Source organism: Rhipicephalus microplus, unplaced genomic scaffold (genome assembly GCF_043290135.1).
Source record: "Rhipicephalus microplus isolate Deutch F79 unplaced genomic scaffold, USDA_Rmic scaffold_147, whole genome shotgun sequence".
In the NCBI taxonomy this organism is placed as follows: Eukaryota; Metazoa; Arthropoda; class Arachnida; order Ixodida; family Ixodidae; genus Rhipicephalus; species Rhipicephalus microplus.
In genome coordinates, this window is record NW_027464718.1 from 139,846 (window position 1) to 211,934 (window position 72,089).

General features: G+C 45.8%; 2 protein-coding genes across 2 annotated transcripts; both read left to right on the forward strand.

Annotated features, from left to right (window-relative positions):
• The first annotated feature begins 19,176 nt into the window (after positions 1-19,176).
• On the forward strand, positions 19,177-42,851 carry LOC142791142 (venom metalloproteinase BumaMPs1-like). The gene is made up of 11 exons (XM_075885445.1): positions 19,177-19,310; positions 27,201-27,439; positions 31,318-31,413; positions 33,190-33,322; positions 35,201-35,239; positions 35,312-35,436; positions 37,591-37,659; positions 37,723-37,853; positions 38,686-38,735; positions 39,352-39,460; positions 42,704-42,851. The coding sequence occupies exons 1-11, from the start codon at positions 19,265-19,267 to the stop codon at positions 42,849-42,851; spliced, it is 1,185 nt and encodes a 394-aa protein (XP_075741560.1). The 5' UTR covers positions 19,177-19,264.
• Positions 42,852-50,116: 7,265 nt separating this feature from the next.
• On the forward strand, positions 50,117-54,686 carry LOC142791143 (uncharacterized). Its single transcript, XM_075885446.1, has 2 exons — positions 50,117-51,873; positions 54,555-54,686. The coding sequence occupies exons 1-2, from the start codon at positions 50,371-50,373 to the stop codon at positions 54,684-54,686; spliced, it is 1,635 nt and encodes a 544-aa protein (XP_075741561.1). The 5' UTR covers positions 50,117-50,370.
• Positions 54,687-72,089: the final 17,403 nt, after the last annotated feature.

Genomic DNA, 72,089 nt, shown 5'->3' on the forward strand with positions numbered 1-72,089 from the left:
GTCCTCGTCTTCCGTCCTCTGCCCCGCATCATAAACTTGACTGACGAGCTTTAGTCCTTTTGTTAGATTCGCTTTTTGGAAGTTCCTGTCTAGCTGAGAGATCTTTATGAAGTTGCACTGCCGGTGGTTCATTGTGAGGTGACTCAAACGCAGCAAGCGCTCTCTGCACGAATACGTAGGTGAGCGGCAGCGCATTGTCGGGAAAAGAAAACGCGCGATATATATCCCTGATTTCGACTTTTCTACCAAAAATGGTGCTGCCTGTCCATAGTCGCAGCACCACCATGCGTTGCTTTGGCTTCCTATACAACGCGCTTCAAGTGTCGAGCAATGAAGTTTCAGGAGCGAAGCTTCTTATGGCGTGGGCTGAGCGTCCCGTCATAATCGTACGTAGCCACCTCTCGTTAGTTCTTTAATCGGTTGTAGAGAGCGGTACTTGTACATATAACGAAATACATTTACGCTGGAAAATGCAAATGGTGCGATACTAGAGGACGTTACTTGTAGTATGATAAATAATAAGAATCGCAGCATATCCATGAAGTGAATGATGATGAGTGCTGCGAAGCGTCCATCAGTCCGTCCGCGCTTCCGTCCGTTCGTTCGTTCTTGCTTCCATCCATCCGTCCATCCGTCCCTCCATCCGTCCATGCGTCCATCCGTCCCTGCATGTGTCGATGCGTCCGTTCATCCGTTTCTCGCGCGTTAATCTGTGCGTCCATTAGTCTGTCCATGCGTTTGTCTATGCGTCCGCCCATGCGTCTATGCGTCCGTCCGTCCATTCACTGTTCATGCATCCGTACACCCATCTGTCCATGCGTCCGTCCGTGCGTTCATTCATACGTTGTTCCGTCCGTACATCCGTCTGTGCGTCAAACACACAGAGAGACAGACAGACAGAAAGGCAGAGTGAACACAACCTTGAGTGAACACCACCTTGAAATTCAGCATGCGTGTTGATGTAGCTTCCAATAGTCTGTTTTTGTTGCCTCATTTCATTTTGATGTGCATGTAATCGATCAGCGCTCCGGTAGGAAAGCTTTCTACCCAGAACATAGATACGCAGATCTAAACACCCCTGTGTTTCTTAGGCTGCGCTGAAAATGCGATGCTATGCCCGACAGAATGCCGACAGAAGACTACCGTATTTCGACGACATTTGCAGTGAAGCGCACTGATACGCGACAACTTTTTTTTTATCAGGTCTATATTGGAGCGCATGTTCACTCAATTAGAATGTTCTTTGAACGAACCGTGCATCGTATTTTTCTATGCTCCTATTTCGAGTAGCAGATACTCTCTGAAACGTTAGCTTATCGGCGACCTGTCATTTCTGATATTCATGTCCGTCTAACTTTTTATCGAGGTCACTTGTGATTTCACGTTTATTAATGTCATTGCTGCCTGGATATGAAAATCATTGTTGCCTGCAGCTACGAAAGTTCGGTGCACCTAAGCAGTTGGACGAATGCGAAATTTCTGGCAGAGAGGAAAGCAAAACGTTAGGAGGGAGCTTCGCGCAATTGGATAAAAAGAAAGAGAGGGAAAATAAAGCTGTTGACCAGGCACACACATTCCAAGCTTAGCCTGCCCTCTTTTTACTGTCAGGGAAGGACTACTGAACTACATTTATTATTTACTTTTCATACTTTTTCCCCCTTTTTTCTTCTACAATTTTATGGATAGGATTTGATATGATTGTTATGTGGAGATAAACGTACCAAAACCACGATTGATTGATTGATTGATTGATTGATTGATATGTGAGGTTTATCGTCCCAAAACCACCATATGATTATGAGGGACGCCATAGTGGAGGGCTCCGGAAATTTTGACCACCTGGGGTTCTTTAACGTGCACCCGAATCTGAGCACACGGGCCTACAACGTTTCCGCCTCCATCGGAAATGCAGCCGCTGCAGCCGGGATTCCAACCCGCGACCTGCGGGTCAGTAGCGGAGTACCTTAGCCACTTGACAACCGCGGCGGGGCCGTACCAAAACCGCCATTTGATTATGAGGGACGCCATATTGTGGAGCGCTTCGGAAATTTCGATCACCTGCTCTTTAACGTACACCCAAATCCAAGCACACGGACCCATAGCATTTTCGCCTCCATCGAAAATGCAGCCACACACCAGGGATTCGAGCCCGCAACCTGCGGGTCAGCTAGCGCGTACCCTAAGCACTAGACCACCACGGTGGGGCTTTTGCGGCTGAGAGAGAGCGAGCGAAGCGTAAAGATATATACACACAGCTAGGTATATCAGTTGTTGTTTTATGAATACAAGACTCCTTGTCAAAACCTTGTCTCTAGTGACAAACCCTGTACATAAGATTTTTATATATTCATGAAGTTGTACATTTTTATCGTTGTTTTTGACTCTCAGGCGAATTCGCACCTGCTAAGCATGCTGCCTACACTGGCAAGTTAAAGCGATAGAGGTTCGTGTTTGGGAGGGGTGGTTGACGGGGCCTTTGTATATATGATAAGCGCATGTGCTGAAGGTCTGCAAGTGCCGCAGAAACAGCGTCGTTTCCCAACGTCAACTTGTTTTTCTTTTTGAAAAGCATGAACAACATTCAGTTGTCATATACTTTACAAACTAACATTAACCCTTTACTGTCTGAGGTCGGCTGAAAAACATTAAGCTAGCAAGTCACCGGATGCGTTGCACCTTCATTTTGTATTTTGTATTTATTTTACGCTCAATCGCACATACCTTTACACAGGAGAGTGGGGTGCACACAAAAAAACATAACCAAGAGCAAACATAGTAACATGAAAAAATAATTGAAAGATTACAAGGGATAAAAATTTGATTGCTGGCTGTCAAGTACTCACGGAGAACGTAGATTTTGGTATGGAAAATCTAGTGATTTTGTGTAATATATTTTATGTCAGGGCCAGCTGTATTGTGCCTGATGGCAGAAAGCTCGAAGCACGTGGAAAAGCGTTGACTTCTTTCTCGCCTGGCTAACGCAAGTTCTATCTTCAATACTTTTGCTTATTTATTATATACGCGCTCAAAGCGTTGCACAGGACATGTTGCGTAGTTTTCAAGTACACGTTTTCACTGAAAAGCTCTCAATTCTGTGGCATGCAAAGAATTCGCGACATTCGAAAACGTGCGCATACAAGGTGCAATTCAGATGATTTAATTGTGGAATCATTTAAAAGTTTCCATTTAAAGCTGAAAAAAAGAACAATTTTCATTTTCATCGGAATTATCATAATTCAGGCATTAAAAGGTTATAAACTTTGTTTTGGGTGTGGCTAAATGGTAGAAGTCTGCCAAGAACAATCTGCATGATATATTTAGGCAGTAGTATATGGTAGTAGTAATCGTCACATATGGTAATATGTGACGATTATGTAACTTGTGGTAGTAGTATATCATTGCTGTAGGTGACCGGACGTGCCCAGTTTTCTACCTTTTAAACGTATGTGAATGCTGAAATCTTATTATAATCGCAAAAAGAATGCACGATTATGTTAATGTAATTCACTGTCTCTTCAGTTACACCACTGTCTTATGACAACCTCTGGTCGCCTGTGTTTATTTTTAGCAGCGGAGAGCTGCTATAGTTATTTCAGGTCATGCGAAGTTCCCAGAAGGTTGTTATCATTATGACCAGCCATCTTTATCTTCCGCTGTTTTCTTGGACACGTTCGGCCGACTGTCATGTTCTTCTTGTCCTTCGCACATGCCACGCACCCATTGAAGGGGACTAGCAGGGTAGAAGGTTAATTTTTCTCATAATTACAGAACACTCTAAGGCAAAATAGCCCGAAAAGGAGTAACGGAGCCCAATGGGCGCACGCGATGAACGGATAGACCGTTGGGGAGCAACCACAGAAGGAATCGTGGCGCGTGAAACCAAGCGATGAACCGCCCGGGAATTGCAGGCAGCGCGAAAAGCGTTGCCAAAGTGACCAGGCCTCCTTCTCCTCCTCTGCTGGCTCAGTCTTTCCCCGTATTTTGCCGGCGGCGGTTCGCGTCGGGCGCGCTTGGAGTGCTCGACCACGGCCGCGTGGTTTCGACGATCTAATAATTACGGCGTGGTGCTTGTGTGTACGCTTGGATGAGCGTGGGCTGCTGCTTTTGCGTTTCGCTGCACCCATGAAGTCTGGAGCAAGTCTCAACACGTCACCACACCGCGCTGTATATCTCTGGCTTCAAGATAGTCACGACCAACACTAGACAGCAACAGTTGGGGAGGCCATTATGGTGGCCGAGAAGTCAATAGACCTATCGGATATATACTTCAGTCTGACTCAGGGCAGAAAACAGCGCTGGATGCTAAGGCAAGTAGGTTATCATTCTTTATTCTACTCTACTTGTCGCGTGTGCGATACGGATCGCGCTTGCCTGCAACGGGCTTGGTCGTGTTGTATGTTGCACGCACGAAATGCATCGCGAAGGTCAGCTTCGGCGTCTGCAGTTCGCCTGTGCTTTGGGACCACCTGGAAATTGGCCGCCATTGCCGTCGGCCTCCCGTACACCCGCTCATCGAGTGCTCGCCTGTCTTCGCCACCGCGATGAGCTCCGGGCTGATGATATTGGGCTGAGACCTCGTCGCTGTGTTGGCAGTAGTCGAAAACACGTTGCGGATTCTCGTAAAGAGTTTGGTTGTAGTATGTCGCGCACTCAAATTGCACCAGCATGAGCTGGCGGGGACTTCGCTAGCGTCGGAACTCACTGAAAATCGGTCGCCATTACAGTCGGTCGCAAGCAGCTCGGTGCCGTCCGCTGGCCGAAGCGGCGGGCTCGTGTTTGCGCGCTGCACTCGCTCGAGTTTGTGGAAAAGGGCCGCATTACCGTCGATTTCTTCGGCGCTAGCTCCAAACCAGCTCGGTGCTGTTCGTGGCGGGGGTGAAGCGTACGCTCGCTTTCCTGTTCGAAGTTCACTGGCGGCAGACAATCCGCGTGCAACGCCGTGTTTGGTCTCGCGTTCGCTTGCTCGAGCTCAACGACGTCGCTCGCTTAGGACTCGCCGACTTGTTAGCGGTACGGAGGTTCGCAGAGTTGTGGCTGCAGCCGCCGCTCCTAAGCTTTTGCGCTACGGGGATCGAAATGAGTCTCTGACGATGTGCGACATCACAGTGACATTGTTAACATGTCATATCTCACGTATGTTTTCATTTCACCTTGCACGCATTTCTCATATGCATTTATATTCATCCTCTGTCACGTCTGACTCACTATTTTATATACTTATTGTGCAGCAGTGGGCGCACAGCGTGCTGAAGACTGTGTGCGCTGGCGTCTCTGATGCCTGTCATCCATCTATTTCGTCAGAGCAGCTTCAGAAGGACAGTTCGAGATGTGAAGGTAAAGTTATTTGTGTGTCATATTTTAACGCTTGCTTTTATATTAACGTGTACGTACTTGTCATACGCGTGCATCTTTATCTTCTGTCACGTGTGTCTAAGTATCTTTACTAAATTATTGTACGTGCAGCCGTGGGAACACAACAGGCTGAAGGCTGCGTGCGCTGGCGTCTGCAATGCCTGTCATCTATCGCTTCCGTCGGAGGAGCTCCCAAAGGAGTGAACAAGATTTGACAGCAAGACTGGACTTGTACACTTCATCATGAATTCACTTGAAAGACTGGAGAAACTTCATGTGTATGTAGAAAAATAAAAGATTTTGATGTCTCACTTTTGTCGTTCGTTGTTGCCGTGACTACGAAAGCAGTTACACATAGGTGGCTAACTACTTTTTCGCGTGTTCTTTTATGCGCAATTTGTTGCTCACTGCGCAGAAAAACAGGCGAAAAAAGTATTAGGCCTGGCGGAAAATAAACAAAAACAATGTTTGAACTGGAGACAAAAAGTTCATTCGATTGGAGTATATGAGTAGATCAACCGTTCGTCCGGCAAGGTGCAACTGTGAGGACTAACGGTTGCCCGGTAAGGTGTAAATGTGGAGATTAACAGTTGCTCTATAAGAAGCAAACGGGAGGACTAAATGTTAGTCCTCTGATATGAATTGTGAGACTAACGATTACTCACTAAAGTGTAAGTTTGAGGACTAAAGGTTTGTCCCTTGAGCTCATCTGTGGGGACTGTTAGAGCCGGCGCCGTTAGTTCTTAAAGGAATTAATGGTTGTGGCAGCCCCATTAGCCCCTAAAAGGACGAACCACACACCCTTTTTCAAATCATTTTATTTTCCCAGAAAGAAACAGGTTCTGGAGAGGTTCACTGGCTAAAAGCTGTTTATGGACAGCTTGACGAGGCCAGTGAACCCTATACAAGGCAGGTGGGACAATTACAAAAGATGTGTGTAACAATAAAGACCATAAGCTAACATAAAAATACCAAAATACGGTGTAATAAAAACATATATATACATTGCTACGAAACATCCTGATACCAGCATAGCACAGAAGATTACATGGACGCGAGCAAAAAGAAAAAAAAAACAAAGAAAGAAAACAAAAGAAAAATCCAGCATCCATAACACCAATATGGCCAAAAAAATAAAATAATAAAAATGATGAAAATATCAGGGAAGATGCATACAAATTTGATCCTTGTGTATGTGCTGCATCATACAATGTACATATATCAGACAAACAAAATTATACAGACTGAATTATATCATATAACCTATTCGGTACAGCATGGATGCACACACTGAAAGAAAAATGAATTGGTACTATCGTACAGACAGCACATTTTACAACGTGAAAAAAGTTAGCCTATATTTACAAAAAAGGATCGTAGTTCTTTTAATGAGAAACTGTTTACATGACTGTATTTATTGAGAATCATTGGTAGATTGTATTGCAATGTTTGAGATTTATAATTATTGCGAAACCTCGGAACAAACCAAACAGCACTGCTTCTTGTTCCTAACAAAACATTTTTTGCAGTTAGACATGCGGTATTTTTAATGAATTGTTTAAACGAAATGGAAGAGAAATAGTAGGATCGCAGAATGCGAAAGATATACATATATTCCACTTTAATAATACCATAGTCCCGACACGCAAGTTGTGTTGATGACAAATAATCTAAATTAGCGACATGTCTAATAATTTTTTTCTGCATGGTCTGAAGTTTCATTATGTTCGTTTTAGTCGTGGTTGCCCACACCAAACTGCAGTAATTTATGTGCGAAAGAAAAAGAGCATGGTATATTTGCAGTTTCACCTTTGCGGGTAAGATATATCTACAACGAGCTAGCACACCAACTACACTAGAGGCTTTTTTGCAGATGTCAACGACGTGTTGGTTCCAGCTGAGGTTTGATGAAACGTGCCTTAGAGTGTAATATGTTATGCTTGTGTCAACTAGTTAGTCATTGTAATTATTTGCGATTTGAATAGTCAATTATAATAGTTGCGAAATAGTGTGCGCACCGAATTTGAAGGAGATTATGGAGGACGCAGTGATTTAGTCCTGAACGGCGAACAAAACATCCCTGTTGCTGTACCCTAGAGCAGTGGCCTAAAACGAAAGAAGAGCATGTTCTGGTGTAGTTTCAGGCGCAGTTTTCGAAGAGGTAATTCTAGTACCATCATCATCGTCGTCGTCGTCATCATCATCATCATCATGGGCCTGACTACATCCACTGAAAGACAAAGGCCTCTCCCATGTTCTGCCAGTAAACTCGATCCTGTGCTTGCTTCTGCCACTTCCTACGCTCAAATTTCCTACTGTCATCTTACCAACTTCGTCTCCCCTTCAGCCGCTTGCCTTCTCTTGGAATCCAGCCTCTGATCTTTAATGACCAGCAGTTATTTTGCCTTTGCACTACGTGCCCTGCCCATGAATGGTAGATTACCACTTTCCCTCAAGAAGGTCTGTAATAGCTGCATCGTAACGGTACTTACCTACGAAGCTAAAACCTGGAGTATTACAAAAGGGGTTCAACCTATGTTGAGAATGACGCAGTGAGCAATGGAAAGGAAAATTATAGGTGTAACCTTAAAGGACAAGAAGGGAGCAGATTGTATCAGACAACAAACGGGTGTTAAGTACATAATATAGTTGAAATCAAGAAGAAATGGTGCTAGTATGCACATCCTTAATGCATTTATTAGGCGACACGATCAGAAAAGTTACCAACCGCTTCGTCCTTATAACAGTAAAAACACAAAGGAGAGGCCGAAAACCTAACCCATAGAAATAAAAATTGAGGCAGGTAACACGGCTATGACCTTTTGTGATGCTAACGTTTATTATTCTTGAACTAGCCATATAACTGCTCCAGGGAAAAGACGTACATCGTGAGTTTTAATCTAATTGGCTGCCAGCGCGAAGGATGATGGTGAGTTGCTGGCCATAACCCCCCTGGCCCCATTCTTCATATCTATTTCAATCTTCTGGTCGGTGGTGTACAGGAGTGAATCCCATACCTGGTGAAAAGTAAGCATTAATTTTTGTATCACGATAGTTACCTTTGATTAAGGGTTTTTATAAATATACTGTGACAAGCAAGCCCCTGCTGTCTTTGCGTACAAACTACACGCCGAGCTGTCGAAACCTTGGCCCACGTAAAATACGTGGAATTGAATAAAAGATTGGCAGATCCCACGTACCATGTGAATCGATGATATGCGAAGCACGAATAACGAAAGTTGATATGTAACTTTAAAATCAGCACAACGATACGAAGTAAAGGTAAATTGTGCCGCACATGACTTCCGTGTCATGATTATAATGTTTGGATGTGTCGTTTACCGTCGTCATCTATTAACGTCACGAGATGCCAAATACAGTATATGTGGAGCTAGCGAAATAGCTGCGAGAACGCTATAACGTGGTATGTTGTCATGTTCTTACATGGCACGCGTGTCATGATTATCCTGTTTGCACCAGTCATATACATTCGTCCTCCATTGACGTTACGTAACATCAACTTTGGTATAGGTGGAGCTAGCGAACCGGCGAGTGAATCATGAAAGGCTTAATGGGCCTTTCCAGAAAACGCAGCACAGCGCCTTCCCCTGGTAGATCGGCGCCGAGGCATTACGGGAGCGCGGAGCGCCAGCGGTAAGGGCAGACGATGCTTTCTCGCTTCCGCCTGCGCCCTGTGTGGTTATTGCTGGTGTAAGGAGCTGCTATTGTGAATGGAGAGAGAGATAAATAGAGAGGAAAGGCAGGGAAGTTAACCAAGCTTGGCTCGGTTGGCTACCGAACACTTGGGGTGGGGGAAAGGGAGAATAATAGAAAGAAAAGAGATAGAAAAGAAGATGAGTAAGAAACAGAAGGATGAATAGTCAGCTCGAGACTACACAGCATGGTGTCACACTGTTCTTTCACAAGTTGTCGTGAAGTCTGGTGGTCCTTAAGAAGAAGAGGACATTCGTGGCTTTGAGTGTATGGGAGATTGTCGGCCAAGGTCCCAGAATCTTCTGTTTTTGTAAGCGGCCGTGAGTCTAGCTGCATAATACGTCGTTCAGACTGGTATGCTGGGCAATGACATAGAATGTGCTCAAGTGTTTCCTCGCAGGCGCAGATGTTGCATGCTTCTTCTGACCGCTATGACTTTCATCCACGCATACTTGACTGTGTTCGTCGCAAATAACCGTAATTATCACTGAACATGCTGAATAAGGAAACCGGCAGACACACTTGCTCGGTTCTGGGATGTGATAGTACGTGAAAGTCACGGGACGTTTAATTGATTTTTACCTGCCATGGTGGTCTAGTGGCTAAGGCACTCGGTTGCTAGCCCGCAGGTCGTGGAGTTGAATCCCGGCCGTGGCGGCCGGTAAAATGCGGCCGCGGCTGCCACATTTTCGATGGCGGCGAAAATGCATTAGGCCCGTGTGCTCAAATTTCGGGAGCCCTCCACTATGGCATCCCTCATGATCGCATGGTGGTTTTTGGACGATAAACCCCAACACTTATATTGCTCGTACATACTTGGTGCTGCTTCATGGCTTCGATGTTTGTGGTGCTGCAGCTAACTTGGACCTTTGTTATCTGTGTCCTCACTGTGATTACGGGGCAGGGATTTTACACTTGCAGCTTACCCTGTAATTAATGCCGCGAAGTTATTACGGCGAGAGGCTTAGATACCTCATTGTAAACTCACAGAGTTCCCTATTCATCCGCCTAATATGATTTGATGGAGAAGACCATCTTCTTTTTCTTCTCAGTCAATATACTGATCCTATCCCGCCAGTCTATGAGTGTCAGCAGGGTTTGCCGTGGATGCGAACACGTGCTGGGCCGTGGCTGGGGGAGAGCGCTGGTGTAGCTTGGGCGTGGGCAGGTGCAGGTGTAGCTTGAAAGGGGCCAGTGCCCCTTTTGCACCCCTTGACCGATGCCTCGGCCTGCCACCATTTACACCACCCTTTAAAAACTTGCTGTAGCTAACCGGGTTTGCACTGCCTCCAAAATCGGTGGCACTGCAAAACTGATTTTGCAGTGCCTCCATGATCAGACCACTTTGCGCCAAGCTCGCATGTCGTACGTTGACGTGATCACGTGAAGTCACGTGATGTTTTGTTGATGTCAAAATTTTTTGCGATGTCTGACGTCGTATATGTTGTCATTACGTGGTGTGTTTTTTTTTCTTCGATCACTCAACGTCACTGACGCGGGACGCAAACGGTCGAGTTTCACGTTTGATGAGGCATCTGAGGTTTTCGCATAAAAAAAGTTACCGTTGGTGGCTTCAATGACCCGCGGCGTCGGCGTTAACAGGAGTGATGCAAAAATCATCGCGTGATGACGTCACCACGCGACGTCATCGTGAAATCACGGATCACCCGAATGTAAAGTCATCATGACGGTCTCCTGATCACGTCATGAGACCACATCGTTCCTTTGCACGGCTTTGTTATCGTGTGATCGGCCCACCAATCACGGAGGCCGAGCCGAACCAGGTGAGCTGCTGAAAGTTTGGAATGCCTCCAGTCATTAATCAGTGCAAAGCCACTTTAGGTGCAGAAAACAATCGCAAAAAGGAAGGGGGGGTTGAGACCAATAAATTGACTGAATAAAAAAAAAAGCAGACGGCTGTCGCCTTCAGGTCGCAGTGGGTGAATGTGTAAGAAACACTGCGAGTTTTTTTTTTGCGCTGTTACGTTGTGTTTATTTTGCTGTTTACTGCATGGGTATGTTAAATCGCATCTGCTTTTTATCGAACATAAACCTAGCGGCCTCACCTATTTTTGCTCCACGCTTCTTTTTTTTCCTGTGTCAAGGCATAGAGCGCTAGTTGTAGTTTCATGGTTATTGATACAAAAGCTACACTCACCGTCCTTTTCCTTCACATTGTCAGCCTATGTAAGCACTGCTGTGGCAATCTAGACCTTTTCCACACTAAATGAGGCTTTCACCATTGCTTTCAAAGTCATTCTGACCATTAACAGCCTTGCTCAGCAACGTTTTCTGGCCTAAACCATCTGTTCCCAGATAGTGAGTGCTTATTAGCACCGTAAGAATATCCACGCTGCGCAAATTCCCCTTCTGATTACGCCTGAGGCAAGTTCTTCAGATGTTTTGTCCTTGGACCTTTTGGCAAAGGTGACAGCAACTGTTATATGTTTTGGGTAGCTTGGAGAGGCAAACTATTCAAACAACAAATTACTAAATTAGAATAACCATAAACTGTAAAGAAACAAGAGATCACTGAAGCTGAAACAGTAAAATAGAACATTGTGTGAAATGTGCACTCTGAGGCTCATTTCATTGGGAATTTCTTCCAATGGTTAACTAGTCATGACTTTTTGCGCAGTCAGGTCCAAAATTCTGAAGTTAATTTCCAACTTACAGCTGTGGAAACAGGAAGCACACTGAGACAGCAGGTTTTACTCTGTTTGAAAGCAAATACTGCATGTGAGGTATCTGCTATATGTACGTGCTGTTAGCTGGTTTTTACTACTCTCAGCGTCCCAAGTGCGAACTTGCTCCCTTTCGTGCTCCCATTCGGCCTCTGTTCCGCTCCAGCCACATTCTAGCGAATGATGGACACCGTCCTGGCAGACCTCAAGTGCAAAAGCTGTCTCGTCTACCTCGATGACGTCGTTGTGTTTTCAGAAACCTTTGACGAGCATCTTAGTCGCCTTCGGATTGTGCTCAAAGCCATTAGATCGGCCAATCTCACACTCAAGCCTGAGAAATGTAATTTCGGCTATGAAGAAATACATTTTCTTGGTCACGCCGTGAGGGCCGTTGGTGTTCGGCCTGATCCTGACAAAACTGCTGCCGTCGCCGCTTTTCCAACTCCAACTGACAAGAAAAGTCTTAGATGATTTCTGGCTCTATGCGCGCATTACCGGCGCTTTATTGAAAATTTCTCCAACATTGCGGAGCCACCATTACGCCTCACGCGTGATGACACACCATTTGTCGGGGCTGACAAACAGCAGACTGCCTTTGCGAAACTACAGCACCGGCTCTGCTCCCATCCCGTGCTAGGCCACATCGATGAAGATGCGGACACAGAAGTACGCACTGATGCCAGCAATAATGGTCTTAGAGCTATTTTGGTATTGAACGGGTAATAGAATATATACGCAAGTCGCACACTGTCTCGCGCAGAATCTAACTATTCTACATCAGAGAAATAATGTCTCGCGCTCATTTGGGCAATTACAAAGTTTTGGCCATATCTATACGGAAGACCATTTAAAGTGGTGACAAATCATCATGCTTTGTACTGGTTGACCAATCTACGAGACCCTTCAGGACGATTAGTACGATGGAGTCTGCGCCTACAGGAATTTGATGTCACCATCGTGTACAAGTCAGGCAAAAAGCACGAAGATGCCGACACGCTATCACGAGCACCTCTTCAATCCGCCAGTACAAGCGCAGAAAAGGACGGCGCCTTCGTGGCAACTCTGAGCGGGTCGGATCTGATATCTCATCAAGGAAATTACGCCGATCTAAGAAAGATTATAGATCACTTAGAAGGTGGCACCGCGCCCATTCCTCGTCCGATGTCGCGAACGTTGCCATCATTTTGCCTACGAAATGGCATCTTATATACAAAAAGAACACTGGTGCTGGTGACAGATCGCATCTTCTCGTCGTGCCTGAAGCCCTCCGCGATGACGTCTTATTAGCTTGCCATGACGAGCCAACATCCGGCCATCTGGGCTACTCGAGAACAATGGATCGGGTGCGACAACACTACTACTGGCCTAAAATGTCTGCCTGTGTCAAACGCTACGTGAAGGGATGCCGGGAACGCCAGCGTTGCAAGACACCACCCTCGAAGCCTGCAGGCCATCTACAACCGATCGATCACTCCCTACTCCGTTTGATCAAGTAGGAATGGACCTCCTAAGCCCGTTTTCTTTGCGATTACTTGACCTTTTACGCTGAGACGAAGGCATTGCCACGAGAGACCGCAGCTGAAGTTGCCAGTTTTTTTATACATCTAATTGCGCTACGGCATGGCGCCCCGTCATATGTCATCACTGATCAAGGGATATCATTCACAGTGAAGCTCTTGCATGATATCTTCAGGTTGAGTTATACAACGCATCGAAAGACCACTGCGTATCACCCTCAGAGTAATGGTTTAACCTAAAGGCTAAACGAAACGCTAGCTGACACGAACTCTATGTACATGGATGTGCAGCACAAAACGTGGGACGACATCCTGCCATACGTAACATTTGCGTAGAACACTGCAACGCAGGAAACTACACGCTTCACGCCATTTCGGCTCGTTTATAGTCGAGATGTCGGAACTATGCTAGACGCCATGATTCCGTATGAGGTCATCGACGAGCTCGATCAAATAGCCCCCGACATCAATGAGTACATTCAGCACGCTGAGGGAGCACGTCAACTTGCCCATGTGCACATCAGAACTCAACAGTGCGCAGATGCACAGCGGTACAACATCCGCCATTGAGAAGTTAATTATGAACCTGGTGACCAAGTTTGGGTTTGGACACCCATTAGGCGGCGAGGTCTCAGTGAGAAACTCTTGAGGAAGTACTTTGGACCTTACAAAGTACTCAGACGTGTGAGTGACGTCAACTACGAAGTGGTTCCAGACGGAGGCTCACCATCATCCCAGCGCAGGTTACCATGCCCAGAGACTGTACACGTCGTCCGCCTGAAACCATACTTTACGCAGTGATGCGAATTTTCTTCGTTTGCCAGTGAACTCTTTATGTGAACAGTGAATGCCGTTTATTTCCGATTGTCGGGCCCAGGACGCCATTCTTCTCGTGTGCTACTTTGTTTAATGTTTGTTGTTGTTGCCTACTTTGACCCACTACTGTGCACACTTTTCTTCAGCATCGGGTCTATGCTCTCTTGGGGGGATGAGTAATGCCACCTGGTGTTCTGTGCCAGCGAACAGTGAGCCAGTTTTGTGCCAGTGAACGAAGAAGACGAAGACGAGCAACCCGTGCCAGCAGAGACGTCCTTCTTTGAGTCTCAGATTTTGACAGTCGCGTCTTGTTCGTTTCTTCGTGCTCTTAGCGCGTGACAATATGGAAATACTGTTTGGGACAGTTTATAGTGTACTGGTATCATAAAAATTCTCCAGAACCCGATATTAACGAGACATAACAGACAACAATGCCACAGAGGATGTCATATACTATAGTGGTTGTTATTGGAAGTAAATAGTATGTAAGTGAGAAGGAAGAAAAGTGGATGAAAAGATAAACTGCCGCGAACGCAGCGTGTATTAGCGCAGTACATAAAAAAGGGGAGACGACACAGACGTAGATATAGGTAGGCGCTAAACTTCCAACTGTTTATTTCAGGCCAATGACACCCATTTTATACATCCGCTAAAAAGCACAACTCATCTTGCACGTGTTCTTAAACCAAGGAACGTCATTTCTTTTTCTGACAAGGAAACCTATGACGAGCTTACACACAAATGGCCTAATTCTTCTATAGCCTCGGCTTCTTTTATCTCCCGTGTGAGCCCATCTCTAGAGCGACCGATAACTATGCAACTATAGAGATCAAGGGAGCACCCACAACCTTTGCAGTGTGCCGCCAGGAATCCTCCCGCCGTAAGCTTATTTTTCGCGTTATATCAGTGCTCGCGTAATCTGCCATTCAGACACTGTTTCATTTGCCCAATATAGTACATCCCGCAGGATAATGGAAACTTGTAGATGACACAGGATACCCAAACAACGAATCTAACGTGGTGTTTCTTATCACAAGCTGGGGAGCAACAATTCTTGGACAAGTGAGCTTGCTAAGTTCCCCTAGTTTCTTGGGCGCTGAAAAATCGACACGTACATTAGCCCTCTGAGCCACTTTCTTTAAGTTCTGAGAAATTGTGTGCATGTAAAGGATAACACCTACTCTGCAGCCCGAGTACTCCAAAACTTTACGCCTGTTTTCTTTTCGAGACTCTTAGAGAATGCGTTCGGCTGCAGAAATTTGTAACAGAACTGGGTAGCCTGCTTCGGTTAGACGCTTGCTTTGGGTCTCGAAACTGGACGACATCTTGTGGTGACATAATTTGTGTCAAATCGTGTCACAACAAGATGGTGGTGCTTGTGTTTTTGGAGACTTTAATTGTGTCTGTGACGTGAGAGATCATTCATATATAACAAATTGTTATGAAGCAAGTGCAACCTTACTGCAGAAATTATTGAACGACCCTAATTTAATAGTTGTGGGAGCGCATGCACCTTCCTCGGTGAGGTGAACGCACTTTTAAGGCATCTCTCATGCTTGGCTTGACCGTGTATGTGTATCTCTAATCTTATGGTCTCACATTCATAATTATGCTGTAAAGCCCATATTGTTTACAGACCATTGCTTGGTCACTGTTTCTTGAGGTCCTAAAAAGTTTTGTAAAACCCCTCTAAACTGGGACCTGTGGAAGCTTAACGTACAGTTGTTGCGCGAAGATTGTTTTGTTAAAATAGTAAAAGAATCGGTACAAGAGGTAACACAGTGTCGACAGCTGCCAATTTTCGCTCACTGGGAAAGGTTCAAAGAAAGAGTCAAGTGTCAGGCAATCAGTATCGCATGTGAAATAAGGCAAAGAGAAAAAAGCTGAAAAATGCTATTTTTATGATTTAGTTCATAAGCTCCGTACTTTTGAAAGTCAACAGCCGGGATTGTACGTGGACGAGATAAATGTGATTCGAGCACAGATACAAAACCATGATACAGATTTATACACAGGAGCAAAGATTCGTACCCGTGTTACCCATTTCACTGAAGAGGAACACTAAAAAATCCTTCGGAGATGAAAAGAGGTATGCACTTTCTAAACAGATGCTGCAAATTGAGTCGCGGGGTTCCCTTTGCACAGAGACATGTCAAATAGGAGCCGCATTTGAAAATTATTACAAAAGTTTGTTCACCGCAGCTGAGCATCAGAAGAATTTTGAGGAAAAAGCTGACCACTTCATTGCCCTTGTGCCTCCGCTACAAGGTTCATGATAGACTCACTGTAGATGAGCCAATAACCAGAGAGCAAATCTGATTTGCAATAACAACGTTGCAGAAAAACAAAATTCCTGGCCCAGATGACCTTGGTGGCGAATTTTACATAGCTTTCTGGTAACTTCTGATACATTTCGTTGAGCAACTTCTTAAAGAGGCTTATGACCGTGGTGAACTTCCTCCGTCTTTCAATCATAGGGCCATACAACATTAATCCTAAAGGTGCTGATCCTGACGCATTAAAGAGAGTTAACAAATATTGACCTATATCGTTGTGTAACATTGACTACAAAATATTTGCTAAATTGCTGACAAATCGGCTACAGACAGTGATTACTAATTGTGTAGGTTACCACCAAACATGTGGAATTCGCGGTCGCACTATACCGACAAACATTCATATTGCATGTCCGGTTCCTTAGTGTATTGATGGTAGCATAGACCAAGTAGCCCTCCTTCAAATAGACCTTGCAAAAGCATTTGATAAGGTACTGCACGGTTTTTTGTTCCAGCTCCTAAGACACCTGCAGTTGGGTGGTGTACAGTACATTGGTATTTCAATCTGTTATAAGAAGTGACAACTAGGCTAATTGTAAATCGCACACTTTCGAATATAATAGAGTTAAATTCATCTGTACGTCGGGGATGTCCACTCTCGCTTTTGCTTTTTGCAATTTATTTGGAACCATTATGTTTAAGTGTGCTTCTAAAGTCTAGCATAAGAGGGTACCGATATGATGCTGAGGAAGTTAAAGTTCTAGCTTATGCAGATGACATCGCCTTCTTTTGCGCTGATAAACCCAGCGTTCAAGAAGCAGTCAACACTATTTTACCTTTCTGTAAAGTCGCTGGCGTCAGCATAAATTGTGATAAAATAGTGGATTCTGGCTAAACATGTGGGCCCAAACTCCTTCGGTCTTCGCAAATATTTATTGGAATGCGACTTCTTGGTGTGCCTCTCGATAACTATCGCAACAGTGGCCCACACTGGACCGCTGCGATAACTACAATCCGCCGAAAGGTGGCAACATGGCATGGACGGGAGCTTTCTATTTTCGCCAGAGCGTAAGCGTGCAATATATTCCTTGTATTAAAGCTTATCTATATTCTGCAGCAGGTGTTGCACTGGTCTCGTGCACACATTCAAGCATTTCATATGATATTTGCCTGCTTTATTTGGAGCTCTACCTGGGAACCCATGAGAAGAGGCAATATTTTCCTTCCGCTTGAAAAAAGTGGCCTCGGCCTTGTGCATTTGTTCATGCGACAGTCGGTGTTGCGATTTCTTTACCTCAAGGATGTGTGCCACCCCTTTCTTTTAGCGGTTTTTTGTAACCGCCCATGTTACCACCTTCCTTTTATTCATGTCACAACAAGCGTTGCTAAGGAATAGCCGTTGCGGGAATTCCTAAAAAAAACTGTTCATACTGTCAATTTTTTGAAAGCCAGGTTCACCATAGAGTATTTGTATACTAATGACAGAACAAATTTAACCGCTGCACTTGTAAATAACTTTCTTCCCGAACCTGTTTATCGAAAGCCATATTCGCGTTTGCCTGGTCACGATGTATTATTTCGCGTACGTAGAATGTGGATATCTTCTTCAGGGAAAGCATTTTCCTTTAAACTGCACACTTCCACGCTGCCAGTTAAAACGTGGTTGAAGAAAAAATAAATATACGTACCCCGGACAGTGAATTGTAGACTCTGCAACCAACCTGAGAATATAGAGCATTGTTTTATTCATTATCATGACGCTTTTTATTTTTTGGGGCATTGTAAAAACAACATTTAGAAAACAACTTCCAATCACAGCTCACGGTATTACGTTTCACCCATTCAAAAAGAGTGACTGATAATACTCCTCATGATCTGTTTATGTATTGGGACTTTATTCACCATGGAAAAGTCGCATGATTGATAGAGACGCAGAGCCACCATGGTCGACGAGATCTGTCTTCCGAGAAGCAGCTGCTCAAGTGCGCAGTGTTGTTGAGACTTACGACCCCGTTCCGGAGAGGCTTCTTGACGCTTGTGTGTGTTTGCCTGACTTCTATTGAAGTATGTTGTGCGTACTTTACTGGTGATAATTTCATTCATTAAAGAACAAAAAAAGCACAGGCTTGGCTCAGTGGTAGAACATTAAGCTGGCACACGGAGAACCCGGATTCAAATCCCATCGTGTTCGTGGTGTTTTTATATGCAATTTCTTTTCATTTCGCGCCATAGTTGTGATGGACAGCAGTGGTGGCCGACAACTACGGCGCACACGACCCTTGTTTTGATTCCAAAACAGCTTTCACCATAAAAGAATAAAACATGATAATTATATACGCATACATTCAGTTGCAAAAGATGTTTCAATTCAGTTTTCAAAAACGGAATCCTGCGGGAACAGTAATCCTTTATGCTAATCTGGGGCCCTAATATTGAAGCTCAGTTTGATAGAGATTTTTCATTTTAAAAAGGGAGCCATTTGCTTACCTCGTGAAATAAGTTTTCACCGGGTATTTGACATCACTTCCGCGCAGCCTGTTTTAAATACGCGCGTGCGCACAACTTAGTCAACTTTACGATAACATGGCTGTGGAAAAGACCACTTTTCCATTTTCCCTACCACATATTACTCCTCGAAAGGTCGAATCGATCGAACGCAACATTTAGCACGGTGGACCGCTCGATCTGCTAAATGCCTGCAGCTGACGCGAATACGAAAAGCCAATGGAAGTACCCCGACGCAAGGGCTTCTCCTTACACTGGAGCATATTGAACAATACGGGCAGATTTTTACAGTCGCGGCACTTGCAACGGTGACTTTATAAAGAAAATCCATGCGAGCGAAACGATTGCTCATTCGTATATTCCTGAACCAGTCGTCACGTAGTGTTGAGTACGCATTAAAATGCTCATCCTAATGTTTCCATCCTACGTCTCAATTCTGGTGTTTGGTAAGTACCTGAAGACACGATACTGTTTCATCGCTACTCCTGTTGCTGTCCTATGTTCACGTTAATTGTGCATTGCCCTAGTTTGACTAGCCGAGACACACGTATACGTTTCTGTCATATTTATCAAAATTTACTTTCTTATTTTAAAGATTTTAGTTTTGCCTCCGAAGGGCTATACATATATAATTGTCATCGTCATCACTGTCTTATAACAAACGTTTGAATCGCGAGAAAGAATTTCAAAATAGTCAATAAGCACCAAATGGTAACGCCCAGCTTCTGCGCTAAAAAAAGAGCGCCAGTGTGAATACTCTTCACAAGCAATTTTAAACCGAGAAAGAATCTGTCCTTCGTGGTGAATTACGGCCATCGTGATTATTGAAGGACCAATTGACAATGAGTCCATGATGAGGTTTGAGTCCGCCGACGTGATCAAGCTTACAGCTAAATTATCACTTGTTCGTTGATGTACTTCACAGTGAATGCCACTTGTACTTTGTCATCCGGTCCTTTGTATATTTGTAATGTATCTGTTGAAACGGAATGCATGCACAACCATGCAAAAGAGCCGTCGATATGTAAGGTCTTGGATTTACTGATGCCAGGGCATTGATTGATATGTGGGGTTTATTGTCCCCAAACCACCAGATGATTATGAGAGACGTCGTAATGGAGAGCTCCGAAATTTTCGACCATCTGGGGTTCTTTAACGTGCACCCAAATCTGAGCACACAGGCCTACAGCATTGGCGCCTCCATCGGAAATGCAGCCGCCTCAGCCAGTGGGATTCGATCCCGTGACTTGTGGGTCAGCAGCTGAGTACCTTAGCCACTAGACCACCACGGTGGGGCGGATACCAGGGCATTAGGTTGAGGCTTTGTGCGATCTGAGCCCATTGCTCGCATGTGAGCTTGCTACACTTTACACGGTGTGTGACGTACTCGAAAGCGTCACGGCAACAATGAAAGTTTCTATTGAGGACACATTATGAACCATGATCATCGGCATGATTATCGTGATCGCCTAATACATCCAACTACTTTAAATTCTACTACTCCAAGTTAAATGTCTAGTTTTCTCGAAGATATTGCAAAAGGACTTGAAAGTCGCTTTACGCCTGCCTTCTCAAACCACTCGCGATCTTCCGAGAAAAGTGACGGTTTTTAGGAGATCACTGCTTTGGAGTGAAAACAAGTAGTGAGAAATTGCCCAATACTGCGCCAGGTCCGAACGGCATAACTATTTCGACAATGAAAATCATCCATAAGGTTTTACCCCAGGAACTCCCGACATAGGTTAACCACTCTATCGAAAACTCATGGATTCCACCTGATTGGAAAATTGGGAACACAATTACTTTATTAAAAAAAGAGGTGCTGGGTTTACGATAGATAACATCAGCCTATAGCACTTACATTTAATCTGGTAAAATAATGAAAAAGATCTAACGCATTAGGATAGATAATTGGTTGAATTAAAACATGGTCGTGAGCCTATGCCAAATTGGCTTCAGGCATGGTTGCTCAATTTAGTGTGCCCATGTCAATTTAGAAAGTAGAATACAGCTTGCCCGTTGTAAGAAACAGTATGCCGCATTAGTAACCCTAGACATCACAAAAGCTGATGACAGCGGGGAACATTCAAAACTAATAAATTCCCTTAAAAACGCAGGTCTACCACAATACTTTGTAGCATGGGTAGATTCCTTCCTAACGACAGCGAATTTCACTTTTCTCAATCTGGTTTGTCGTCTCTAAGGCACAAACAAACTAGAGGTCTCCCGCAAGGATCAGTGTTATCGCCTCTGTTATTTCAAATTTTACTATGCACTCTTCCTGTACAGATGGACGTGCAAGTGTATGTATATGCCGATGATATCGCGTTTGTTTCTACTGCTGCTGGTATACATCCACTTTATCGAAGTCTGCAGACGTATATGAACGCTTTAGAAACGTAGTTATAAAACATAAATTTATCACTGAATGCCAAAAAAAGTGCGATAGTAGTTTTTCCTTTAAGTGTTCCGGTCTATATCGCTTTGCATTACCGGCAAAACGTTATCCCGCCAGTAGAATTTGTTAAGTATTTAGGGATCACTTATACTGCAAAACTTAATTGGAGTCCACATTTAGAAAACATGACTACCAAAGAAACTCGTGCGCTAGGGATAATCCGCAGACTCAGCAGCAAGCGTGCAGGTTTTTGCAGAGATGTTCTGATCATGATTTACTGCATGTATATTCGCCCGATATTACAGTTCGGCTGTGTCTTGTTTTCTGGTCCCCCTGCATACAAACTACGACCACTGGTTCATTTAGACCGCGAATCATTACGATTATGTCTTGGACTTCCAAAATTTGTATCAATACTATTTTGTACAAAGAAGCACGCCTGCCTTCTCTTCGTATTCGGTGTAACATCCTAAACGCGCGTACATTTGTACAGATCTATGCATCGCCATTGAGGAGATCGAAATATATTTTTCTTGAACACCCGACGGAATTTTTCGGCCATCAGTGGCCAAGATTACGGCTTCCCCAAGTCATTTTCACACAAACACAATTGGAAACATTACAAGTGCAGCTCCGTGAGATACTAATCATAAGCACATCCTTCCAAACAAGCCAAATAGAATTTGAGGACATATTTCCAAAGAATCGCAAACAATTACCCAGTAGATACTTAAATAGCATATTAGAGGACCATTTATCTTGGTTAGAAACGGCTGCAGTGATAGCAGCTGACGCTTCAGTTTGTGAAGAAAAGGCAGGGGTGGGAATCGCATCATTACATTTAGATCTGTCCTTTTCAATTCGATTACCGGACTTTACTCCTATTTATCATGCGTAACTACTTGCTATCATAATAGCTCTACGGAAATTACCCCTATCATTATTAGAAGCCGTCATTCTGACAGACAGCCTATCCGTATGTTCCTCTTTCACTGCATCAAATTTTTCAAATTTTTTTAGAAATATTTCAATCCCTCATTTCAAGACATATACGCATTATTCGTTTTGTATGGGTACCTGGTAACAAAGGTATTCCTCTAAATAAACAAGCGGATGCACTCGCACTTTTATCATGTAATGGTCCGATAATGTCTATTTTGCCAACGTTGGCGTTTGTAACTGCGACACGTTTTGAAAAATTTGCCATATCGGACAACTTCGCAAAGTCTGCGTTGTCAGTTTCTGACTTATCTCAGCTCAATTATCGTTGGAACAATCGATGGTGTTCCTCCAGAAGGACCGCAGTTACCAAAATTCGATGCCGACTCCCCCCACTGAATTTTTACCGACACAGGTCTGGTCTGGTACAGTCACATTTATGCCTCCATTGCAATGAGTGTGAATTTCTTGATCATTTCTTTCTAACGTGCAGATTATTCAGCAATCAGAGGAAAAGACTTCTAGACGAACCACTTCGAAGGTTGAGATTAAATTTATCCCTTGCGGTTCTTCTTTCCTTTTGGGCTACCATGCTGGGTTTTGCCACTGGAGCGTTTGCGAAGCCGTTTGCGATTTTCTTCGGGAGACGAGAAGAATAGAATGCTAAGTTCATCGTTAAAAACATCAAAATCAAGCATATTCATTAAAAGCTAAACATTTCTAGATTATGAACACTTCTTTTTAAAAAGCAAGACACTGCTCGTTTCATGGCCGATCCCCCATGGTGGGTTGCGCCAGGATAAAAAAGGGACAAACAAACAAACAACTCATGGCTGTCGGTCTTGTTTTATCCGCGACATTTCTGATGGAGACACTGGGTACGTGTACTTCAGTTGTCTCAGCCCTCTAGGAGACAGATACATCTCCCAGAGCAAGAAATAGCCGCCACCTGCGTGGGTTACCCCCTGAATTTGGTCCCTTGGCATCGACACCTAGAAAGGTGACAACGACAAGCCAGGCGGTCCAGACCAGCGATGCCCATGGTTCTTTTCTCCGCATGTTTCTCATGCGCCACAAACAAGAAAACTGTTTCATGAAGATATCTCCGTGAATGTTGATGACTGTCTCAACAATTTTGATCAGGTTGTTAGTATCAACGAATGGGACGATGTTCGCAAGCTGCGCTGGGTTTACTTGTACTTGGAAAATTCTGCGTAGACATTATACGAGAACCACGACGGCTATTCTGCGACATGGCAAGAGTTAAGCCGACAGCTCCGTGACGCCTACCACAACGCCGAAAGAAAGGAGACGGCTGAACATGCCATATCCTGCAGGAACCAGCAGCCGAACGAACGGGTCTCTATGTTTGCCGAGGAGATGCTTCGGCTCTTCAGGCGTGCCGATCCTGCCATGTCGGAAGAAAATAAGGTACGCCATTTGATGCGGGGTGTAAAGGAACAGGTTTTCGCTGAACTCGTGTGCAATCCACCGATAACCACCGCCGACTTCATCCATGAGACAAATGAATGAATGAATGAATGAACAACTTTATTTATCCCTTGTTAAAGGGAAGGGGGCAACAGGAAAGGGTGTGGTGGGGATGAACTACTTGAAGTTCATCCCCACCACACCCTTTCCTGTTGCCCTCCATGAGACAAAGTTCATGGAGCGTACTCTGCAGCAGTGGTCGTCACAATACGAACGCCACATTCCGGCCCCCACTAGCTCTATTGAATCTGACAGTGAGACAGGCCCTCACAGACTTCATTCGAAGTATCGTGTGGGATGAATTGCGATAGCTTCAAGTAGTGGAATGCCGTCCACATGTGCCAGACATTGCGGATGTAATCAAAGAAGAAGTCCGGCAGGCAGTCATACCCCTGGCGCCAATAGCATCACCAATCACCGAGGCCCCAGTCCTCACATATGCGGTGGCATTGCGATCCTCTGGGCCACCGGCTACAGGTCCCGCTATGCGGACAGTGTACCAGACTATGCCCCATGTCCAGGACACTGCTTCGAGTCCACCTCTCAGCTCAAGGTTTGCAAGCGTACCCTCCTAACTGCCGGCCTCAGGACAAAGTGGTAGCAAGGCAAGCGCGTGGCGCAACCTCGGATAACCGTACACTTTGCTATCACTCCGGTGAAGCAGGTCACGTGTACTGGAAGTGTCAGTACTGCCTAGTAGGCCTCCGTGGTTTCAACCCTGATGCTCGATGCCCACGCTACGGTGAGCGTACCCATGAAATTGAAGCCTATCTTAAGGGCCAGTGAACTCCTTCTGCTGTTCCGCACCACCAATCTAGATCACCATCGTCTCGCCTTTCTACGTCGCCTGTCTACGTCGCGCCTGTCTATGTCGTCTTCCGCTCCCTTCAGGAGCCGGTCACCAAGTGCCTGTAGGGGAAACTAGGATCGGCGACTTCTGGGAGTGAGGTTGCGGTCAGGCGAACTGTTAGAGACCTTCCTTCGACGCAACGACCCGACGATGCCCCTTCCGGTTTTTCAGTGTTCCCCGACAGCAGAAACATCTTTTCTGCTGAAATTGCCGTCTTCGTCGACAATCATGCTGTCAACGCCCTCATGGACACCGACACCGACTATTCCATAATAAGTGCCGCACTGGCATCTGACTGAGTAAGGTTACCACACCGTGACAAAAACCCCAGTTGAGCACGGCAGGTGGCCATCTGGTGATGCCTACTGGTATGTGCATGGCGCGCATTCGAATACGTACGTCGACATTTACGTGGTCTTTCCTCGTATTGCGCATTTGCTCGCGGCCAATCATCTTGGGAATGGACTTTCTTTGTGAATACGACGCAGTCATCGACCTGCGTGAATTACTTGTGTCCTTCAAGGATCCTTTTAGTGCTGCAACTGACGGTACGCAATTCTTGAAAAGAACGCTCCAGGTTACTGACGATTCTCTAGCTCATCCGCCTCGAAGCAGCCTCTTTGTCAAGGTATAAGTGGGACAGGACGTGTCTGACACAATAAATACGGAGGCGAATTAGTCTCTCCTTATTTCACGACGAATCTGCGTTTCCCGAGGAATCTTTCAACCTAACAAGAGACATGCTCCTCTAATCACGAACATAAGCGACGTGTATCTCCACCTTACGAGATACACTAGCTGCCATTGCATATTTTGAAGAACTTGCTGATACCCAAGGTTCGTCGACGTTAACCCCCCTGACGAGGCCATCGCGGGCGCTCTCGATGTGAACGAGGGTCTACTTTTGGCACAAGGAAGAAGAATTTTGCGTATACTCGGTTCATTTCGAGACTGCTTTGCTACTACGTCGAGGGTTAACCAGACGCCACTTGCCCAGCATCGTAACACTACGGAACCCACCGAGAGAGCCATCCGACAACATGCCCATAGGGCACCACAAAAGGAATCAGACGCTATACGTGACCAAGTCTAACAGATGCTTCAGGACGACGTTATCCAGCCATCTACCAGTGCCTGGGCTTCGGCAGTTGTGTTAGTAAAGAAGAAGATAGGTACGTTGCGCTTTTGCGTTAATTCCCGTAAATTAAACAAGGTCACCAAAAAGGACGTTTACCCTGTACCCCGGATAGAAGATTCACTGGATCGTATACGCAATGTTAAGCACTTTTCCCCCATGGATTCGCGTAGCAGCTACTAGCAAATCGCAGTGAACGAGCGCGACCACGAAAAAACGGCTTTTATTACTGCCGACGGCCAGCACGAGTTTAATGTCTTGCCTTTCTGTCTATGATAAGCACCAGCTACTTTCCGAAAAATGATGGCTATGTTTCTCACGGGAATCAAACGAAAATCATGTCTGGTTTACCTTGACGGCGCCGTAGTTTTTGCAGACACGTTCTAACTACACATCGAGCGCCTTCGGGCACTTTTTCTGGCAATTATAACAGCGGGGCTTTCTCTCAAACCTGATAAATGCCATTTTGAATACGAATGACTGAAGTTTCTGGTCGCCCCGTCGCGGTGGTCTAGTGGCTAAGGTACTCGGCTGCTGGTCCGTAGGTCGCGGGATTGAATCCCAGCTTCAGCAGCTATATTTTCAGTAGAGACGAAAATTCTGTGGCCCTATGTGCTCAAATTCGGGTGCACGTCAAAGAACCCCAGGTGGTCGAAATTTTTGGAGCCCTCCACTATGGCTTCTCTCATAATCTTATGGTCGTTTTGGGACATTAAATCCAAGATATAAATCAATCAATCAATGTTTCTTGTTCATGTTGTGAGCCATGTCGGCATTCGACTAGATGCGGAGAAAACTCGCGCCGTTGCCGCTTTTCCCGTGCCCACAAATAAGCGTGACCTACGCCAATTTCTGGGGCTCTGTGCGTACTTCGGGCGCTTTGTGAGAACCTTTATAAACATCACTGAACTCCTCAACAAGGTTACAAAATATAGTGTTTCGTTTGTTTGGGGTCCAGAACATGTTTGGGGTCCAGAACATTATTCATGATGTAGTGGGTATCCGACAATTAGCAGCAGTAACTCAGAGAGTTTAGAAAAGGCTCTGAAAGACCGCTCTTCCAGTTTTCGCAGTGTCTGTGCTGCGAGTTCTGTGAAGGCCTGGTGTGAAGGCCTGGTGTGAAGGTCTTGTATTTCAAAGTTTTTTATTTACATTACATTATTTACATTTTTGATAATTTCTTGTTATTCTATAACAAACATTTCGCATGTTTCTGCTGTTTATTCTCTGTCTATTAACACTGTGTAATACCACGTGTGAATAGAAATATTCTGTTTACTAATACCAAAGGTTTAATTGATACATTATTAGGAACATTGTAAAAGTAACAATATTGTTAAGAGTTGGCATAATGAATCAGTATGCCATTTGTGGTTATTGAGAAAAAATTGTTCTTTTATCTCAGAATATACAAACTGTAGGGTCAGACACCCAGCTTTAGTGGTCTCGAAATGAGGTTGTTTGGTGTCTCAAATAAAAGAAACTAACATCGATTATTAATTGAAACACTTACTCCGTACCAGGAATTGCAAGAGTGACCCTATTCGTCAAGCTTTCTCTGGCCTACCCAATCACAAGTCATCCAGGCAGTTCTAATGAAAAGAGTGCCATTGTTTACCCCCAAGTGTACGAAAATCGGCAGGATAATTCGGAAAAAATCTTGGTCATTGACGGATACTCTCTTAATCTGAATAAAGCTTCAGTTCTTGCAGACACAGTCCTTCTGTTAGATGTAACAGCAAATGGCACTGCCGAGCAATACGTGAGTATAAACAAGATCTTCAAGTTTTTTTAGAAATACTTTTGTGAAGTATTAGAACGATTGTCGAGTAGTCCAAAGGACATCCCCCACAAAATTTTTGAAAAGATTTCTCTGTTCTAGCAATCAGCATGTGTAAATGTGGCCGGACCCATCAAAAACCCAGACAAATAATTGTGCCAATGCCTTATCATGTACCTGAACTTGATGCTGTATGATTGGGCCCTCTGTCAGCTTAACATGTTGAATGATATCCTAAGCCACAGTTGTAAATTCAGCTAAGAGTCCTATCCCTTCTGGTCAAGACGAAAATAGCAGATTAAAACAAAACGCTAACCATGATAAATTACAAAATTTAAAAACGACGTTGGGGCTTCCTATACTGGAGCCTTGTAGATTTGCTGGTATTAATTTTCGTGTAGATAGTCAAAAATTCCTAAGCATTTCCCCGAGGGTGAACATGGTTAAGTGCGAATGCATGGGGTGATGCTATGAGGGGTATTTATTAATTCGCACTAATATACTTATTAATCACACTATGGTGCCTTTATGATGTAATGGTTCCTGGGAATCGCAATTTGATCACACGGGGAAGTTAACGTTAACTCACTGGCGAATGCCAACGGATTTTAACTTTACTCCCCCTCATAGCATCAATCACCCGTGCATTCGCACTTAACCATGTTCACCCTCGGGGAAATGCTTGGGATTTTTATTACTGATGATGATGAATAAAGTGTAATTAATGAATTTAAGTGTTGTTTGTCATGAAGCACTTGTACACAGATACGTTATATACGAGGTATTATTCAGTTACACTTCACGACGCGTCCAGACGAGCAAAGTCCAGGGCTCGCACCCTCTCCCGAGCGGCACGTTCACTGGCTGGAACGGCTTCGGGAACGTCCACTCGCCGTTAACGATTGTGAGCGGCGTCTTGACGCAGGCCTTCATCGCCCTTCTCCGCCTGATGCTTGCGTTGTTGTTCCGCTTCTTGGGCCGCGTTCGCGGCTCGATGCTGACGCCTCATCTAGGCCTTGCGAGCGCGCAGTTCACCATCCGCTGCACGCTTCGCCCGCTTGTCCTCGGTCTCGCGAGCGCGAAGTTCGGCATCCTCTGCACGCTTCGCCCGCTTGTCCTCGGCCTCTCGAGTGCGCAGTTCGGCATCCACTGCACGCTTCGCCCGCTTGCACTCGGGCTCCCGAGCGCGCAGTTCGGCATCCGCTGCGCGCTTCGCCCGCTTACGTTCGGTCTCACGAGCCCTTCACAGTGCCGCCTTGTCTTCAACGTCGGCGAAACCACCGCGGCTACCGTCACCTCCAACGACGGGTGCAGTGCTAGCATTCGGTTGTACTGCATTCGTTGTTGATGGTAGCGTTGCCTCCGGGACACCATCGCACGACCCGCTCTTGACGGGAGACTGAGAGAGAAGGCGGACGCGCGAGAGAGAGGGGTGCGCGCGCAGCGAAGAGAGCGGAGGAGCGAGCCAAGGAGGAGGGGGTATAAGGCGCGTTACTGACACCGATATCAGCGTCGCGTCCGTGGCTTATTCGGTAGAGCGTCGCGCTGCGGCCCGCCAAGTCCTCTTTATTTTAAAGATAGAGAGAAGACTGCGGACGCCGCCGACGGCGGTGGATGGTTTGGGGTCGCTTATAAAGTGTATCCACACCTAAAATTATTTCATAAATTTTGTGCATATTACTTAGGTTGCGTTCTTGTTTCAATCCACAATAGAATTTGAGCACTTTCAAATTTCTTGACCTGTACCTTAAGGATAGAGACCTATAGAAGGAGAAGATCACTCGGCCACTCGGCTATTTCCATAGTGCCTGTTGCTAGTCGGTGGAACAAGCCCGTCGTCCATGGGTCTGCCTTTGACCTCCCGTTCAAAGCAAGAGAGCCCACGCGTTTCAAAGTGCAAGCGCAGAAGCGGGGCTGGTCTGACCTTCTAGTGGCATCGACAGACGCTGCACTCAGACGGCTGTAAAAATAACAGTGTCTGCCCTTTCGTTCCTTCAACATAGTGGCCTTTACGCTGTGATGCGGACGCTCATTGGTGTGGTGTGCACGGGTCACCGAAGGAATGCTGACTTCTGTAAAATCTATAAAGGCGTATAGTGATAACGCTTCGCAATACGGCCAGTCTCATAAATGGACGGTTCAGTGTTGTGGTCGTTCAGGCACGCACTTGGAGATGTGGATCGAATTTGTCCTACTTTTCTTTATTAATTCCTATCCCTTTCATTCAAGTTACTCCATTTCTGTGTGACCTGTTGATTGATTGATTGATTGATTGATTGATTGATATGCAGGGTTTAACGTTTCAAAACCACCATATGATTATGAGAGACGCTGCAGCAAAGCGCTCCGGAAATTCAGACCACCTGGGGTTCTTTAACGTGCACCCAAATCTAGCACACAGGCCTACAGTGCCGATCTGTTGAGGCGTCATCCTCAAGATAGACTGTTACGGGCGGCACTTTTCTTTTCTTTTTCTTTTCTGTTAATTTAGGGGAATTTCAGCTGTTGTTTCCTTTGCGGTGGTATGATATGTGCTCTTTGATCCAGCGCACTATCGTTTCACCGGATGAGTGGAAACCAAGATATACCATGTGTTAGTCATGCCAAAAGAATAGCGAAACCAGTTCCGATTCCTTATAATGCAGCTTTTCGCTGGAGCACGCACGTTGTAACCCCTAGGGAAGATTATATACGTTAACTAACCACTGAAGGTGACGTAGCTAGCATTTATTACATCTGAAAAAAATGATCTCCCCTATTCTCAGACAAAACTCGAAGTGCGCAGGAACAGGAACTCACACAATTCGCTTTTTAGAGGGGATTTGGGGGAATATACGCTTTTTCGAATTCACATTGAGTCATTTTATGTTTAATTTTATATCTGCAAATTGATAACAAGAGTTGGACGGATACTCGTCCGGTCGAGGAAAGACATGAAGCCAAACTACATAATTTCTTAGCAAAAATAAAGTCAGCATGAAAGCAACATGTTTCGGCTCCCCCTCAGAAGCCCTGTTCAGAAATGAAATGGGATGAGCAGACAGTCTGAAATTGTATCTTTTAAAATGTGACGTAGACAACGTGCGCACACGAGGGGGATGTTACCATTATTCCGTATAATCATTCTGTGCGAAGACTAGTGACAGTTACGCTGTGAGAGAGGCAACATTCCGCAAAGACTAAGACAGTGTATGTAGAATGCAGTAAGAAAAATGGTTTAACCAAATGGGCGGGCAGAACCTGCTGAAGGAACTAGCTACGAAATCAACGGGGGTAATGCAAGGATTTCCACACAAGCACAAAATTAGGGTCGTTTCTGTTTCATTTCGAATGTCTTGACAATCCAAACGATGGCACGCACAATTAATCCCAAAAACCGCAGAGTTCTTCACATTTGCGCACGCTGTCTACGTCACATTCAACGTATACATAAACACACAGCTTGAGCGATGATTTTCGTTTGAGAAAACGGCTCGCGCGCGAAAGGGTAAACTTGTCCTCACCTGCAAATTGTACGCATTTCTACATTTCTCCTGTGCTCACTAGAGATCACACGTAACTCTAAGGCTTCTGAACAGTCGTTTATGTAGCGGCATTGTCGATCCTTTCATCAAAAACATGTTTTATTTTCTTTTTTTGTAGAGCACACATACAATGACCAATAAGCTTTCCTAAGGCTTGGATGTCTTGCATGACGCACTTTTCGCGCGAAACAGTTTTTCACCAGCTGCAGTATCAGACGTGCAAAGCTTCACCGTACGTAAAAAGTACAAAGTGAAAGCGTGTAAAAGAGAGCCGTATGAATGCATGCTAATTATTTCAAAATGTACAGAGAAAATGTTCACAGAAGTTATGTGCAGGTTCAAGGTCCCCACTACGAGAGACACTTGTTCGAGGATAAGGAGAAACTAGCATCGCTCATCCTTAAGCCCCTAGGTGGAGGAAGCTACCACATCGTGAGTAAACAACATTGTTGAAGTAACTATCGAAGAATAAGGTTGGGGTGGAGCACATACGGCAAGCATTCTCTAATCAAGACTTGTTTTATATTACCGCTATCCCTCAAGAGGAAGGTTCAGCTTAAATTGAGGATGACGCAGCTAGAAAAATTATGGGTGTTAATTTAAACAGACAAGAAGGGGACAGAGTGGGTCAAGAACAAAGCAAGAATAGGGATATCTTAGTTCAAATCAAGAAGAATAAACATACATGGGCCAGGCTCGTAGCACGTAGGCAGGATAACCGGTGGTAATTAGGGTAACTGACTGGATTCCCAGAGAGGGCAAATGCACGAACGAGAGACAGAAAGTTAGGTGGACCGATGAGAATAAAAAGTTCGTAGGCATAACGTGGCACAAGACCGGTTTGATAGGCAGAGCATGAGAGGTCATTGCCTTGCAGTGCGCGTAGTCAGGCTGACGATTATGATAACTATTTTGAGTAAATAACATTCTCAAGTAAAAGCGTTATAACTCCTAATTGTATCAGTATAGCCAGGAAAAATAAAAAAATCTCCTGAAATCAACGCAAGTTTATATTGATATATGTGGAAACACACACCCACGCACAACAACCCTAGCCTATTTCTCTACCACCATCCCAAAACGAGCTTTTGGCTTTACCTCTGCACATTGACAGCCTGTTTATAAATGATTTAATTAAGGAACCGTTTCCATCTATTTGTGCGTAATACTACGGACTATGTTTGACGAGAATCATATTTAATTACAAGTCAACAAAAAGAGCTACTCCGAAAATAGACATGGCCTGTTAATTCACGGAAATATTTCGATATTATAACCACTGTGCAATGGTGAAGATATCCATGGCATCCGTGATTCGTGTATCCTATAGGTTGTGCCACAGAAACAGGTCAATTCAACTCCTAACCAGGGACTCAGTGGTACCCTAAAACTAAAAAAAAAAGACGACAGTTAGTCCATCAAAGCTCCTACTTACCACTGGCCCACTAAAATGAAGAAAGCAACAGCTGTAGCCCAAAATGTGCGACCACCACTGGTACTGAGTAGAAACTACAGAAGGACCCATGACCCCCTCCATTCTGGTTCTCAGTGGGAACCACAAAACGACCCATGGGTCCGACCAGGGGACCTGCAATAGTTCGTTCCCCTCAAGAAGACGCCACGCTTCAGAAAGGAAAGCTCGATGCTATGCAGAATGGTCAGCGTCAACGTCAAGCCGATCAACAGTATACGCAGTCAGAGCTGCCTAGAACCAGAGGCGGCGAAGACGCGTGTACTTCGAAGATGCCAGCCGTGAACGTAAGTCTAAGGCTGCTCATACTGAAGCAAAAAGACAACAGTTGGCCCGACAAACGACTGCGAAGCAATGGTGGCACGCCAAATACCCGAAGATCCGAGTACGTACAACGAGAGAATACTAGAAAAACACGAAGGGCAACTGTGACCGCGAGAAGATCGCAATTCGATAAAAGGCCAACACCAACGGCCATCGTGTCCATGTCGTGTCTGTGACTACCTGTGGCGTAACTCGAGCTTCCGTGTGCTGAGAACCAACTTAGAAACAACTTATCACCACCGAGCTAAAGCCTAGCAACGATGCAATAGCAACGTATAAACAACCTGCCTCACCCAGCTAAAGCCTACAAGGAATCAAGAAACAACTAGATTAGTTTTTAAATTCTCCAGTTTCGCTTTTTCAAGGCTTCCGTGGCTTAGTAGAAGATTCCATTATATATATTTTTTAATCAGACAGGTATGGTGAACTACACTCACAGGATCGAACCTGGCGAGACTTGGGAACGGTCATCACAGGAAAGATTGGCGCACCGACTATCATTAATTGACGTCACACCTGGGACATATGACGTCGTGAATAACGTCGGTAAGCTGCAAGCTTTTCGTAGTCTCCCCTTGCCTCGTGTGCGTGCGCATGTGTGTGTGAGAGAGTGAGAACATTATTTAATGAATACAAGAATATTATTTGAATGCACAGTGCTGATATAGCCCCCTTCCCCTCCACATACCTTGAAGAAAAAAAGAAAGCTAATACGGCTCTAGTTGAACACCTAAGAAAGGGCGTAGCATTGTCATGCAGTGATTTGTGTTGGTAGAGTTTCCGCTGCTGCGTTTACGAAACCGTTAATGTTTGTGGGAAGCATGCATGGTTTTCCCGGCACGGAGAAGAACCTTGTTAGGGTGATTCACAAACTGGTAGGCAACACGACACAACATTTAATGACATTTCTCGACTTTATACTTGTTCCCTCAGTCGATGTACATGTCGTTTGCGGCGACTTCCGTCGGGTTGTTTGTCCCCTTCAGTTGTAGCGACCAAGAGATGGTAAAGTGCAAGTAGGAGGAGCATTTGTGAAATGTTCGAGATGGTGCTGCATTGCCTTGCGTGGCGTAGGAGTCATTGATACATATGTGAGGTTTAACGTCCCAAAACCACCATACAATCATGAGAGACACCATAGTGGAGGGCTCCGGAAATTTCGACCTCCTGGCGTTTTTAGGAGCGAAGCTCCTTAAGGCGTGGGCTGTGCGTCCCCTGTATGTAGCCACCTCTCGTTCAGTTCTAAGTATTACGCTAGCCACCGCCCGATCTAAAGGGTACAGCCATATCCATCCGTCCATCCGTGCATCCGTCCGTCCGTCCGTCCATCCATCCATCCATTCATCCATCCGTCCAACCGTCCATCCGTCCGTCCATCCATCCATCCGTCCATCCATCCATCCGTCCGTCCATCCGTCCGTCCATCCATCCGTCCGTCCGTTCGTCCGTCCGTCCGTCTATCCGTCCATCCGTCCATCCATCCATCTATCCATCCATCCATTCATCCATCCATCCATCCATCCATCCGTCCATTCGTCCGTCCGTCCATCCATCCGTCCATCATTCCGTCCGTCCATCCGTCCGTCCGTCCGTTCATCCATCCATAAGTCCATCCGTCCATCCATCCGTCCGTCCGTCCAAAAGATGCAAGATGTTATAAACTAGACGGCGGTACGTGTTTTTGATTATGAAAGATGCGAGGTGTTATAAAATAGGAATGATGCCACATATGGCGCGTGTCATCGTTCGATATAGTGCGGCGACGTACGCTAGGGGGAGCGTTGCAATAAAATGGAGTGGGCAAAATGTACGGAGGATTCATGGTTTACCAAGTTTACCTCCGGAGCTTCGCCCACTCATCATCATTCACTTCGTGGATATGGCGGCATTTTTTAACGTGCCCCCAAATTTGAGCACACGGGCCTACAAAATTCCCGCCTCCATCGGAAATGCAGCCGCCACCGCCGGGGTTTAATCCCGTGACTTGCGGTTCAGCAGCCGAATACCCTAACCACTAGTTCACCACGGCGGGGCGTCAGTCAATGGAAAGCTTTGAATGATTCTGGAATTTCTTCCAGTCACGCTTGTTAATGAACCAGCAACGAAGCACAACAACCTTCGCCAAGAGTAGTGAAAATGTGGGGAAGGAGTTAGCAGTTAGACTGAGTGCATTTTTCTTTGAGGAATGTCAAAGTTTTCAAACCTGTGCTTCAAGCCCATATTACTCATCAAGACCATATTCTGGTAAGAAATTTGTTTTTGTAAAGATTTGGCATATACCATTTAACAAGGCCATTTGTACGACAAGTTTGTTGTGACATCTTTCTTGCGGTTTCTTCGACACAAAACATCCCGACAATAACAGCGCCATTCATGCGCAAGATGAACATTTGTAGCGATACTTGTCCGCCTTGTATTTTTCAGATAACAGTTTTAAAAATGAACAACGCTACCAAAAAATCAGTAAGTCTTTACCTATATCTAGTAAGGAGTTCTACGCCAAAAACGCCCTTTGTGCTGCTTTCTTGTTTACAGAAAACCGAGCTCTCCCAAAATTTTATACGGTGGAGACGCACTTCATCACTGGTCTCAAGCACACCAGCTACTTCGGCAACGGAACTGAAGACCGAGTTGCCTATGCTATGCTCTTTATGCACGCGGTAAGAGAAGAGAGGAAAATTGACGGGGTGTTTTCTCAGTAGGCGAAGCTGGCGCATCTTTAACATAAACTAAAAGGCAGTGACATCTTTATACCGGTGCTACACAGGCAAACTAACCGACGTAAACATAGTTATACTCGTATAAGGGCTAAGTTTCCGGATGGCATTTTTTCGGATGAGCTGCAAAACGTACATATTTCGTACCACTTCACCTAATGATGCCGCAAACTAGAACTTATGAAGTCGACTATCTTAGAATATTATTTTAAAAATTAGGCATCTTCGCACTATGTTTAAAGAAGTACGAAACAAGGCAGCCTTATTTCTTTCCTCGCGCTCTCGTTTCTTTTTTTTGCATTTTTTCAATCTTGGTATATATTTGAGGCGAATTAATACTTGCTCGAGATCTCAACGTGTTTATCTCTTTTCTTTTGTCCTGTTTGATATTTTATTTTTAATCACCCCTTTATTTTTCTCACTTTCTATTTATCACTGGCTTCTTTTCTCTTTTCTATTTTTCGCGATAGCATGGAACCCAAAAGTGCATCGCACGTATTTTCATCAAAGTGGTCGTACTGCAAAGCAAGTTTACTTCTTTTTGGCGTAAGCGCGAGTAGGCGCTCAATATGAATATGATACCATTGCTATCAGTATTCTTCTCAGCTTTAGGCCAAGCTAGGTCCGCCGATGACAGCGTAAGACAGCATAAAAGAACTCGGCCTGCAGAACTGCCTCGCACTTGCAAAAAATTAAGTTTGTAGGAGTAGTCTGTGCTCGAGGCTATAGCGGGATTTTCAATAACCACACTGTAGCGACAGTATTTGGGACTGTTTCTGTTGCTGCGACGTTCCCAACTCCCCCAGAAACAGCAGGTTCTTTTTTATCAAGCTCAGATGCTATGTGACATGATTCATACCAATGTCGTCGCACCACTGCACGGAACTTCGCCAAGTAAATCTCCTGCATTGAGTGCTTTTCGTTTAATGCCTTGTATGAAATATTATGCTATTTTACGTGCTCATAGAATATACGTAGCGAACTGCTCATGCTAAGGCGTTGATAGTATTTAGTTGACGAATGATATTAAAGCGAATTAATTTGTTTATTCGTGCAAAATCGTTCCGATTCCACTTATTATGACAGGCAGACCTTAACGAGAAATACAAATTTTTGTGTGAGTCAATTACAACACAGCTAAACTTAAAGCTAGTACGACGAGGTCACGTTCGGTAAGAGCGAAAAAGCACGAAAGGAAACCACAGGCGGCGACGCTATATTGAAGTATCCGCAAGAACTCCTTGTCACATCAAAGATTATTATGGCACCCACTAGTGGTTACAAAACTCATTAAAGTAAACCTTATATACGTAGTGTTTTGCGTGACTCACAGCCTTCACGCACTAAGTTTCAGAGTTTAGTTGAGCCAATATGAATTAAAGAACCCAAAAATACTTCAAATTTGTGACTTCGCAGTGACCCTCAGGCATGAATGTATGGTGCTAAAATGAAAAATGAAATTTAAGCGTTCGTTTTCTATTTTCTATTTAGCGCACTACAGATTTCTGAAAGAGCAAGTTCTTAGCATAAACTAAGAAAATATTTTAACTTAGTCTTTTTACGATGATTTAAAAAGATATATCTGTCTCTTATACTAGAGGAGCATCGGTATTTTAGGCATTGCCAATGATGGGCTGCTCAAGGAATGTTTTTGATGAAAAAATGCGCTGGGGGAACGCAAATTCCTATTTCTTTTCTATAGTAACAGACCTTGCCTCTAAGTATTTAACTGTCCGAAAGGCAGCGTCATGGTACCGTTAATGCATATCTTAGTAACTTCGCACATTTACAAATAAAATGTCTATTGGATAATAGGGTACATATGGGAATCAGTCTATTACCATGAAAAAAAGTTTTTATCTTTTCCCACTTCGGAACGATTATATACGTACGCCATTATGACATCCTAGGCCTAGATATGTTATCTCTTACTGATGAATCAGTACTGGATAACATAAAGTTTTTTTGTACTGAAAGCGCCTTTGGCTGTGATAGGACACCACACTGGTATTATTTCACATCTTTACATCTTTACTTAAATTACTTAATTTATCGCTATGAATTAACGCACAGATTTCTTCACTTTAACGTTCGCAGGTGAGCCTTCGTTTGCAACAGCTCGAACCACCCGCTCGCATAGGGTTAACAACTATCGAAGGATTGAAGGTACTGAGAAAGCCGTTGCAATTTCTTCGTACGTTGATGACGACAAGATTGTCTCGTTTTCAGGAAACACCACCATATATAAATCTACATCAAGATGGACGCGTTATGATATATCAAACGTTGGCTGCATTAGGGAAACATGCAAACAATAGTAAAGTACACAAGCTGGCCGATGTCGTCTATTTGGCAGTCAGGTAATTATGAAATACGTTTGCCGAACCATTTAGAGCACAGAGACGGTAACGTGGAGAAAAACCGATCTTTTTCAGAGTTCTTCATAAATTAGGCTTATTTGATAAACTGCATGCCATATGTTTTATTGAACTTTGTGCCGCTTTTGTGATCTTGATCATATAAGGTAAGAAGAAAATGCTATTACCGATTGATTGACGTGCTGCTCAGTCAAACGTCTCCTAGACTCGATTTCTGTATCGAAGGGGACATAATTAGACGAAGTGAGCAGGCTTCAAGAGTGTAGGATGAGGACAAGAGATATTGACAGTATTTACGAAAACTACTTCACCTGATAGCTCATATTGAATGATGAGCGTGCTTATTATTACTACTGTGATTTATGTAAAGCCTCTTGCTTCCAATGAACGATCACCGAATAATGCATTGCAGTCCGAATTCGCACGTATATAAGGAGAGAAAGGTAATAAACTTTAGTTGTGCTTCTTCTAGGGCTTCTGGCGCCTTCGATTCCGGAGAGTCGCGGTCCACCTACTAGTGTGGAGCATGGCTTGGTATTCATATAGCACCTGGTTTGTAGAATAGAAAACATTGTGGAGCCCCATTGATACTGATTGATGCGTTACTACTTGTAAGCAGTAACTGTAAGAAAGGGCAATCAGGTCAATTAAATACATCCAGCATGACCATGTTTTTAGTTGGGTGTTGCCATAATAGCTGTTATATATAAAAAGCATTTAACGCTCATAAAAGACATTTTATTTGTTATGTTATGAGGCAGAAAATTGATTGCTGTGATCATGTGTTGCATACTATGCTTATCGTTTTGCTTAGTGCCGGTCTGGTTAAAATTAAAAACGGGACGAACCAAGGCAGTACTTTAGGTAAGTAGCAACTGTACAACACACTTCTTTTCTATGTATTTTCCAGAACTGGTTACTCTTATAAAATTGAGGATCGAACTTTTTTTGAAATCATCATAGGAGTATCATGTCTCCGTTGGATCTGGGATTCTGTTTTGTAATACGTTTGTATTTAAAAAAACAAAAATAAACACCACCACTTGTAAAACTATCATTTTCGCGTTTTGCAGAGTGGAACAAGCCTGTCGAATTAAGCATTAGGTTGCAAACTTTTATGAGCTATAGAAGCGCAATTAAGGCAAAGCCCACTGCCTCCACCCTCGCCTCTCATTTGATGCGTTTATAACCTTGCGACTACGCGATTTCCTTCTAAAGTAAATGAATGTTTTCCGCCACCGTATCGCATTCCTCAATATTAGGTAATTCACATGTGAAGTTGGACGTCCCAAAAGTCATTCCTCAATAGGCCCTTTGCTGAGAGCCAGCACTAAGTTCAAAAAAAAAAAGAAACGTGTGTACGTACCAACAAGCCCGCGTTGCTAGCATATTGAAATTGAACTCTTTTAGTTACACGTAAAAATGACCCATATTATTTTTTGTGTTTATTTTAAGTCACCTCGTAACTATTTGATCCCAGGGATGGCAAATATGGCCAGAGCCTGCATGTTTGGCAAAGTTGCCATAGGATTCGACCGTCCTGCCACATTCTCCGGTGTGCAGACAACGGCTCACGAAATCGCTCATCTGTAAGTGCTTTAACGTTTTAAACGCAACTCATCATACGTACAGTCTTAGTCGGATCCTGACTAGACTACACGCCCGCAGGCAGGAAATCAAGTCAAATTATGGCCGCTTCTACGCGGCTCCGTAGCCGTGTCCCTGAGAAAGCGCTCAGATTTGAAGTGACCTTCAGAATAGCCGGGACAAGAATTAACCGGGATTTTAAGTCAAATTTTTCGTGGCAAGATACGGGCGAGGAGGGGAAGGCGGCGTTTTGTTTTTCTTTTCTTTTTTTTCTCTTTTTTCCGCTTGCGCCCGTCGTTGAACGGGTCTGCGTAAGCTGATGCCGGCTCCAGGTGCCAGGCTGGCGTGACAGAGGTGGTGGCTCTCTCCTTTTTTTTTTCTTTCTTGCGCCCGCTCTTACCGGCTATAGGCAGTAGGGGCGCACCGCCCATATGCCGTTCGTGATCCGGCACCTGACTGAGAATGTACTGTGTTTTCTGAGTCGAAACATAGCAGAGGTAGTAGCCCACCAGAAACACGCGTACTAATTGGAGAGTAAATTAACAGTCCTAACCTCAGAAATGTACTATCATTGCTTACTTGCGCTTTGAACGTAGTAGTTGAATTTTGCAGGCTAACAAAAAACAACGCCATGTGAAGCACTACGCAGCGCGCAATGAAAAGGCAAATGGTAGGCGTAACAATAAGCAATCTAAAGAGAGTTAAACGGATAAAAAAGAAACGGGTGTTGGTCATATTCTAGTTGACTTTCAGAAAGAAGTGGAGCTGGGCCGGACATGTAAGGGGTAAGATTTACACCCGGAAGCCATTCAAAACAACAAAGTGGGTACCACCGGAAGGAAAAAATGGCAAGAATGGTAGCAAGTTAAATTAGGTAAAAGAAAATTGAGCATTTCACAGGGATTAATAGAATAAGCTGGCGCAACACATGGCCATATCTTAGAAGAGGTCTTCGCCTTGCACTGGGCATAAACACAGCCTGAGAAGGATGACATCCACGATGACGGTGACGGCTGTAGGCGTGCTTACATATACAAAATAATATTGAGAACTCATAGAGAATTCACACTGTCCTTCGTATGTACATTATTATTTAGTACACACAAGTTTTCATGAGACCCATTAGAATAAGAAGCACGCAAATACATGCATAAAATACCGAATAAATGAAATAAGTGCATGTCCTTCGATGTGACTGCCTCGCGTCAGATGTGAAAGCATTGTGGGCTGGGATGTTGACGATCGAATAGCAGAGTCAAACAGAACATATAGGTCCTGGATAGTTCGTCCGGCTGTGGTCATATAGGTTAGGCTGACCATAAGCTCAACAGTACATTTACATCTTCATGCTGATGCATTATCTGACAGTTAAATTTAAATTGTAAATTATCCCATAAAGCCGATTCCATTTCTCCGAAATTTTATGGCCCTACCTGGCACTCGCGCAACTTAACATCATTTATCTTATTTACTGATATTTAATAAACCATAATTTTGAGCTCTGAGCTGCTGTGTTGTGTACAGAGAAATCCACGTAAAATAAAGTATAGCGTAGTCCTGTTCATTAAATTACTTGTGTCTTTCGACATTCAACCGTCTAGAGAACGCAAATAGATTCAAAACAGTTTCCTTCAACTTCAGTTATAAATCCTGTTCTTATTTTAATGTTTACTTTTGTTTGCCTTGTTTGTATGCGCCAGTGCCAAGACAAAAGTCATAGGCATGTTTAAAGGGACTGTCTACCGTCCTTCATTACTTTCCTGTTTTGTGTGGCAATAAAGAGCGTTAGATGTGTCTAACCTTGCAGCCGTTTCTCTGGAAAGTGCATAGAATTTTTTACAACAAAATTTTTCTGTCCGCGTTATGTCTCCTACAATCAGTGGGATTAATGCCTACAACGCTGGTCGGTGCTTGTAAAAGACGACAACTGAAACTGCAAGTGGTTTTTACAGGCTTCATGAAGTTTCGTTATTAATAAAGCAAATACCTTAGTGGTCATTTGAGGCACACACAACATTTTTTGAAGTTCTCATAAGCGGCGGCGGACGCCGTGGTCGCGTTTCTCCGCTGTTTGCAGGCAGGCATGCAGGCAAGAGAGAGAGAATAAAACACTTATTTGTGACCGAAGAAGGATTGTCGGTCAGTGGGATCCTTAGTCCGGGATCCCATTGGCACAGGCCGCTGTCCTCGCTCGTCTCGCGAGGGCCTGTTTGGTCTTCGGATCGGAGCTGGACCGAGCTGCCTCCCACCCTATAGTGTGGTGTTGTGCTTTAGGTTGTAGACGTGGATTGTGTAGGCATTCTCATACCATGTGGTACAGGGTGGCTGTTTTAGTGACGCAGAGCCTGCACTGTGGTGGGTATGTGTCGGGATCTATCTTGGACAGTATGTATGGATTGGGGTAAGCGAAAATACCGCTGGCGGCGCCGCTGGGTGCCTATTTGAACGCGTGAGAAAAAAACACACACCAAAAATTGGCTTCTGCTGCGATCTAAAGGTGCCTCACGTACACAAAAACAACTTCAAGAAAACGTGTCTGTTTTTAGGCAAAATAAGTCTACCTGCGATGATTTCTTGTTCTACCAGTAGCCTTTCAAGATTGACCACATTCGCTGTTGGGTGACGCTCATGGTCACTTTTTATCGACTTTCAAAATCAAGTTGAAATTGCAATTCATTTTTTCTCGCATGAAAACATGCTCGTTGCCACCGATTAGACGAACGATCTTTTTATTTGCGCCAAAATTAGAAAAAAGTTTACGAGTGGTAGACAGTCCCTTTAAGAAATGACGCAATGAGTGGCACCTAATATTTTTACTTTTCTGATTATAATTGCCATCATCATCGTGATAATTGCTGCAGCTGCCACGCAGAATCTGCCTTTCCCTTCGTGTTTGATTTTTGCATACAATAAATGGAATTATTTTTATGGCTTAATATTACGTGACACCACTTGCTAACAATGACTTAGCTTACAGATTTATGTTGGATCTTGTGGTTTACGGAACATTACAAGATGTATAAAAACTAAAGATCATGCTTACGAATTGTATACATAACAAAAGTTGAAATATGATTAGTTGTAGTACCCAATGAAGTATGTATCGCGGAGTTACAGCCGTTTCTTTCGATGGCATATACATGTAGATGAAAATACTCAGCCATTCGATAGAGCATTGCCTACAGTATTTGCCCCCTACTTTTTTTGAAGAAGATTGCTAACGGCAATGGTGTCATATTCTACAGGCTGAATGCCGATCACGATGGATACAGAACAGCGAAGGATTGCTCAGGCAAGGATGGTTATATAATGAGCAGCCCCCGAAAACATGGGAAGAACAGTTGTGCGTTTTCGAGCTGCAGTAAGAAGGACATCGCCTCCTTTTTAACGTGAGTTTTCTGACAAAGGCAATCAAACTTATTTACTCTAGTCTGGATATCGCGCAAAAGACAGGCCACTGACGGTTATGTGTTGTACTCAAGAGCGAGTTAATTAAGGAACCAGAAACAAAGTGAACCATGCTTATCACCGTGTTAGAAAATTATTACTGAGTTTACATACTTCAACCTTCTTTAATGTACAGCGACATGAAGAGACAACAAAGAATGACGACTGAATATCAGCCCATCCAAGCATGGGCAAGTCGCGTTCTTCATGCCTTCTTCCTCGGAAGCAGGGTTTCAAAAATTTACGCGTCTCTACGAAGTGAATGATGACGATTCGGCGAAGCTAACTCTTAAGGTTCATAATGTCTACGTTGAAGTTGTTCGACTAATATATGTTGTCACGTGCTAAGAGCTCGAAAGAACGTATAACGGAACGCGACTGTCAAAAATCTCAGAGACAAAGAAGGACGTCTCCACTGGCACGGGTTGCTCGTCTTCGTCTTCCTCGTTCACCGGCACAGAACTGACCCACTGTTCACTGGCACAGAACACCAGGTGGCATTACTCCTCTTCCCAAGAGATCATCGACCCAATGCTCAAATAAAAGTGTGCACAGCAGTGGGTCGAAGTAGGTAACATAAAAAATATTAAAAACGTTAGTGTACGAGAGAAAATAAGTCCTGGGCCCGGCAATCGGAAATAAACGGCACTCACTGTTCACATGAAGAGTTCACTGGCACAAGAAGAAGATTCGCATCACCGCGTAAAGTATGGTTTTAGGTGGACTACGTGTACAGTCTCTGGGCGTGGTAACCTGCGCTGAGTGATGGTGAGCGTCCGTCCAGAACCACTTCGTAGTTCACGTCGTTCAGACGTCTGAGTACTTTGTAAGGTCCAAAGTACTTCCTCAAGAGTTTCTCACTGAGACCTCGCCGCCTAATGGGTGTCCAAACCCAAACTTGATCACGAGGTTCATAATTAACTTCTCGATGGTGGATGTTGTACCGCCGTGCATCTGCGCACTGTTGAGTTCGGATGTGCACACGGGCCAATTGACGTGCTTCCTCAGCGCGCTGAATGTACTCATTGGTGTCGGGGGATAATTGGTCGAGCTTGTCGATGTCCTCATATGAAATCATTGCGTCCATCATAGTTCTAACATCTCGACCATAAACCAGTCGGAATGGCGTGAAGCTTGTAGTTTCCTGCATTGCAGTGTTATACGCAAATGTTACGTACGGCAGGATGTCGTCCCACGTTTTGTGCTGCACATCCACGTACATAGAGATCATGTCGGCTAGCGTTCTGTTTAGCCTTTCTGTTAAACCATTACTCTGAGAGTGATACGCAGTGGTCTTTCGATTGGTTGTGTAACTCAACCTGAAGATATCATCCAAGAGATTCGCTGTGAATGATGTCCGTCGATCAGTGATAACATATGACGGGGTGCCATGCCGTAGCACAATTTAATGCATAAAAAAACTGGCAATTTCAGATGCGGTCCCTCGTGGCAACGCCTTCGTCTCAGCGCAACGCGTCAAATAATCGGTTGCGACAATAATCTATTTGTTGCCAGAAGAAGACAAAGGAAACGGGCCTAGGGGGTCCATCCCCACTTGTTCAAACGGTGTACGTGGTGGATCAATCGGTTGTAGATGACCTGCATGCTTTAAATGTGGTGTCTTGCGACGCTGGCATTCACGGCACCCCTTCACGTAGCGTTTGACACAGGCAGACATTTTAGGCCAGTAGTAGAGTTGTCGCACCCGATCCATAGTTCTCGAGTAGTCCAGATGGCTAGATGTGGGTTCGTCGTGTCAAGCTAATAAGACGTCTTCGCGGAGGGCTTTAGGCACGACGAAAAGATGAGATCTGCCACCAGGACCGGCAATCCTTTTGTATAAGACGCCGTTTCGTAGGAAAATGATGGCAACGTTCGCGACATTGGACGAGGAATGGGCACGGTGCCACCTTCTAATTGATCTATATTCATTCTTAGATCGGCGTCATTTCATTGATGAGACATCAGATCTGGTCCGCTGACAGTTGCCATGAAGGCGCCGTCCTCTTCTGCGCTAGTACTGGCGGATCGAAGAGGGGCTCGTGATAGCGTGTCGGCGTCTTCGTGCTTTTTGCCTGACTTGCACACGATGGTGACATCAAATTCCTGTAGGCGCAGACAACATCGTGCTAATCGTCCTGGAGGGTCTCGTAGATTGGTCAACCAGCACAAAGCATGATGGTCAGTACCCACTTTAAATGATCTTCCGTAGAGATATAGCCTAAACTTTGTAATTGCTCAAATGACCGCAAGACATTCTTTTTCTGATGTGGAATAGTTATATTCCACGCGAGACAGTGTGCGACTTGCATCGGCTATTACCCGTTCAATGCCATCTTGTCTTTGTACCAAAATAGCTCCAAGACCAATATTGCCGGCATCGGTGCGTACTTCAGTGTCAGCATCTTCATCGAAGTGGCCGAGAACGGGAGGGGGAGAGAGCTGGTTCTGTAGTTCCGCAAAGGCAGTCTACTGGTCGTCAGCCCGGACAAATATTGTGTCATCACGCGTGAGGTGCAATAGTGGCTCTGCAATGTTAGAGAAATTTTCAATAAAGCGCCGGTAATACGCGCACAGACCCAGAAACCGTCGAAGACTTTTCTTGTCAGTTGGAGGTGGAAAAGCGGTGACGGCAGTAGTTTTGTCAGGATCAGGCCGAACACCAACGGCGCTCACGACATGACCAAGAAACTTCAATTATTCGTAGCCGAAAGGACATTTCTCAAGCTTGCGTGTGCGATCGGCCGATCTAATGGCTTCGAGCACATTCCGAAGGCGACGAAGATGCTCGTCAAACGTTTGTGAAAGCACAACGACACCATCGAGGTAGACGAGACAGCTTTTCCACTTGAGGTCTGCCAGGACGGTGTCCATCAATCCCTGGAATGTGGCTGGAGCGTAACAGAGGCCGAAAGGGAGCACTTTGAATTCATAAAGTCCATCCAGCGTCACAAAAGCGATCTTTTTCCGGTCACGTTCATCGACCTCTAATAGCCAATAACCGCTTTTCAAGTCGACGGAAGAAAAATACTTCACGCGTCGCAGCTTGTCCAGAGAATCATCGACTCTCGGCAACGGGTACACGTCTTTCTTTGTGACATTGTTCAACTTTCTGAAGACGACACAAAAGCGAAGCGTGCCACCTTTCTTTTGCACAAGAACGACTGGTGATGACCAAGGGCTGCTTGAAGGCTGTATCACGCCATTCTCAAGCATTTCCTTAACCTGCGTTCGAATCGCATGACGTTCGGTTGGCGAACCACGATAAGGCTGCTACCGTATGGGACGCGCGTCGTCGTAGGTAATAATACGGTGTTTCGTTATCGGTGTTTGACGTATCTTCGAAGAACGCGCAAAGCATGTGCGGAACTCCAGCAACAGCTCGCTCAAACGCTGCTTGTTCGCTTCAGAAAGTGTTGGATTGATGTCGACGCTGCGGAAAGGCATTTCACAGTGCCGATGGCCTCGGAAGCAAAACACTCGGTGACATTGGCGACTGGGTCGGCGTAGGCGATGACAGTTCCAGGGAAAAGGTGCCGGTGCTCGTAGCTGAAGTTTGGGACAAAAACGTTGCAGTGATCATCACGAAGGTCAACAAGGCTTCTCGCTACGCAGACACCCTGAGACAGCAAAAGCAAGTGATTGCTTTCTACGACTGCTTCACCGTGCATCACTCCGTACCACGCCACCTGAACCACAACAGTTGCACGGGGTGGTAACGTGACAGCGTCGTCGACGACGCGAAGAGACACTCGGGAGTGGCTGGGGTCAGCGTAAGCTGTTGTGGCGTTTGTGGTCGCGAAAGTGACTAGACGTCGTCGAATGTCGAATATAGCACCATGCTCTCTGAGAAAATCCATGCCAATGATCAAGTCTCGAGAGCACTGTTGGAGAACGCTAAAACTGGCAATAAACGTACAACCATGGACTCGCAATCTTGCCGTGCACGTACCGAGTGGCGTGACGATATGCCCACCAGCTGTACGAATTGCCCGCCGCACGTCTGATTTTCGCGGAATCTGTCGGTGGTCACTGAGGTACGGGCCCGCTTGGACTGCCTGAAGCATGGCTGGGGCTGTGGTATAAGGCGGAGTGAAATGTGGTGCAGGTTGGAGCAGAGTTTGGTCTGCCGAAAGCATGGCAGGGGCCGCGGTGGGAAGCGGAGCCAAAGGTCGTGCTGGCTGGAGCAGAGTTTGCGCATACGACATGCGAGGGAAGTCATTTAGGGGCCGCGGCTCTGTCTGACAAGGCGGTTCTTGTAGTGCCTGCTGAACTTCATCTCGGACGATGCCGGACAAAGTACTGACAGTGGGCGCTGAGGGTACAGATAACTTCTGCAGTTCTTCCCGAATTACAGAGCGTATGAGCTCTCGGAAGAAGTCGACGTGGGCCCCAAAACCACCCATGTAGTCTTTAGCAGAAGCAAAGTTCACTTGTCACTCGTAAGTCTGGGTCCATTGCCGAAGCGTGCTTTCAATCAGGACGGCTTCAGCAAGAAATATTGCAAGATGTTTCAGCGCGCGAACAAAGGAAAAAGGACAGGGTAGACAGAAAGAGCGCTGACTTCCAACTAACTTTATTTGACAGAGTGCCAAGAATATATACTGCTAAAAAGGATGATAACAGAGCATGAAGGTAAAGGCACGCCTAATCTACACATCAGTAACAAACACGTGTGAAAGGTCCTCTATTGCCTCAAAGCCCAGCTAGGTAATGACGTTCAGCCTGTGATAAAGCAATCGATGATGTGCTTACACATTTATCTCCTAGCAAGTGTATTTTTTCGGCTTCAATAATTTCTCGGGTAAGCTGATCCCTGTGCCTTGCCAATATTGAGCACTTATCAAAGAGAGGGGTGCACCCACAATCTCGGCAATGAATGCCAAGATGCCCTTGTACCACATTGTGCACATTGTTTCGGTGTTCTCGGAGGCGGTCATTTATGCACCTGCCGGTTTGCCCGACATAGATGCACCCACACGTCAGTGGAATCAAGTAAACGACTCCCACTGCGCATGGGATGTAGCGTGTCCTGTGCGCGACAGAGCACGAGGCAGAATTTGCACGAGGTGCATTGACCCGTTTGCAAAGCCTCTGCAATTTTTCCGGGGCAGAAAAAACCACAAAAACGTTGGCGTCTCGAGCAATCTTTTTTAGCCTGTGTGATACGTCGTGCACGTAAGGCAGTACGACAGGCCGGCTCTTTCGGACACTGTTTCGCTTATCCGGTTTGTCGCCTCGCTTCAAGACAGTGACCAGCTTTTCCGCCACCGAAACGAGAACATGCGTGGGGTACCCAGCTTTGGTGAGCCGCTCTACTTGTAGAGCAAAGCTGTGGTGTACCATGTGGGGGCATGACTTCTTTAAGGCATTGACAAGGCAGAGGTTAGCGATGCCCCGCTTGACCAATTTAGAGTGAGCCGAGCTGAAAGGCAGAAGAGGCTTGCCGCTTCTTGGTTCATACATCCAGCAAACATGTCGGGAGTCTAACAAAAGCTTCAAATCTAGAAACTTCAGGTTGTTATCAGTGGGTGATTCATGGGTTAGAACTAGTGGTTTCAGGCATTCCCGGAAAACACCCAACACGTCAGAGGAAATGGTCTGAAAATTTTGACTATCACATTTCAACAACACTAAGTAATCATCAACAAAACGGCAAACTTTAAAAACTACAGAGTCGTCAAGCTTGTTTGACAAGACACGATCATGATGTGCTAAAAATATGTCAGTAAGAATGGGTGCCAAACATGAACCAATACATATTCCACTTTTTTGTAAGTAGTTTTTGTCCTCCCATGAAACGAAAGTGGCCTTCAAATAAAAACTGAGTAATTCTAATAAGTTGCTGTTGTGAATTCCAGTACGCGTTTGAAACGCTGATGATCCTAACCTGTCTATGGATTCCTCTACACATTTAAGTAGTTGGTCATGTGGCAAAGAGTAATACAAGTCCTTAATATCCACAGACATTGCCTGGAGTCCTGTGTTAGTTCGTCCAATGAAGTCAATAACAGCGTCAGAGTTCTTGACCAAAAAAGGATCGTCTATTGTTATATGTTTTAGCTTTTCCTGCAAGAAAAGCGCTACAGACTTTTGCCAGGTCCCCCTTTCTGTTACAATGACCCTCAATTGGGCAGTCAATTTTGTGAGTTTTCGCAGAAAAGAACATGTCAAGGCTAAGCTTTTTGCAACTATCTATCGCCTTCGCAAGCTTTTGAAACCCCAGGGCCCCGGTAAGAGTTTTCGCACGCTTCTTAAGCTTATCCAGACCTATCTCATCATTCTCGTTGAAAAGAGACTGCATTGCTTGCATAGCTTTCACCTTAAACATTGAACGAGGAAGAACCGCAAAACCACCTTCCTTGTCAGCCGGCAGAAGTGACAAGGAATGTGCCTTTAGGTACGCGACAGTGCTTCCTGTATTGACAACTTTGTTCGAAGGCTTACATCTCGAGAGCACCTGCACGCCTTGAGCAACACATCTATCACATTCAGAGTCAGGAGCACGACGGGCGACTTGCCTGACCAGAGTGAGGAGCTCGTGCGGTGTTCTTGAAGGTGCCACCGCGTACTTTGGTCCGAGGCATAGGGTGTGCTTAACGTTGTCGGGAAGAAAAGCATCCCCGAGAACATGCACACAGTCCTTAGCAGCTGGAGACTTCCTTGGTGTGATGGCCCGCAGGTAACTGAGCGTCTGGCGCCACATGAACTCGACGTTTCGGTCTACGAGGCTTGAGAGTTCACGACACTTCTTCTGTTTAGCTGCTGTGCGTTCGTTTCCTAGAATTTGTAGTTGCAGGGCTTGACGGTACAGTCGAGCCTGCCGAAGCCATTCTGAGCGTAGAATCTTGGATACTCTTAAACCATGGCCAACCGAGGGAGTGAGGCCACCAAACAATGCCTTGACTTCGGGAAGAAGTATCTTTAGCCGGATGCAGTACGCCAATGAGCGTGCGCGGCAAGCAGCCACACTGATTAAACTGACGAGAAGAGAAGGGCTTGTAGAAGAGGAGATATAGATGCCCGATGTACTAGAAATGTAACTCACAAGAGTGGAAACTTGGGCTAGTTGGTGCGTAGACATATTGCAAGATGTTTCAGCGCGCGAACAAAGGAAAAAGGACAGGGTAGACAGAAAGAGCGCTGACTTCCAACTAACTTTATTTGACAGAGTGCCAAGAATATATACGTTAACGTTAAGCACACCCTATGCCTCGGACCAAAGTACGCGGTGGCACCTTCAAGAACACCGCACGAGCTCCTCACTCTGGTCAGGCAAGTCGCCCGTCGTGCTCCTGACTCTGAATGTGATAGATGTGTTGCTCAAGGCGTGCAGGTGCTCTCGAGATGTAAGCCTTCGAACAAAGTTGTCAATACAGGAAGCACTGTCGCGTACCTAAAGGCACATTCCTTGTCACTTCTGCCGGCTGACAAGGAAGGTGGTTTTGCGGTTCTTCCTCGTTCAATGTTTAAGGTGAAAGCTATGCAAGCAATGCAGTCTCTTTTCAACGAGAATGATGAGATAGGTCTGGATAAGCTTAAGAAGCGTGCGAAAACTCTTACCGGGGCCCTGGGGTTTCAAAAGCTTGCGAAGGCGATAGATAGTTGCAAAAAGCTTAGCCTTGACATGTTCTTTTCTGCGAAAACTCACAAAATTGACTGCCCATTGAGGGTCATTGTAACAGAAAGGGGGACCTGGCAAAAGTCTGTAGCGCTTTTCTTGCAGGAAAAGCTAAAACATATAACAATAGACGATCCTTTTTTGGTCAAGAACTCTGACGCTGTTATTGACTTCATTGGACGAACTAACACAGGACTCCAGGCAATGTCTGTGGATATTAAGGACTTGTATTACTCTTTGCCACATGACCAACTACTTAAATGTGTAGAGGAATCCATAGACAGGTTAGGATCATCAGCGTTTCAAACGCGTACTGGAATTCACAACAGCAACTTATTAGAATTACTCAGTTTTTATTTGAAGGCCACTTTCGTTTCATGGGAGGACAAAAACTACTTACAAAAAAGTGGAATATGTATTGGTTCATGTTTGGCACCCATTCTTAGTGACATATTTTTAGCACATCATGATCGTGTCTTGTCAAACAAGCTTGACGACTCTGTAGTTTTTAAAGTTTGCCGTTTTGTTGATGATTACTTAGTGTTGTTGAAATGTGATAGTCAAAATTTTCAGACCATTTCCTCTGACGTGTTGGGTGTTTTCCGGGAATGCCTGAAACCACTAGTTCTAACCCATGAATCACCCACTGATAACAACCTGAAGTTTCTAGATTTGAAGCTTTTGTTAGACTCCCGACATGTTTGCTGGATGTATGAACCAAGAAGCGGCAAGCCTCTTCTGCCTTTCAGCTCGGCTCACTCTAAATTGGTCAAGCGGGGCATCGCTAACCTCTGCCTTGTCAATGCCTTAAAGAAGTCATGCCCCCACATGGTACACCACAGCTTTGCTCTACAAGTAGAGCGGCTCACCAAAGCTGGGTACCCCACGCATGTTCTCGTTTCGGTGGCGGAAAAGCTGGTCACTGTCTTGAAGCGAGGCGACAAACCGGATAAGCGAAACAGTGTCCGAAAGAGCCGGCCTGTCGTACTGCCTTACGTGCACGACGTATCACACAGGCTAAAAAAGATTGCTCGAGACGCCAACGTTTTTGTGGTTTTTTCTGCCCCGGAAAAATTGCAGAGGCTTTGCAAACGGGTCAATGCACCTCGTGCAAATTCTGCCTCGTGCTCTGTCGCGCACAGGACACGCTACATCCCATGCGCAGTGGGAGTCGTTTACTTGATTCCACTGACGTGTGGGTGCATCTATGTCGGGCAAACCGGCAGGTGCATAAATGACCGCCTCCGAGAACACCGAAACAATGTGCACAATGTGGTACAAGGGCATCTTGGCATTCATTGCCGAGATTGTGGGTGCACCCCTCTCTTTGATAAGTGCTCAATATTGGCAAGGCACAGGGATCAGCTTACCCGAGAAATTATTGAAGCCGAAAAAATACACTTGCTAGGAGATAAATGTGTAAGCACATCATCGATTGCTTTATCACAGGCTGAACGTCATTACCTAGCTGGGCTTTGAGGCAATAGAGGACCTTTCACACGTGTTTGTTACTGATGTGTAGATTAGGCGTGCCTTTACCTTCATGCTCTGTTATCATCCTTTTTAGCAGTATATATTCTTGGCACTCTGTCAAATAAAGTTAGTTGGAAGTCAGCGCTCTTTCTGTCTACCCTGTCCTTTTTCCTTTGTTCGCGCGCTGAAACATCTTGCAATATGTCTACGCACCAACTAGCCCAAGTTTCCACTCTTGTCAGCAAGAAACTCTGACGTAGTCTTGGGGGGGGGGGGCTGCGTACAAGACCACCGAACAATTGCTCCTTTACTCCACGCATCAGGTATCGCACCTTCTTCTCTTCTGACATGTGAAGGTCAGCTCGTCGAAAAAGACGCGTCATGTCCTCAACATACATTGCTACGTCTTAATTTGGCATTTGCATACGGCACTGGAGTTCACGTTCAGCTCGCTCTCGGCCACCGGGACTTGCATACGTTTCGAGAAGCCGGAGTTTAAAGTCCACCCTTGACGTGAACACACCTGCCCGGTTTTCGTACCAAACACGTGCCCCGTCATTGAAACTGAAGTAGACATGTCGGAGCTTGTCTGCGTCATCCCACATGTCATGAGCGGCCACAAAGTCATAGTGGACTAGCCAATCTTCAACATCCTCATGGACAGCACCATGAAAGGGATTCGGCGTTCGTGGTTTGAACAGTGTATATTGCAATGGCGTTGCGCCTTCCATACCAGCTAGGTTGGAGCGCCACCTCCGGAAGCTTTTCAGGCCTGTGCGTCACGTGACGTGACGTCGACGACGTCACATCGCGCCGGCCGCCCTTCGCTGGGTGGCTGCGCCAGCCGCGAGCGCCCTTCACACCTACCGACTCAGGCGAGGTTCCTTGACACCATGTCCGCACGATTTATCAAAGTATCGATTGATTGTATGGTTTAACGCGCCGACGCAACGCAGGCGATGAAGCGCGCCGTAGGGGAGTGCTCAGGATCAAGTTTGACTACCTGGGAATCTTTAGTGTGTGCCGAAATCTCGTACACACGGGCGTTTTCGCTTTTCGCCTCCATGAGAAATGCGGCCGCCGCAGCCGGGTATCGAAACCGCGGCCTAGTGCTCAGCAGCGCTACGCCTTAGCCACTGAGCCACCGCGGCGGGGGAACTTATCAAGGTATCAAGAAAGAATGAATATCGTGAATGGAATAATGCATATTTATTTATCACAGCCAGACGCCGTCTGTACAAATATCACAGTGCGCATTGTTCTATGTCCAGGCAGACGACAGGCAACACAAGATGTTGCCCTTAATGCTGAAAATATGCCAAACGTACAAAACACAATATCTTGCCACATAAAACTCAGAAAACAAAACAGATTGTAACAGCAAAAACATCCCCGAGCTTTGGAACAGAAAAAGCACACTTTCATTTAAAATGTAGGTTAGAGGAAAACATACCATTCGTTTATCATAGTAGCAGTAGTAACACAAGGTATCAGGTTCAAACACTTGCCAAAAAATACAATACATAAGAAAACTGGTGACTAAATTGTGGTCCATAGCATGATAAATGACAGAAAGAAAAGTAATTGTACTGCCACAGGTAGGTGCATGTCCTAGGGAAAAATCAAACAAAAATCTAAGAAAAAAACAAATCACAGTGCACAACATGCCTGTACACAGAGTGCACAAGGAAAGTGTACACAGCTTAGATACCAAAACGGACTGTACAACTGCTACAGTAGGCACTGAGGCAGTTCGAGTTAAAAAAAAAGAAAAAAGTACAGCACTTTTAAAAGCTAACAACTTGTAAAGAGATACAAAACTGGAAACAGGGCTCATTTTACATAAGGCAGAAGTATACCAAGGAAATCAAGTCATGACATGCAATCAAATACACTCTGTGCAGTTTCACAAGAATAAATGTGAAGAGAAAGACGCGACGCTTGGAAAATTACTTTCCAAGGAAAATTCGGGCCTTTCTAATTTTCGCCTTCTGATCTTTTTCAATGCATAAAAGATCGTTCCTTTGCTTGCACAAGTTGTTGAGCATTATATTTGCTGCACAGTTTGCAACCAATGTGATGAGGAGCTCGTAGGTGTGCCCGTTTTCACACGTATCTATGTCCTCAAGCCTTGGCAGAGAGTCCAGTGTAAGTTGCCGAACGACATTCTTTTGGTTCGGCCCATGGAGAAACTGGGTAGAGGTACTTTCCGTCATGAGCTTTCTAACTACAACCTCCGTGTACATAACTACTGCGATTTTAAGAGCAGAAGGAAATTTGAGGCCACCCCGATCCAGTTGTGCGATTAAAGAATGGGTGTCCTCTCCTGTTTCGGCCGTATTTCCGGTAACGACCAACTGCCTCTGGCAGCTTTCACACTTGAGAACTTTCATTGCAGCGTGTGCACAATACCCACCAACATAACCAATCACCGGCACTTGTGCTCTGAGCTCATCAAGGTCAGCATCGCTAACATGAACACTAAAAGAAATGCCCGCATCCCTGACACTGTCCGTCTCTTCGATGCCTCTGAGATCATCGTTGCTCATCCTTAGAAGGGCATTTTGAAGGCGAATCCTTCCCTCGGTTTCGCAAAGCTGGCGAACAGATATGTGATACTGCCCACCAGCCATCTGCCTGTACTGTCCAAAGTGACTCTCGAGGGGATCCGTCTGGACTTTCCCTAGCAGAATATACTTAAAGTGAAGCTCACTAACGCAGTACTTCACCAATGCCAAAAGGGATTGAGCAGAGAGCCTCAAGGCACTCAATGTCTCCCGGGTAAGTACTCCGGTGTCGTGCCTATAAAATTCCCGCACATCGAGCCATGTGATAAAAGCGCTTAGAAAGCTTGCCTTTGGGTCATCTGTGTGGTTTGACATGGGCTCTTCGTAAACATTACGGTGATGGAAGCCCTTACTAGGTGTCTATACATTGACAATGCTCCACCAACGAAGAATTATTTTGATGAACTCGGCGGTTGCAGTAGCATGTTGAAAATCAGTATGACCCTTGCGAGCGGCCAGGGCTTCGGCTACGTGCGGATTAAAAACCTGCAGTACGAGTTTGACGTCCTGCCGTTCAAAGCTGCTTGGGTTTAGAGCTTTTGACGTCAAGCCATACCCAGACTTCAGAAGCAGGGTTGACTCCTCTTTATGCAAATCTCTCAAATGCTTAAATGAAGCAGTCATCTTGCATTCGGGATGAACTTCATTGTTGGAAAGCTCGAAGCGTGGGTAGAAAAAGCAAGTTCCAGCATTTTTCTGGTTGAGCCAGTTATTTCTTATGCATTTAAATAGATGTACAGCATCCACCACGTAAATAACGGCCGATCTGGGTCTGCCGGATGTGGGTAAACAGGGCTAAGCTTTGGTTCTGGCAGAAACATCTTCATTGCCTTCCTGTTCAGCGAGTTATTGTCACAGACAACGGCTATGACCCTGTATCCAATTTCTTCTAAGCCCAAGATCACCTTCTTCAGAATGCAATGAAGATCTTTACCCTGTAAGGTTTTTACCGGAAGAATGTGCGCCACCTCCTTGAATGCGCTCAGCAAACTTTGTATCATAAACACGTGCACCGATGTGGCCGCTTCGTTGGAGTTAACTGCTGCACCACATATGTTCCCACCTTTGTAATCTAAACAAGGTTTGATATGAATCTCGTCAAGCATCAGCGTCACAGTGTGTTCATGTGCCTGCAGATGTTTGAATCTCTGAGACACATACTGAAGGAAAGTGTCGTCAGAAGAATCAACTTGTGGGCACATTTGAATAGACGAGCACACATTTGTAATAGTGCTTGGGTGGGGCAAAGTTAGTGCACCTGTGCTTCTCAGGAACTTGTAGGCATGTGGTGATATTGTACGCAAGATGCATGCAAAGACCATCACCTGTGCGCTATACTGAATGCGCTTTGCAGAAAGGAGTAGTAGCTGCTCCTTCATAAAGTTCACCGTCTCTTTCTTGCCTTCATCAATGCTGGCTTCCAATTTGTCCAGAAGGGAATGTATTGCTTGAGCCAGGTGGCGATAAGTGCAGCGCTCCTCAGACAGCATCGACAGGTTGTTCAAAATTTCCAACAAGGAACTTACTTTTTGAACTGAGTCTGGTACAACAGCGCTACCAAGGTTCTTGATTGGTGAACCTTGATAGCAGGCAAAGACTTCAAGGTTTGCAAACACGGTCAATGACGCATTCAAACAAGGTTCACGATAGTCGATAATGTTCAAAAACATGGAGCACTCTTCTTTATGAATCACAGTCCACTTCGGAGACACTGACACCCCTTGCAGGCGAGCCCTTAGTTCTTCGAGGGACGAAAACCGGTCTCGTTCTTGCTCCGCTTCATATGACGCCAGCGACTCTTCTACAGCACGGGCAAGTTGGGAGGCTTCTTGTCGGCTCCTCTTGGCGTCAGGCGTTTCTCTCGTGCTCTGGTCTCGTACTGATAGGTAGGACGGACAGTCGGGAAATACCGTTGGGACAGATCCAGGACGCAACCGTGGTACTGGGAGTGCAACTTCAATAACTCTCCCTGTCCTTGGATCCGTGTACGATGTCGTCTTCTCGATGCATGAAGCGTCGAAATGATCCGCGCACACCTGCACAAACGTTTCAAGAACGTCTGAGACGCCACTTCTCGAAAGAAAAAAATGCGCTCCCGTTTGCATGACCGTGTTTAGAGTCCGTGTAGCTAAAACAAAGTCTACCTACGTTTCGCAAGCATCTAAATAAAAGCGCTGCGCTAAGCGGTACAAGCAACATGAAAGGAAACACGGGAGCGTGATGTCACCGCACTCCACGAAGCGCTCCCACCGAGAGCTTGCAAGAATAGACGACACCACGGCACTGTTAGTAAACACAGCGCAGCTGACCATCCTTGCTGCGAACGTGCCTTTCTGGGCGATTCTCATCAACTGCTGGCGTCAGCGCTTCGCGAGGCCCGGCGGCCACACGCTCAAGTATTTCCAATCATAGGTGATTTCTACCCGAACAAGCAACGACAAGCTAAAAACAGGAGCATGTCGAATTCTTACCTTAGTGCACGAAGTCGGCACGAAGTCCTTCCTAGGAATGGCGCGTAGCCATTGTTTGAGAGCGTCGGCGTCTTTAGCGAAGGAAAACACTTGTATCTTCTTTCCTGTTTTGTAGTTGCCGGTGCATCCGGGTACACAACACTTATTCGGCATTGTCGCATCACTCCAGCATCACGCACGGAAACGAAATTGCCGCAAAACAACAACGGAAAGCAACAAACGTGAAACACTGTCAACACCACGCCGCCGAACCGTCACCCCCGCCGCGCGTGCTGCGCTCGCTGCCGCTGCGGCTTCCCCGAGAGTCGGCCGGCTGGAAATGACGTCAGATTGCTGGGCGCAGGCCTGAAAAGATTTTCCGGGGGTGATGGTTGGAGCCGCTTGGGACGGTTCTGCCTGGAATAGTTGGGGCCGTCATCTCCTCTGAGAGAAGTCCGAACTCAGGGTCCAGTCCAGGGATCCTGCGGCTAGCATGGTGAACAGGCGTAACCACCGGTATGGGGCTGGAGCTTCTTGAACTAGGAGGGGTTCGGTGCATAGGGTACCCAGCACCTCCACCAGTTGTCACGCGCTAAGAGTTCGAAAGAACGTATAAAAGGAAGCGACTGTAAAAAATCTCAGAGACAAAGAAGGACGTCTCCGCTGGCACGGGTTGCTTGTCTTCGTCTTTCTCGTTCACCGGCACAGAAGTGACCCACTCTTCACTGACACAGAACACCAGGTGGAAATATACTCTAAAGGAAGGACGCACGCGAGCACGGATGTATGAATGGACAGGTAGACGAACGAACGGATGGACGGACAGAAGGACGGACGGATGGACACTAGGACCGATGGACAGATGAACAGACTAACGAATGAAAGCATGCACGCACGGTCGGATGAATGGCGCAGCTGATAATGTATCGTACTGTTATATAATTGACCTATGAACACATGTGGTGGATTCGGAACGTTGAATTCCAACAATTGAATGAATGTATAAACTGTATTTAAAGTCCGGCAGTTTTCACCGGGTGAGGTGGGGGAAGAGGGGATTAATGCCTGTCCTTTCCAACTCTCTGTCGAATATGGTTGTGGTGCTTCAGATGACAGCTCGAGGTCCTTGGACCCGGGCGGCGTCTTCAACCTAAATAATAAAAATTTATTTACATGAATGCCTTAGTTTCTAAGTGTGAATACACTTTATTAAGCGACCCCAAACCATCCACCGCCGTCGGCGGCGTCCGCAGTCTTCTCTCTATCTTTAAAAGAAAGAGGACTTGGCGGGCCATAGCGCGACGCTCTACCGAATAAGCCACGGACGCGACGCTGATATCGGTGTCAGTAACGTGCCTTATACCCCCTCCCCCTTCGCTCGCTCCTCCGCTCTCCTCGCTCGCTGCAGCTGCGCACGCACCCCTCTCTCTCGCGCGCCCGCCTTCTCTCTCAGTCTCCCGTCGAGAGCGGGTCGTGCGATGGATGTCCCGGAGGCAACGCTACCATCAACAAAGAATGCAGTACAACCGAATACCAGCACTGCACCCGTCGTTGGAGGTGATGGTACCGCGGTGGTTTCGCCGACGTTGGAAGACAAGGCGGCGCTGCGAAGGGCTCGCGAGACCGAACGTAAGCGGGCGAAGCGTGCAGCGGATGCCGAACTGCGCGCTCGGGAGCCCGAGTGCAAGCGGGCGAACCGTGCAGCGGATGCCGAACTGCGCGTTCGCGAGGCCGAGGACGAGCGGGCGAAGCGTGCAGCGGATGGTGAACTGCGCGCTCGCGAGGCCGAGATGAGGCGTCAGCATCGAGCCGTGAACGCGGTCCAAGAAGCGGAACGACAAAGCAAGCGTCAGGCGGAGAAGGGCGATAAAGGCCGGCGTCAAGACGCCGCTCGCAATCGTCAACGGCGAGTGGACGTTCCCGAAGCCGTTCCAGCCAGTGAACGTGCCGTGCGGAAGAGGGTGCGAGCCCTGAACTTTGCTCGTCCGGACGCGTCGGGAAGTGTAAATAAATAATACTTCGTATATAATGTATCTGTGTACAAATGCTTCTTGACAAACAACACTTAAATGCATTAATTACACTTTAATCATCATCATCAGTAATAAAAATCTCAAGAATTTCACCGAGGGTGAACATGGTTAAGTGCAAATGCACGGGGGGATGCTAGGCGGGGGAGTAAAGTTAAAATCCGTTGGCATTCGCCAGTGAGTTAACGTAAACTCCCCCGTGTGGTCAAATTGCGATTCCCAGGAACCATTGCACCATAAAGGCACCATAGTGTGAATAATAAATATAACAGTGCGAATTAATAAATACCCCTCATAGCATCACCCCGTGCATTCGCACTTAACCATGTTCACCCTCGGGGAAATGCTTGGGAATTTTTGTTGTGCAGATGTTCGCGTTCAGTTTAAATTATGTAGAGCGCGGCGAACGCGTATGACAAAAAGCTCGATTTTGAAGAGACCATGCCAATTTTACCTAGGGAGATTCTAGCTCACCAGCGCTTCACGCGTCAAAAATGTGGAACACCTCACAGATCCCTTAATGGGGAAGAGGCCACTGACCTTAGAAAAATTCAAACGGATGTATTTCCGCACCTACTGAAGTTACACGCGATACATCCAACTCTTTACCCGGCTGTATGTCCGTGGTGCGGCGGAAGACCGACTCTCTACCACATATCGTGGGGGTGCGATCGTAAACCAAGTGACATAACCAATTTTCTCGGCGAACCTTTAACACCTAGTATGGAGCAGTGGGAGGCACACCTCGCTAGCTCGGACCCAGGAGTGCAGCTCGCACTACTGGATCAAGTCCGGCGGGCGGCTAAGGCCAGTGGAGCCCTGGACGTAGGGCCCCAACCATAAAGGCTCTAAAACGCCCCTCTCCCTTTCCCCTTCAATAAAGTTTTACTCTCTCTCTCTCTGTTCTCCTGCCTTTGTGTCCTCAAGCCCAGCATATTGTTAGCGAAAGGAATCATGAGTGAACCTGCTATATTTCTTTTGCGCAAATATACACGTAATAAATACAAAGAAGCTTAAGCGTCACGTTGTTTATCCTAAAGAATACATTTATTAACAATTCACTTTCATAATAATTCACTATGCGAGTCTGTTTATTCTGACAAACACAATGAAATTCATCTTAAGTAGTAAAGTAGATTCTCGACATAGGGGCACGTTGTTTTTTTAAATCAGATTTCAGCTAGCATTATAGCCTGCATTTCTGATAGAGGCGGAAATGTTGTAGGCCCGTGTGCTCAGATTTGGGTGCACGTTAAAGAACCCCAGGTGGTCTAAATTTTCGGAGCCCTCGACTACGGCGTCTCTCATAATCATATAGTGGTTTTGAGACGTTAAACCCCACATATTAATCAAAGCTAGCTTTAGAGCAAAGAAGATGGCACATCAGCTAAAGGTCATTACTTTAGGTTTACCATCAGACCACAAGTTACAGCTTCTACACTAATATTGGAAAGATAGCAGTAAGTGCGAATGTTGATTACATAGTTGTGCAGTATTATACTTATTGATTCACGATGAAAACGTCGCTTAGAGGGACGCCCAGCGGATAGAGAGGACTGGCGGGCGAGCGCACGTTAGAAGACGCTGCCTGCGTCCGCGTTGCGAGGAGACAGAGGGGTGGATGTCGGAGAGAAGAGAGAGAGGGGACGCACAGTGAAGCACGGACGCCGCCGGATCGAGCTGGCTCATCAAATGCTTTGCATCTAAAAATCTGTGAATCTTTCAAATTGAATGATGATGAGTGGGCGATGATAGGTCCTAGATCCATAACGTTAACCGACAAACAGATGCACGGACTAAGGTCCCTGATGTAAACATTCAAAGATGTTTTTATTGTTTTTTGTGCAGTTCTCCCGTATTGATTTCAATTTTGTGTAGCGCGACGAACGCCGTCAATGCTATGAGCTTAATAGCTTCGCCCCTGATAAACTGAAGCACATACGCGCATTTGTTTTCTATCTGGCGTGTTGGACTAGTGAACGTTGAAACAGAAAGCTTGTCGGGAAAGACAACCGGTTTTCTTGAATTATGCCACATGTTTTACGTAAAATTTCATTCATATAACAAAACCGTGACAACTATTTGTGTCATTGCGATATGTACTGTACTCGTTAGTATTTGTTGCATTGTGAGCCTGAGGTGTAGTTTGGTCCACACAAATATCGTCGTGACGAAGTTAAGTTTTATTGCGATTGAAAATACGAAAAAATTCAGCGTTAACTTTTGCCATTTGCGATATTTTCCATTGCCTTCTATAGCAAGATATATACGGACTGTCCATTTTAATTCCCCCAGCGTAGGATAGCAAACTGCGCATGTGCCTGGTTAACCTTCCTGCTTCCTCTCTTGTTGTTCTTGTCTTTTTTCTCCACCTCACTGTCTTGCAGGTGGGCATACTCAAGATGTTTATTTGAAAAGAATGCATGCCACGTCAGTTTCCTCCCAAACAAGGCGGCGAATCTCCCAGGGGACGTAATGAATGGACCAACGTACTGTAAGGAGTACTACAAGGAGCCCGAGTACTCAAAGTCTACTTACATAAAGGTACGGTAGCTTTCGCGCAACAAGATATTTTGTACGGTTTACGCACATCGGAAGATTTAATGGACGATATTGTAACCAGCGCGTGTTAGGAATGTTCTAGTTTGAAAAAAAGTTGGCAGCATATCCACGGAGTGAATGATGGAGAGTGGGGCGAAGAATTCGTCCGTCCATTCGTTCTTGCTTCCGTCCGTCCATGCGTCCATCTGTGTGACCCTCCATGCATCCATCCGCCCGTCCGTGCGTGCATCTGTTTGTGCGTCCGTCCCTGCGTTCGTCCATGCATCCGCCCCTGCGTACGTTCATGCGTTCATTCATGCATCTGCCTGTGTGTCCGTTCGTCCATCTATTCAATACTTCCAATACCATCATGATGATTTGATTGATTTGTGGGGTTTAACGTCCCAAAACCACCATATGATTATGAGAGGCACCTTAGTGCAGGGCTCCGGAAATTCGCACCACCTGGGGTTTTTTAACGTGCACCAAAATTTGAGTATACGGGCCTACAACATTTCCGCCTCCATCAGAAATGCAGCCGCCACAGCCGGGATTTGATCCCGCGACCTGCGGGTCAGCAGCCGAGTACCTTAGCTACTAGACCACCGTGGCGGGGCCCAAATACCACCATCTCGCATCTTTTCACCATATATTCCCCAGATAGAAGCAACGCCAACCAGTGGACATTCCAAGAACTAAACGAGAGGTGGCACACGCACAATTTCTTACGGCATGCCCTTCGGGTCAACTTCCCACCTTTAACCACCTCGAGTTCATGGTATATACTAGTTCACTGTACTTATGGCACTGCGGCCCAACGAATTTTGTGCCCTCATCACATTCCGCGTCTAGAGGTCAATCTGCATGTGTGGCAGTTCCTTTTGCTGACACAAAGTGTTAGTGTGTCTTGTATGAAAAGAAAAACTCAAGAAAAAGAGACAAATTGACAACCTTGCAAGCCCTGAAGAAATTACTTTTTTTTTCATTTGCACTGACCCGACATTAGTAGTGGCACGTGCGCTTTTTCTGTGGCACACGCCCGCAAGCATTCACGAAAAATTTCCGCATTGAAAGGTGAAGTACCACACAAGCGTGCATAAGCTGTGGGTCATCCAGACAGTCCACGATGCGGAGAGGTCTGGCTTAGCCTGCCCGTCCCAACGTGTGAGAAGCCCACTGGACGCTAGTCGCGTTTCTCAGGACTACAAATAAAAGCTGCTCCATCCATCCATCTCACGCATGAAGCAGTCGGTGGGTAATTCTGTATGCTGTCCTACGTGGCTTTGAGCTATGTGTTAAGAGGTGGCTAGTAGTGTTTTTTTAAGTATTGTACTTCTGAGTACATTGTGGGCTTACCAGGAACGTCGACTAACCACACTGGTGTAGGGCAACTTATCGTCAGATTTTGCGTTAGTACTCATATTAGAGAACACAACTCATTATTATTATAACTAAGTGTAGTTTAAAGTGTCAAGATGTGAATATCAAGCTTAGCGTTTAGCGTATTGCTTTGGAATGAAGAAAAGCTTCAATATAGGTAGTTCAGTCATAGGAATTCAAATGTAATGTTTATTAAACAGCTAAAAAAAGCGGAGCCGAAATCAAAACTGTTAGAAGCGCCTGTATCCTAGGGGTACACTTGTGTATTATTTAGTGCTACTACGATTGACGCCGCGCCATCATTGCCCCTACACTTTCTTCCAAAAACTGCTTCAGGGTCTAACGGGGTTCTGTAGTAGAATAGATTGCTGCTACGCAGATCACATGGGTTGAATTCCTTCTGGAATCTCGATCTTTATTTCTTGTATCTGTCAGGCCAACGCTGCCGATGTCTGTTTAAGAGTGAAGCGGGAATTGGCCATGAGATTAGAAGAAAAAGAAAAAACAGCGAAGCTGTTTATCTAAGTTGTCAAAATTTTTCAAACCAGTGGGATACGGCTGTCTGAAATACAAGCTCAAAAGCCTAATACTTGTAGTTTAAATTTATTCTATTGAGTATAATTGCCATTTTACTTCTATCTTTTTGAATTTTACTCACATATCTTGCCTAAAATAACAATCTCGACGTCGCAATCTTGGCCAGTCTCCCAAAGTGGGTACGTGCAATTTATCCAAGAAAAGAAACAAACAAAACAAACTGTTTTAGCCATAGGTTTTAACTCGGCGTAAAATATTCCGTTCCAAAATTATCATGCACTTGAAACTGCAGCTTTTCTCTTTGTCCTGTTCGTCGTCTGAGAACTAGTGCGCCGATTTTGCTGGTGTGCGGCAAGGCAATAGCAGAAAGCGAAGGAGAAATTAGGCAGCGAAGAGGTGTACACGAAAAGAAAAAGGGAAACAAACAGGGAGACTGGAAGAAGAGAACATACAGAAAGCAACTTTTGTGAAAAGGAGTTCGTCACAAGTCAGCGACATTCGAACCAGCGTGCCACCGATCATAAGGCGAGTGTCCCAATCAATCGGCTATCCGGGCAAGTCGACAAAAACATATGTAGTGGAGCATACGCACTAACGCGTATGCGCCTTCGGAAAATAATAAAAATCCCCGTGCTCTGCTTACGCGAGAGCCTGTGCGGCCTTTGCCATAGTTGGCGTACGGCCATTTTTTGTTGCAACCTTGTTGTGACTTTTCTGCTCGAATGAACATCATCACATTTGGTGCAGGCTGCTGAGATCCCCAAGCAGACCTGGAGATCCGCTCTCGCAAGTTGGCCGAGAGACCACCGCGAAACATGACTGATGCAGTCGCCAACCAGTCCATCCCAGCCCAGCACGCACCATTGGCGGCCCCGCCTACCTGCCCCGGCGCTACGCGCCAACGGGACTCACCGATCTTCAGCGGCAGTGGTGAGCAAGACGTCGAAGACTGGCTCTCCTTGTACGAACGCGTAAGTGCCAGCAACGAGAGGGACGACGACTCTAAGCTCGCCTACGTTATTTTTTACTTGGCAGACGTAGCTAAGCTTTGGTATACCAACAGCAAAACTGTCATCGCCAACTGGTCCTCCTTTAGGACGCTCTTGACTGAAGCGTTCGGCCGACTAGAGTTCCGCAAGCTCCGCGCTGACCAGCGTCTATGCCACCAAGCCCAGCAGCCTGGCGATACGTTTACTAGTTACATTGAGGATGTGCTCGACCTCTGCAGGCATGTTAGCCCATCTATACCTGAAAAAGAGAAAATTCTGCAAATTCTCAAGGGCATCGAGGATGGCGCATTCCAGATGTTGCTAGCGAAAAGCCTGACCTTGGTGGCAATTCTCGTAAGCCTGTGCCAAAGCTTCAATGAATTGCGCCGTCAGCGTTCCATTGCCCGGCAGAGTGTCCAACCACAAGATTCGATCTCGGCCGTCACACTCGCAAATGCCAACGTTCGCCAAGAAAGTCTGTCCAACCAGATCAAAGACTTTACCAGAGAGGAAGTCGCCCGACAGCTTCTCTGCTGTCGCATAGCGACGCGCCCACCGCAAGCCTGCCTTCGATACTTCAGCAGGCAATACGCACTAAAATTTGCGATGTCCTCCCTACAGTGCCAGCCCCTTACCCATGCACTTCAGTACCACCTGATCTCTCAACTGTTGGCTACGCACCACATGCGCCACCTTCACCTCTCACCTACGCAGCTGTGGTCGCACGGCCCCCACAGCATCTAGTCTCCTTATCGGCTCCACCTCCTCCGGCCTCAACTCCGGTATACAGGCCCCCACCTCGCTTTTTCCGTCCATTTAATGAGTGGCGCAATCATAACAACCGTCCGATCTGCTTCGCGTGTGGCATCGCTGGCCACGTTGCACGCTTCTACCAGCGCCGTCCCACAGCTGCATACGCCTCCTTTGGAACTCCTACCTACGCGTCGCAGCAGGCCACCACGTCTGCATATGAACACAGGCACTCCGACTCGGATCGTCGCCCATCAACTGTTCGTTTCCCATCCCCTCATCGCCGATCGCCATCGCCTATGCGTCGTCGACCACCTCATGAGGAGGGAAACTAATCAGTACGGTTCCGGGGGCAAGAACTGACACTTCTGCGCAATTATACAGGCCTCCATTTTCACCGCAAAATGTTGTTGATGTCGATGTTGAGGGAGTCGCCAAACTAGCGTTAATTGATACTGGGGCCGCCGTTTCTGGGATGAACGCAAAATTTTGTCAGAAACTGAAAAAAGTCACCACATCTCTTTGTAGCACATTGCTGTCCACGGCTAGCGCGCAACGCATTCATCCCCCGGCTGTGTGTACGGCGTGCGTCGTCATCCAAGACGTTTTTTACATTGTCAAAATTTTTGTTCTACCATCTTGCTCATGACCTCATCCTGGGTTGGGATTTCTTATCACGTCATGAAGCTATCATCGATTGTTCCCGTGGGGAAGTGTACCTTGCGCCAATATGTGAGTTTTCATCGCCCAACCGTTCTCCTCTGGTCTGCAAACTCATCGCCGACGACGACATCTTTCCTCCGGAAGCTTCAGTCCCTATTGGGCTTTCATGTGTAGCGCAAACTGACCCCACGGTGGTGTTCACGTCATCTCCGGTTTTTACTAAATGCAAGGGCATCATTCTCCCATTTGCCGTTCTTACAATTGCGTCTGGTTTAACCGTAATGCTGGTTACCAACCACTGCAACTATTTCGTTGGCTTACTCCGCGGTGAAACCTTGGGATCTGTACAGCTTGTCGACCATATCGATGATAATATTCTTCCCGACAAACCCCATGTAACATTGCCGCAATCACTCATGCGTCTGAGCCATCAAGTTCGTTAGCCTTTGACAATGTTATGGACGCACACTTTCCCCCCTCACATCGCCACCAACTTGTTACTCTTCTTCCGACTTTCAAGAACCTGCTTTGGGCCGCACCACGACTGTAACTCATACTATTGACACCGTCTCACATTCGCCTCTGCGACAGCGTCCTTACCACGTTTCCGCTGAAGAGCACCGCGTCATTATGGAGCAAGTAGACGACATGCCTAAACATGGAGTCATACAGCCTTCCCAAAGTCCTTGGTCATCAGCTATGGTTCTGGTAAAGAAAAAAGATGGCACCGTTTGATTTTGCGTAAACTATCGCCGCTTAAACAAAATTACGAAGAAAGATTTCCACCCGCTACCATGAATAGACAATGCTCTTGACTGTTTACAAGGCGCCGAGTACTTTACATCATTGGATCTGCGTTTTGGGTAATGGCAGGTGCCAATGGCTGGATGTGTTCACCCTAAAACAGCCATTGTAACGCCGGATGGCCTATATGAGTTAAAAGTCATGCCATTTGGGCTCTGCAACGCGCCTGCGACATTTCAGCGCATGATCGATGCCATATTGCGCGCCCACAAGTGCTTGTGTTACCTAGATGACATCGTATTCTTGTCAGCTGATTTCCCGACACATCTTGGTTGTGTCCACGAGATTCTGACGTGTCTTACTCCAGCAGGCCTGCAACTTGACACTAAGAAGTGCCACTTCGCAGCACGAAAACTAACCATCTTGGGACATGTCATCACAAGAGACTGTGTTTCGGATCCCGATAAGCTTCGAGCTGTCGCCGACTTCCCAATGCCCACATCACTGAAAGCCCTAAGAAGTTTCATTGGTCTCTGCTCCTACTTTCGTCGCTTCGTGCGCAACTTCACGTCCATCATCGCACCTCTGACAAGTCTGCTTTCCAGCAGCAAAGGTATATCTGCATGGTCACCTGCATGCGACGACACATTTCGCCAGCTGCGCAGCCTGCTGACCACACCACCTATTCTTCGCCACTACGACCCCACTACTGCCGCAGAAATTCACACCGATGCAAGTGGCGTCGATCTTGGTGCAATTTTGGCACAACGAAAAGGCACCCAAACCGAATACGTAGTCGCTTATGTGAGTCGTGCTCTCAAGAAGGCTGAATTGAATTACTCCGTGACAGAGAAGCAGTGTTTCGCCATAATCTGGGCTCTGACGAAGTTCCGCCCATACATTTATGGCCGTCATTTCGACGTGGTCACAGACCACCACGCTCTATGTTGGCAGTTCACCTTGAAAGGCCCGTCGGAAGCCTGGGGCGTTGGGCACTTCGATTGCCGGAATACGACATCTGTGTCGTATATCGTTCCGGTCGCAAGAATGCGGATGCTGATGCACTCTCGCGGTTGCCATTAACACCACATGTGGCTTCTCTGTCACCCCATTTTACCACCTTGTCACCACTCGGCACCACTGACATGCTTTTGGAGCAGCGTAAAGACCCATGCCTTGCCTTGTTAGTCGACTACCTTACCGATCCGTCTGCTGTCCCTTTCACAAGAGCGCTACGCCGACAAGCAGCCCCCTTTTTCTTACGAGACAACATTATGTACCGCCGCAACTACATGTCTGGTGGTCAGAAGTGGCTCCTTGTTGTCCCAACTCATATGCGCTTTGACATCTGCATGAATGTCCATGCAGAGCCCCAAAATGCTCACGCAGGTGTCCTGAAAACCTACTAAAGGCTGCGCCAACGACATTACTGGCGAGGAATGTATCGCTTTGGGCAGAAATACGTTCAGTCTTGCACCACTTGCCAACAGAACAAGACACCTGCATGGCACCTTACTGGCATGTTGCAGCCACTCCCGTGCCCGGCTCGCCCATTCGACCGCGTGGGTACTGACCTCTATTGCCCCCTCCCTTATAGTGGCTCTGGAAACAGGTGGATTATTGTCGGCGTCGATCATCTGACACGCTACACGGAGACTGCAGCTCTATACCGGCAGCGACCACCCACGAAGTTGCACTCTTCATTCTCCGCAGCTTCATTTTACGCCATGGTTCTCCGCGGGAATTACTCAGTGATAGGGGTCGTGTGTTACTGTCGGAGGTCATTCAAGGTATCTTCGCTGAATGCAACATTATCCATTGGAAATCTACCGCATACCATCCACAGACAAATGGTCTCACTGAGCGCTTCAACCGCACAATTGATGACATGCTGAAGATGTACACCTCCTCCGACCACACTAACTGGGACGCTGTATTACCTTTTGTTACCTCCGCTTATAACAACGCAACGCAAGCGACTACCGTTTTTTTCCCGTTCTTTCAGTTGTACGGCCGCAAACCTTCCCATTCGCTCGAAACTATACTCCCTTACCGCCCTGATGCATCGGAGTGCTCTCTGCTTTCGGAAGTGCTCTCTGCTTTCGGAGTGCTCTCTGCATCGGAGTGCTCTCTGCTTTTTGCAACCTCGTTGCGACTTCTCTGCTTAAATAAACATCATCACACATATCATAGTCTTTTATAGCATTGTAACGCGAATCATTGATTGATTGATATGTGGGGTTTTAGGTATGAAAACCACCGTATGATTATAAGATTTGTCGTAGGGGTGAGCTCCGAAAATTTCGAACACATGTGGTTCTTTAACGTGCACCCAAATCTTAGCCCATAGGCCTACGGCATTTTCAGCTTTATTGAAAATTCAGCCACCACAGCAGGAATTCGATAACGCGACCAGCGGGTGAGCAGCCGATTACCTTAGCCACTTGACCAACGCGGTGAGCATTTTTGTATGCGAAGCGGCCGTAAAAAAGAGGTGAGGGTGACGATGAATGGTGGGGGGGAGAAGAAGAAATATGAGGAGGAGCGAGTAAAGCAGTGTGTATAAAAATTGCTGAAGAACAACAAGAGAGACAAAAAAACGGGAAAAGAAAGAATCACAGGAGGAAAAAGTAATGGAGAGATAAAAAGATAAGAAGCGAAAAAAAGGTGGAAAGGGTAAGAGAGATATATAAAAGAGGAAATATAGAGAAATTAAGAGAAAAAAATATGACATAAAACAGAAAGAAAGAAAAAAAGGCATGAGAAATAAACAGAAACAAGGACGAAAGGAAGCAAAAGGGAGTAGGCCGAAAGAATAACCAATACTTTCTGCCTGGCTACCCTACACCGGGGAAAAGACGCATGACGACGTACTCTTGTCGTTGTAATAGATTTGCGTCAGTGTGTTAGAAGCCGGAAACGCTGCGAAAATAACTACTGAAGAAAGTGTCAGACCTCGTGGCTACGCTACATGTGAGAAGTTTGATTGATCTTTTACAGCGAAGATGTTATTTCTTTGCCTGGTTAATCTTGTGGCACGTTTACCTGTCTGTCCACGGACCCGGACAAAATAAGCTGCGTGACTACCTCGGAGCGATCAGGGGTGTCCCATAATAAAGGCGTCATGTGTCATCGAGGCTTCATGTATCCCTAAAATTTGGGAGTCTTTATAACGTTATAGTGATGTCAGATGCTGACACGTCAATACAATACCTTAAAGGATGACATCGTTTATTGGAATCGGGGATCAGTCAAAGTTGGGCCGAAGTCAAAAGGTCTGCAACATCACGTGGGGTGCAGAAAGCTTCACTGAAGCGGTACCCCTTTTGCCCTATCAGTCTAGTGTAGGCGACTGCTGCGTTGAAGCAATGAATATGGGTCTCAACTTCTGTGCCGAAGGTAGTGGGTTCAATCCCTGCTGCAGTGGTGGTCGTATTTTTATGGACGCAAAATGGTGAAGGCTCATGTACTGTGCGATGTCATTGGATGTTAAATACCAGACAGTCAAAGTTCTCGAAGCCCTTCTCTATGGCATCTCTCATAATCATACTCTACTTGTGGGACGTAGAAGTTCAGATATAATTGGCGCAGCGGTGGTGAGGTCATGCGTGGAAAGTATAGCCGGCTGCCCATTCTGAGCACGCCCAACGAGCAGCGCACCTGTGGAGAACTCTGAAGAGGCAAAAATCGATCGTATGCCCGTCAGCTTCATTGGGCCCCTAACTTGAAAGAATGTGGAAAAAAATCTAACTTTCCCTCTTTGCAGCTTCATTCGGACATCAAGAAGTGCGTGTTCCGCTGTTTGGTGGAAGAAAAGAAAAAGCCTGGGCAGCTGCAGAACCGCACATCATTTGCATTAGATGGCACACCCTGCTCTGAGGCTCAGCATCCAAAGGTGAGAACTATTATTATACTACAGAGAATCACGCGAAACAGCATATCGGCTTTAACGTCTGCGCTGTAAACTTCCCCAAAATGTACATAAAATGACTTCTGGTGCTTGGTGCAACTTCACCTGTTCGAGACGTCATGTTGTTTTTAGATAGCTCCGTATTAGTTGTCTCTTCAATAATACCTCTTTAACAAATGACCTGTTCTGGTTGAAAGCAAGCGAGAACTAGCCTTTGTAAATATTGTAATTTTTTAATGTAGACACCAAGAACGTGTGAAATGCGCCTTAGGCATTTGACATGGTAGGGAAACCGATTCTGAACAGTTTTCGAAGAAGCCTTTACAGACTATAGCGTGCATTTAACGTTAAAAAATATATCAGTGCAGAAGTTCATAATAATCCCACTCAGAATATGAATGTCGCTTTGTAGTTGAGTGTTATATGTCTTTGAAAAAATCACCGCATCTCCACGAAGTGAATGATGATGTGTGGGCGACATAGTGGAATCATTCACCGGAAGTAAATCACCCGTGACATTGACTCTGACGCATGTAAATGAGTGAGAAAGCACTATACAGTTACACCACGTTCATTGGTCACAAATGGCGTGTCGTGTTGTGAATTTCATTTTGCCTTCATTATTACTGTTTTGTGGTCCTTGAAATGTACAGCCGATGGTTTTTTTTTTATCAGATCTAGCCGGAAGCTAGCAAATACGAGGTATATGCACGTTCCCCTGGTTGTTGTTGGTCGTCTTGTATAATACGAAATGCATCACAGAGCGTACCGATGTGTTATATACTGCAAAAGCCACCTGGCGTTACAGTGTAGTAGTTGGTTCTCGCGCTCTCATCTTCGAGTCCACTTGGCACTTTTGTCGTTTTGCCGCCGCTTTCCACGCCGTATATGTTCGTATTTACCTATTGCCAGAAGAGAATGTTCCTTGGTCGGGAACGTGCTTATACGCGCCTTCGCACTACACTGTCCTTTTGTGTACTGCGTGTCATCGTAATCGGGTATCTCTCATGTGCTAAGGCGATTGTTATCCATCGTCGTCAGCATAATCGCCATCGTAAGCGCCGGATGGTGTACAAGCCTATCCCCTAAAATTATTTCCTTCAATATGTTTGTGATTCACTTTTAACTCAAAAGTTTTGAAGTCCCAATACACAGCCAGAGCATGAATGTTACTGTCACGGTGGTCGGACGTTTTCATCCAGGGGTGTGCTGTCTGTAAAAATGACATGCGTGCTAAACTCAGGCATGCGCAGGCTGGCCTCAGTGTGCCGCAGTGTGACTCGACGGGCACGCCCTACCCTTTACCCAAGTGCGCTCGTGATTACACAGAAGGCGCCTTCACAATTCACCTGAAAGGGGCCGAAAGCCGATAAACCGACCAGAAATCGGCTCACTTCGGCACCTCCATGGGAGGCAAGAAACCTATGCAGTGAAGTCAATGCGAAAAAATCTGTCCCGGATCGTTTTATCTATCATGGAATAGTGGAATGCCGTAATTTGGATGCACTTTAACATAAAACTACGTAATG

Excerpts from the sequence above, each read along its gene's own strand:
- LOC142791143 (XM_075885446.1), top strand. The coding sequence starts at position 50,371 with ATGTTTAAGGTGAAAGCTATGCAAGCAATGCAGTCTCTTTTCAACGAG. Across the intron at positions 51,874-54,554 it reads TTGATAAGTGCTCAATATTG|AAGGGCATTTTGAAGGCGAA; the intron begins GCAAGGCACAGG and ends GCTCATCCTTAG.
- LOC142791142 (XM_075885445.1), top strand. The coding sequence starts at position 19,265 with ATGCTCATCCTAATGTTTCCATCCTACGTCTCAATTCTGGTGTTTG. Across the intron at positions 19,311-27,200 it reads CGTCTCAATTCTGGTGTTTG|GAATTGCAAGAGTGACCCTA; the intron begins GTAAGTACCTGA and ends ACTCCGTACCAG. Across the intron at positions 37,660-37,722 it reads CAACTATCGAAGGATTGAAG|GAAACACCACCATATATAAA; the intron begins GTACTGAGAAAG and ends TCTCGTTTTCAG.